Source organism: Colius striatus, chromosome 5 (genome assembly GCF_028858725.1).
Source record: "Colius striatus isolate bColStr4 chromosome 5, bColStr4.1.hap1, whole genome shotgun sequence".
NCBI lineage: Eukaryota > Metazoa > Chordata > Aves > Coliiformes > Coliidae > Colius > Colius striatus.
In genome coordinates, this window is record NC_084763.1 from 24,662,917 (window position 1) to 24,735,005 (window position 72,089).

General features: G+C 40.9%; 3 protein-coding genes across 5 annotated transcripts in view; all 3 read left to right on the forward strand.

Moving 5' to 3' along the window:
* Positions 1–4,221, forward strand: part of NPVF (neuropeptide VF precursor) — a 4,675-nt gene extending 454 nt beyond the window's left edge. Inside the window, exons 2-3 of the mRNA XM_010200322.2 lie at positions 1,845–2,012; positions 3,793–4,221. Coding sequence (XP_010198624.2) covers positions 1,845–2,012; positions 3,793–4,221 — 597 coding nt within the window. The remainder of the gene's footprint in view (positions 1–1,844; positions 2,013–3,792) is intronic.
* A 12,061-nt stretch (positions 4,222–16,282) lies between these two features.
* Positions 16,283–40,177, forward strand: SPMIP4 (sperm microtubule inner protein 4). Its single transcript, XM_061997397.1, is given in 14 exon segments — positions 16,283–16,371; positions 24,213–24,311; positions 24,313–24,387; positions 25,678–25,682; positions 27,352–27,373; positions 32,947–32,972; positions 34,092–34,280; positions 36,486–36,574; positions 37,538–37,570; positions 39,302–39,377; positions 39,380–39,763; positions 39,766–39,803; positions 39,838–40,023; positions 40,025–40,177. Coding segments are annotated over 14 exon segments (1,464 nt in total).
* A 10,277-nt stretch (positions 40,178–50,454) lies between these two features.
* LOC104560233 (cytochrome c) lies at positions 50,455–52,974 on the forward strand. Of its 3 annotated transcripts, none has more exons than XM_061997166.1 (3): positions 50,455–50,517; positions 51,454–51,630; positions 51,809–52,974. In XM_061997166.1, the coding sequence occupies exons 2-3, from the start codon at positions 51,462–51,464 to the stop codon at positions 51,955–51,957; spliced, it is 318 nt and encodes a 105-aa protein (XP_061853150.1). In that variant the 5' UTR covers positions 50,455–50,517; positions 51,454–51,461; the 3' UTR covers positions 51,958–52,974. The 3 variants fall into 3 exon arrangements, with proteins under 3 accessions (XP_061853150.1, XP_061853149.1, XP_061853148.1); XM_061997165.1 differs by lacking the exon at positions 50,455–50,517 and adding an exon at positions 50,524–50,630; XM_061997164.1 differs by lacking the exon at positions 50,455–50,517 and adding an exon at positions 51,117–51,224.
* The last annotated feature ends 19,115 nt before the right edge of the window (positions 52,975–72,089 follow it).

Here is a 72,089-nt window from a genome sequence, read left to right on the forward strand (position 1 = left end):
CTTTCCGGGGATGGAGATGAGGCTGACCAGTCTGTAGTTACAGACTCCTCCGTCTTGCCCTTTTTGAAGACTGGAGTGACATTTGCTTTCCTCTAGTCCTCAGGTACCTCTCATGTTCTCCACAACTTACTGAAGATGATGGAGAGTGGTTTAGAAATGACTTCTACCAGCTCCCTCAACACCTGCGGGTACATCCATCAGGGCCCATGGATTTATGTACATCCAGACTGTTCAACTGATCTTTAACTCAGTCCTCATCAACCAAACAAAACTCATCCTTTAACCTGACTTCCGCTGGAAGCACCTGGGGACAGTCTCCAGCAATATAGACAGAGGCAAAAAAGGCATTCAGTAACTCTGCCTTCTCTGTATCCTCTGTCACCAGGGCACCCATCTCATTCAACAGTGGCCCTACATTGCCTCTACTGTTAGTTTTGCCTTCAATGTATTTGAAGAAGCCCTTCTTGTTGTTCTTGACTTTCCTTGCAAGGTGAAATCTTGGTCAAGTCAGAGCAGCAGTCCAACACACAATCTTGTTTCTCTGAGCCCAAAAGGAAGCTTGATCATCTGGTTAGCTCTAATACAAAGCCACTTAAGGCTTTTGGGATCTCAGTTTTGGAGAATGTAAGGCAGAAGATTACTCCGTGCATGCCAAACAGCTTTAAACCTATCAAAATATCCAACTTAATTCTAAAATCAGGTTACCTGCAAATCTTTCAGCTTCATAGCGCAGTAAACACCATAATATACTAACAACAGATAAATGGTCCTTGCAGCCCACTGCACAGAACACGTTCTCTTGGGATAACTTTACCAGAACTGTGATGGAATAGACATATTTACAAACTCATCATTGAGCTATAACATCAGTTCAGTTAATAAGTATTTACCAGGAACAATTAGGTTTTCTCCTTATGTGGCTGATTTTAAGTATTAATGTATGAGATCTGGGCATTTCAAGAATTTAAGAATAACAAATGGAAGAACAAGATTATATGTTTTGGGGTTTTTTTTATGGCAATCTGGCTCACCAGCCTACCTAGTAATCAATTCAATGTGCATTTTAAGGGTATGTTTAGTTTGTAGGCCAAGATCCCTTCTAGGACAGAAAACACACAGGCAGTCCAGTGCTTTCACCCCATGCAGCAAAATGGCAGATGCCGTTTTTAAAAATGATGTTGGAAATTTGGCCTTAAGAATATAGACATTATATGACCTTTGAAATTTCTAAAATCTTAATTGATGGGCAGGGTTGTAAAAGTATGTTCCCAATTCAGTCTGAATGCAAAATAACATGTTCAATTTAGAGCATAGACACTATGTACGTCAATAGATCTCATTGTTACATAACATCTCTTCTGATCAACAGCTTCAATAGAGAACACTTGATTTTAATGGGTTAAATATCCCTAGTTGTACATAACTATAAACAACCATTACATAGTCCAAAAGAATCACTTAAGCAGAAGAATACACACATGGAGAAAGCTTCCTTTCATTGTCCTTCTGGGGACACTGATACAAAAGAAACAAACAGGGTGGTTTTGTCTACTGGTGATAGAACATTTTGGCTTTTGTTAGTCCCCACTGTTATGGCTTTCAAATGTAGCTAATTAAGACATATTTGACCTGAAGAAAATATTTGTAAAGTCAGTGTGTCCCTAACAAGAAGCTATGTTGGTTAAAAAGATTAACAAAAGAAATTCCCAACATTCTTTGAGTATATTCAAATTACTTCCCTAATTAATACAAAGAATTTAAGCTTTTGAGACTGATGTCATCAAGAACAAAATATTTTTGTTTTCTGATCATATAAAATGATGACAGTTTTCTTTTCTGTACAGATTCTGAGCTCTCTAAGTAAGCTTATTTTGAACAAAATGAAAACCAAAAAGTTCATCTTATTTACTTTAGCTATGGTGGTCTTCTTAACGTCGAATAGCTTGTGCCTAGATACACTGATGAAATCCAGTCTGCAGAGAAGAGAAGATGATGCTAATAATTATTATGAGGTAAGATCTGTATTACTATGACATTATTTGAGGGAGCTGTGGGTCAGATCCTGAGCAGTTTGAAATTTTTGGCAAAGGCTCTCCTAATCTCATTGCACAATATTCAGCATTATAGCACTATAGAATGAAAAAAGCTTGTTGAAATAATTTTCAGGAAATTCAATTGCTCAGACACACATACTATGTAAATCAATTCATGTTTCAATTTTCTTGCAATACAGCCCTGTGATTAGGTAGAGACTTTTTCTGAAATGTTGCTTACTTACACAGCGGGGGTTTCAATTACCATTCCTATCAGGCTTTTTATACACATAACAGAAATATTATTAATCCAAAATTAATAAAGTCATGCTTATCATCCTAAAAAATATAAACAGAAAACATTTAAAATCTAATATAGTTAATGGTTTTAAAATTCTACTCTGGAAATTGACTATAAAAATATCTTTAGAGAGTTGCACATTTATTATGCCTTTAAAGATGAAAAAATAAATTTTCATAGTTCATCTGTAGTATTTTTCTTCTCTGACCTGCAAATACTCCCTGGGAAATGAGACCCAACCTCTCTTTTTTGTCTCATCATCATTGGTGTAACAAAGATTCTTCAAACCAAAATACAACTTTAATTATGCTAGTGAAATCCTTTGATCTTCAGCTCACTGTCTTTTATATACTTCAGAAGGAGTGTGCAGGTACAATCAGAGGGATAGTTTATTTAATGTTTCAGTTATGGAGTATGAATTAGAATGGTTAATTTCCTTTCTCTCCCAGTAGCTCCTAGGGAAGTCATCAAATTGGAATAAGGATTAGTAGCATTTGTATCTTTAACTGAAATTATACCCCATATTTATACATATTTGCTGTTAAGACTTGAAAACTTATTTTTGTCATAAAAATAAGTGATTTTCAATATGCCCAAGGAAGAAATATTGCTATATAAGAACGGGTAATGTTGATACAGCTCTTTTTCAGGCAACTGCTGTGCTTTTACATCATGACATAGTTAACACACTAGGCTCAGTTCTTCACTATATGGCAGCGCAGACACAGGAAGTAGATTTTGTACTGATAGTGCAAAAATTAGGACCCCAGGAGCTTCTAACAAGCATTGTATACTAGCGGAGGACAAATCCAACTTAAGTCTCAGGGCAATCGCTTCACTACAAGGCCAGAACAGGCATGATGCGGACTGAACCTGAATGCTTTCTGTTTGTTCCCTGGTGTTTTCCCTGCCAGGGTACTGGGTCAAAATCATCCACCCAATGCTTAGGAAGATATGAGATATACCTTCAGGTAGCTTGACCCATTCTCTGGGTCTGTATCAAGTCACTAAATATAGACAGCATCTTCCCCTCCAGATAACTTCAGCTAGTGATATTAGCAAATGTCAGCCTGACAATGACTCCTGTTCACACTTAACTGATGGCACATATACTGACACTCTTGCACAGAAACATTTCCAACTGACAACATTTGAGCAGTTGTAGATACTAATATGGTGATTTGCTCTTGTGGTCAGTGTACCTACTAAAAAGATGAGAAAGACAATGTCTGCAGATGAAGGAGTCCATATGAAGTAGTTTCCATTACAGTGGAATTTAGTAAATACAGCTAAAAAGCATCAGCTATCAAGAAAAGTGTTATTCAGCAGCTTTCTAAGGATATATGAAAATTAATACTTTGTGTGATTGGTAGCTGGAGTAATGACCTATAAAATTATAGTAATAATTTTTCAATTATTACTTTTACAATTATTACCTTTTCAATTATTTTTCTTTAGATTAAAAATAATGCCTTGGAAGAAGAGCAAAGGAGTCTCAATTTTGAAGAAATGAAAGACTGGGGATCAAAAAATATCATTAAAATGAACCCTCCTACAGTAAACAAGATGCCAAATTCAGTTGCTAATTTACCTCTTAGATTTGGAAGAAATTATCCAGAAGAAAGAAGCATTAAACCAATCGCTAATTTGCCTCTGAGATTTGGGAGAGCTTTTGAAGAGAACATACCTGAGCATGCTCCAAAACTATCACCCAGACTTGGGAGATCTCCATTTTTTAGAAGTTCCAGTCAATCACTTCTAAATTCACCACAAAGATCTGGAAAGTCACTCTCTGTCAATCTGTCTCAAGATGTTCAGGAATCTGAACCAGGTAAAACTATGCAAGTGTTCAAGCTATGTATTAAAATGCATGAAGTGATAGGTTAAGTGATGTTCAAACACAACCAGACTTCCTCAAGAGATTTTCCATAAGCATTTCAATATGAGTCCAATTTGCCAAAAGAAAGATTTGCAGTTCATTAAATCAAAAAGTCTCATCACAAGAACTAGCAGAGAATTTCTTTATGAAATGTTTTCTAATGAGAAGATGCCAAATAGCCAAAGCCAAAAATGTTCATATGACAAGATTAGGTTCGACAACACTTTTAAGATCAGGTTTCATTTTGAAAAGTTTAAAGTTTGGCGAAAAAAGTTCAGAATCATTAAAATATCTCCATATAAATGATTGAAGAAAATTACTTTAAGATTACTCTTCCATTTTCTATATTTATGCAAATTAGATTGTTCTGTTTTTAAAAAAAGACAAAATTCCAACCTGAATTGTAGCATTTTGAAAATGTTGTGGTTTTTCTCATCTGAAGCTTTTTCTTTCTAGTTTGTCTTACTGAGACCATGTTTGAGATTTTGGTTTTTCATTCAAAGTAAAGATGAAAAATTTTATTTGACATGTCAGAATTTTTTTTTCACTATAAGAAAAATATTTCCTGTCAATTAATAAGAGTAATTTAAACCAGCTTTTCAATAACAGTATTTCTTATCATATCTGCTGCTTTACCTGAACTGTCTGTTTGTCTTGGAATCAAATTTCAGTTGGCTACCCCTGACTTGAATCTGATATATGCATAAAGTAGAAGTTCAGGCCAGGAAAGATAACTGATATGTGAGAAGCCAAGATTCATTCTTATTTAATGTGATTCTTTTCACTCCTTTCTTACTGTCTCACCTGATTATAAGAAACATTGTTTTATTTGTCTGCTATTTTTAGGGATATGAATTCCAACAGTTACCTTAATACTGGAATGAAATCGTGACGACAGAATCTGAAAGACTTGGAAATGTGTTTTCAAAAGTAAAGGTAATGAAAAGGAAACACGAGACCTGAAATGCAAATCTGTCTCCATGATACAAATGATGTATTTATTCTGTATAAATCCTTGATGTATAAGGCAATGATAATTGTAGTGACTCTTGTAGTAGTTTATTTCAGTGGCAGTGTAGTATTTTACTTCTGTGTGACTTATGTCCTGCTGTTTGTAAGACCTAATTTCAGAACAATGGCTGTATAACTGAAAAAAAAATTAAGCAAAATTAAAAGCAGCATAGTACAAATAAAGAAGCATGGTACAAATAAAAAGCCTACGATATGAATAACAAACAGAAAAAATATCAAAAATATTGGTACTCTTTGTGTCATATGCAGCTAAAGAAAATCAAGTAAAATGTACAGAAAGCACTTTTCCTGTTGTTTATGGGTCATGTTAGATATAAATCTGGCAGGGAACTTGTCAAGAATTGACCACAAATAAGACCTAGCCTCTTGGACTCCCACAGAGGAATAGTATCTAACCAAAATAATATTGTAATGCAATTGTCTGGGTTTTATTTCTGAGATAATGCCTTCCCTAATGCCCTACAAGATCTGCCCTGTGGGTGTCCTACTTCTTCTGTTCATATAAATGACATTACAGCTACCAGATACAAATACAGGAGGCTATATTGCAATATAAGCCTGTATTTCCATTTTGTATTTCTTAGAAAACCCATATTCTAAGCGGAATATTGTGTGCTTAGGCTTCCTCCAAAAATGAGTTTTCAGTAAGATTTGCAGAGAAGCTGACTTCCTATTAGAGGGAAGCCAAATCAGGTGGACTACAGGATTAAGACATACTCTCTTCTGGCCTTCAGATGCTGCATTACCTTGACACTAGATCTGGCCAACAGTGAGGGCAGGCATCCCCCCAAAATGTCATAACATATATATACACACAGTATGCAGCCACAGTTGACTACAAACAGACAAGAAAGAAGCACCTTTACAGTCTCCACACACACATCACGAAGACACTGAAACATATAAATGGCCTGATCCTCTTCTCACTCGCAGGGTCATCGAACCAAAGGCTTGCTAGCGGATCTCCCACCACAGCAAATAGGTCTCTCCAGCAACTGTTCAGACCTGTGGTGTCTGCAGCAGCTGACTTTCAGACCCTTGATCCCTGCACTGTCTCTCTGGTGGCTGTCTACCACACTTTCTCTCCAGTTAGTCCAGTTTTAAATTCATGTTAAAATCACACACACAAATGAGCAGCAGCCATTAGATACTCAGCCTCTTCAATAGCTGGTATCAAGACCATTCATCCTTCCAGTAGCCAGTTCTCAGACCACTTTGCTCACCAACTAGTCTGGCTTGAAATCATACACACACAGAGAGTAGAGAGCATACTCACAAGGGAAAAAATATTAAATTACTGAGTTTAACAACTGTGATGATGATCAGGCACAGGGCATAGCCTGACAAAAAAATATCAACAGCAACTTGACTGCATACAGCCAACCTCTTTTATCCTCCCTCTTCCCTGTTCTCCCCTACTTGTTCTTCTCTCATCTATCTTGATCCTTCCCTTTGACTGTCTTTGGCTCTCTCCTAAAATCTCAAAATATATTTAAGACTTTCCGACATGCCTTAAAATATCACATAACTTTTATGTGATCCTACAAGCACTCTCAAATATCCCATTGTAGATTTGTTCTTTCACATGAGGTCCGTGATAATCAGCTACAGAGCTCTGGCTGAACCTCCTCAAGGCACTGAGTGTTCCTTCAAGGTCCCATCAACAGCTTTTGTTACTGTCTTATCTCCTTTTCCTTGAGGTTTGGGTATCGGGAGAGTTTAATTTATTACTTCTCTTGTCTTAGTCTTTTATGCTGAATAACCAGTAATCAGATACTCTTTCATTCCAAATATCTCTGCAGGAACTTGAAAAAAAAACCAAACCCTAATTGAATTGATCCTTTTTATCAGACAAATTCATAGTTGAGACAAAGCCTGAGTTACCATTCCTTCCACAAAGTTAATGAGGCTACTTGAAACACAACAGTCTCTTTACTCACTCAGACTTGAAAAATAAAAGACGTGGGTACACCTAAACAGATTAAAAACAATGAGATTGTACCTTTTGAGTCCCAAATCAATTTTGCTCTTCTCTCTTGAGACTCAGAAAACACTTGACATGACAGGTGCTGCTGAAAGATCAGTTTTGCAGTATAACACTTGGGTACTGCAGCCAGCCCATGCTGGAGGACACTGCTCAACAAATTGTGTGAGAAATTCCAAGAATCAGATTACAAAGTAGAAGTTTTGTTAATGTCTTCCTCCAGAACAGGACATCATTTGGTTTGTTTTACTCAGGAAAACTGCAGGATCTTCAAGTGATTTACAGTCAAATGAACATTAGAAGGAAGTGCCCTGAACTTTGAGGTACATGCTGGTGCTGCAAACATCACTGCACATCACACGAACCACAAGCAAACAAGATTTGTGAGAATCCCTGAGCAGCAATAGAAGCTGTTTTTTTAAGGCACATGTCACCTAGCAACAGGGAAAGGGTACATATCAATTGGCATTAATGATGGCTGCTATGGGAGGAAACTAGAACCCCAAACACTGGCCCAGCAGTGAGTACAATCAGGTTGCCCTCTTATTGCAGGCTCCACAGCATGGATACAGGAGATGGCTGTTGATTTATTTTCCCTCAGCAGAGGAAGAGTTGGGTGAAAAGTACATAAAGGAGGAATTATGCTATGCTGTGCAAAATTTCTGTTTGGTTTGAAAGCATGGGAGCCAAGAAAACAATCACTGGATAGTGCAATGGGAGGAGAAGTGGCACAACAGGCAACAAACATTGCAATAGTTATTACTCACCAGATTATTTATTATCCATATACAGATATTATTCATGAATTGGGAAAATGCAAGGAAGGGAGTCAAATAAATCAAATGACAGACTGTCAAGGCTTAACAGTACGAATTCTAGCAGGATTCAGGGGCTCCCAGCCTTCCTTGCCATACACATAATATTTATGTCTGTTATTAAAGCTTCCATGCAAAAACACCAGCAGGCTTATTTTAGATTCTGATTTCAGTTTATAGAAAGGACAGCTGACAATCTACTGATTAATTTATAAGTCCAAGGGCTCTCCATGTTGATTTCAATATATCATTTGGACAGATTTAGTGAAATATAAAGAGTCACTGTTGTTTTACCCTCAGAAAGAGACAAAGACTTGGGCATCTGACATTTGAAATCTGTCAGTCTTAGATTCAATTCAACTGCTTTTGCAAGTGCCTTTGTATTTTCTTTAAAAGGTGATAACTAGACAAGCTTTGGTCATCACAGACCACAAGAAATTTCCAAACTCCAAGCAAAATTGATGCTTTTCAAAGATTATCCATCAGCAGGAATCAGTAAGAACAGGAAGAGTTTTCCTTAGTGACACCCACTAAAATACATCTGGCACAGATGTATGGACACCCATAGATACCCAGTTCACACTTGTGCTGCTCTCCTGATGATACAAGGTGTAGAAGGGCCTCAGCTAGTGCCACTCAGATCTTTTCTAGCACAGAATACAGATGAGAAAAATCTGCAATATTAGGAAGTTACAAAGAGGTGTAAAGTATCCTTATGTGTATTTAATCTCAAAGAAGGATGGATAGTGCAAAATATTTTTTTTCCTTCTTTTAATACCTACACATATGGATCCTATGAAATGATTGGCCAGAATTTGGTCCTGTGGCCTTACTGGAACCATGCTCCATTAAAATTTTGGTGAAAATCAGAAAAAAAATTGTTTCTTTTACAAATGTCATCCCAATTATCTACTTAGAGCCCTAGAGTTTAAAAAATATTCTAGATATGATTTCAGAAAAATGAAATGTATTTATAGGCAATTGTTATACTTTTAAGAAATGTACACGGTTATAATAGTTTTCTAAAACCAGAAGGTATTAAATGCTATTCAAGTTCATTCCATCCCTTAATGACCATTCTTCAACCTGCTGACTCTGCATAAAGCAAAAGGAAAGTGACAGTTCACTTCTATTGCTTGAAAGTCTTAAATTAGTCAGGTGATTAAAAGAGACATAGGACAGACAAAACTTGTAGAAAAAAGGATTTTCCCGTGCATCTCAGATTTTCAGAGACACTCAAGTACTCCTTTATCTCACTATCATGGTTTAGGCCCATCAGGGAACAAAAGACCACCATTAGCCTCAAGTACCAAAGACCTGAGGATTGACAAAGGGCAGGGAGAGCTTAATTGACACTTAAAGTCCAGGACAAAACAGACCAGGCTACTCGGCTTGGGGAAGAAAACAGAAAATAATTTAATACAACATCAACTAAAACATAACCATAAAACCTCAAAACATAACAAAGATAAAACAACACAGAGTGGTACAACAATGAAAAGTCTGACCAGCCCTTTAAGACCACCTTCTCCCCACTCCTCCCCTCTTCCCGGGCTCAGAGCCCTGATCCGGGTGTTTTTACCTCCTCCCCCAGTGAACGGCCCAGCAGGGCAGGGAGTGGGGGTTTCAGTCAGTCTATTCCTGGTAGCTTCTGACATTTGTCTCTCCTCAGGGCAGGTGGGCTCTGCACCAGTCCTCCCTGCAATCCCATGCCTTACGTCACACACAGCAGCCCTGCACAGGCTGCTCCGACGTGCATTTATCCCAAAGGCTGCAGCTCCTCTCTGCCTCTCATGTGGCGCTGCTCTGCGGCCCGCAGGCTCTCCAGCACGGCCTGTGCCATGGCCGCCTCCTCACACAGTCCCTCACCCATCTGGGTGCAGTCACATCGAGCTGCTGGTGCCTCTCAATCCTGCCATGGCCCTGCATGGGTTGCAGGGGTACAACCTGCATTCTCACCACGGGTTCCAGTGGGGTCTCTGGTCTAGTGCTCCTCCTTCCTTCTTCCTTCTCTGACTGTGGGGTCCATGTAGTCATCTCCATCTTGTATCACTCCTACACCTCTTGCCAAGCAGTTCAAATTCCCGTCCCTAAATAGTGATGGCAGCGGTGCCAGATTGGCCCAGCTGGGCCAGAGGTGGGTCTGAACCCAGGAGCCAGGGGAGAGTTCAAAAACTCTTTACTGGATCTTCACTGCAACCCACTCTCCCTGTTACCAAGCAAAACGTGCTCCTTGCTAAACCATGACATTCACTCAGCAGCACCTCAGCACTTCATTATTTTTTTAAGTCCCTACTTTCAACAGCAGGTTGGATCAGATGGTGTCCAGAAAACTCTACTAACCTAAAGTGCTCTATGATACATTCTACAATTCTTCAAGCTTCCCAAATGCAAAGCTAAGACAAAACTGTTACTTCACAAATGAACCTTTAATTCTATTTCCTTATATATATATCTTCATAAATTTGAACCCAAGTCTCTCACCAAGTATAGGTCACCTGCCACAGTAGGATTCCTAGTCAATAACAGTAACAGTGCAGGTAAGTTGGAGCCTCTAACTATTCCCATCTTCTGAAACTTGCTGACGACTTAGCTGTTTTCCCCTACTTTGTCACATTTACACCACCTATTCTGGTTTTGAAGCTTTTGCACTTAATAAACTTATCTCATCTCTGATGCTCATAACAATCGACATTTACCACCCTTACCAACTACTGTGCTCATTGACTTTAATATGACATCCAGCTACTTTGTGTCTTGCAGAGCATTGAAAATTATAGGCACACGCCAGAAAAAAATAGACATTATTTTCTTGTTTGACAGAGAGTTGTGAGAAAAGCATATCAGAACCTTCCCTCTTTCACTTTTCTCAGAATTTTTGTAATTGGACTTGATAACCTTAAAGGTCTTTCCCAACCATAATGATTCTACGACCCAGAGGACTGATCTTACCTATATAGCTACAGGCAGCTAATAACCAAATAAGGAATATTTTCGATCCTTTCAATTACAGCTTCACATTCTATCTATTGCAAAACATGTGTTCTCCTTTCTCCTCACATATACTTGGCACCTCAGTCATAATTCAAGGAATTCATAAATGTTAGAAACAGGAGGTGAACTTCACATGCTGCATACAATAGCACAGATGGACAGACATGCACAGGACAATACATATATTGTAGGGCATATTAAGTCATCATATGTCTCTTTGCAAATAACACATTTGTGCATATACTGGTAAGAAATGATAGATGAGCAGTGGTTCAAAAACAAAGGTCACTATTAGACATATCCTAACTGAAAACTCCGCTTGGGTTTTTAGTCTTAGTTCCAAAAGTAATCTTGCCTCCTCTCAAAGAAAACATATAAAAACACTTTGCATCACAGAGTCAAAGTATACAATAGATCATCTTATATCTCTTTATACTAAGATTTTCAATTGAAAACAGATTTACAATTTATGGATATGGTTGTGGTGGTTTAACCCTGTCTGGACACCAGGGTCACCTACCAAAGCTGCTCTATCACTCTCTTCCTCAACTGGACAGGGAAGAGAACAATATAATGACAGGCTCACGAGTCAAGGTAAGGACAGAGAGATCACTCAGCAATTACCATCAAGGGCAAAACAGACTACACTTGGGAAAAAAAAAAATCACATATTACCAATCAAAACAGCATAGGATAATGACACATAAAACCAAATCTTAAAACATCTTCCCTCTACCCCTCCCTTCCTCCCAGGATCAACATCACTTCTGAATCTTCTACCTCCTTCCCTGCCAACAGGGTTGGGGGATGAGGAATGGAAGTTTCAATCAGTCCATCACACCTCATCTCTGCTGCTCATTCCTCCTCAAGGGGAAGACTTTTTACACTCTTCCCCTAGTCCAGCATGGAATCCTTCCCATGGGAGACAGTTTTCACAAAGTTCTCCAACATGAGCCCTTCTGATGGGCTTCAGTCCTTCATGAACTGCTCCAGTGTGGGTCCTTTCCACAGGGCAATCCTTCAAGAACAGACTATTTCAGTGTGGCTTTCTCCCAAGTCCTGCCAGAAAACCTGTTTTGGCCTGGGCTTCTGTCTCTCCAGGGGTTCCCAGGTCCTGCCAGGAGCCTGCTCCAGCACAGGCTTCCCACATGGTCACAGCCTCCTTTGGCCATCAACCTGCTCCGGCATGGGGGCCTTCCCAGGCTGCAGGTGAATATCTCTTCCCCCCACAGTCTCCATGACTGCAGGGACAGCACCTGCCTCATCATGGGCTGTCCCACAGGCTGCAGGAGAATCTCTGCACCTGGAGCACCTCCTCCCCTCCTTCTTCTTCACTATCCTTGCTGTCTGCAGCATCCTTTCTCTCACACATCCTCACTCAACCTCAGAGGTTTCCCCTCACCTCCTCCTTAAATAGGTTATCCTAGAGGTGTTACCATCATTGCTGATGGGCTTGGCCTTGGATCCAGCTGGCACTGGCTTCATCAGACATAGGGAAGCTTCTGGCATCTTCTCCCAGAAGCCACTCTGGTAGCACTTCCACTGCCAAAACTTTGCCACACAAACCCAAAGCAATGGTGAACAGGACTAGTCAGGTCTTATGAGCTCCGCATACCGTTCATTCCCATCAAGGCTGAGCTGGCCTATTTGCATGAACTAGTGAAGGAAAACAGAGAGGAATTTCTTAAAATCTGCTGCTTTCTTAGCTGCTTAACTCTGCGGGTACAGAAACTACACCTTCATCTTGTGGTAATAAAAGTGTTTAGAATTAACTATATTATATGACAAATGGGGAGAATTTTATTTGTAAAAGAATGGAGACAAACTTTCTTTGAACCCTGCTTTTAAAGAGAAGGGCTTAATGAAAAAGGCATATGTTGGGTGCTGAGCTCATTTTTGAGTGTGGTTACTTTTTTGATGAAGCACCTGCTTGTCCTTAGAGACCACCATCAATTCTAAGAGCTGCAAGTTTGCCTCTCCCTCAAGAGGCATTTCAAAAGAAATCATACAGCCTAATTCAGCAGTTTATTTCTTCAACAGCTATGAAAAAAAAGTCAAAAGTTTCATTTAAGTTCCTGTGAAGAAATTAAATACCAGTGAAGGTACTCTGGGGGTATGCATAGTGTGGTTATACTGAGATCACATATGGCTTACGGAACCTTGAAAGATGTGTCAGTGCAGGTGATTCTGACTTGCTCTTGGACTAGAAGTGTCAGTCTTGTGTGGAAAGAGCAGGGGAGGGAAAAAAAGCAGAACATCTTCAGCACTTCCTGTGCTGGCTCAGCCACCACTATATGCTTCTTGGCACTCCGTATTTCAAGACATTTTGTAACAAATGTATTCTTTCACATATTTATGCTGCATTTGAATTTACAAATCTCTGGGGGGGGGGGGGGGGGCTGGAGGGTTGCAGAACCCACCCCCTTGTCAAATGGGATGATAGATTCTTACTGTGTCTTATTTCCCTTGTGCTAAATACAGATGGTGCACAGTTTGTCACTGGCACAACAGCGGTGCAGGCTGTGCCTGTGCAGTGGTGATTTCCCTAGCTATTCCAGGAATTGCAGACTGTTCTGACTGTTCAAAGTGGCACATTGGAGAAAGCTTGCAGGAAATGTATAAACTAATGACTTTTCTTTCCCCCTGTTCTCCAACACTCATCAGCAAAATATTCTCGTTCATTAGTACGACACTGAATAATCTGTTCTTATTTTGCATCATGTTCTTTTCTTCAACCACTACTGCATTTTAGGCTCTTATCTGTCTGCTAAAAAATTTCTTGTTGAGATCCACACCACTGACAAACACCAGAGACATCACTATGCATGCATGTGTACTTATTCTACCTCAATACACTTGACTGTCAGAAAATGTGACAAGCAGCAGCCTTAACTGAAACAATACAGCCCTCTGTAAGCCTGTATTTGATAGTGTTATTCATACAAGGAATACATGGTATAGGAGCTTTGCAAAATATAAATTGGCATTGTGGCCTGATTCTACCCTCAGTCTGGGATAAATTAAAAGTAATTCCACTGGAATCAATGTATTTATTGATTGATTGACATGACACAGAAATTGAATGCCATTTAACTCATGCTGAAGAATCATTGAATATGTGAAGAAGATGTCATGTGAAAATTATGCAACATTTTTCACATGAGCAGGCTAAAAGTGATGTCCTTGAACTAGAATTACCTTAGTGTCTAGAACACAAATAATCTCTACCTGTTTCTTCTAATATGCAAGTCACATCTTCATGTTCTGGGTTCTGAGGTAAAATTATGAAAACTGTTTGTAATTACTTTGATAATTAACTACTGTACTCAAATCATAGTGAATGAAATTACATACCTTAATACATGATACACAGAAAAACTGTCTCGAATATAAAAAAAAATGTGTATGTTTCCTAAAGGGAAAGCAAGATATTTGGCACTATCAAAATGCAATGCTAAGCTTTGAAATTCTCGTCGTCGCAAAATTGCAAAACTGGCAGGTGGCCACGAGAGGGCAGAAAGAACATTCCTTGTAAAGCTTGATTTTTTTTGGAGAATCGTGCATTCCTTTACATAACCTGGGATGTAAATTGTCCCATGAGGCTGCCGGAGGAGATAGGAAAATGCAAACTACACAATTAGCTTTCCGAAAGCTATCTCATGAACTTCCAACATTAATAAAATCTGGTCATGGTCAATTTTCCATCTTTAAATAACTATTCCTAGAACAAATAAACTTTAAAAAAAATCCAAAACAACAAAACAATGGTATTTGACCTAAAGCATGAAAAGAGCATTTATTGAAGTGTGTATTAAGCTGTCTATAAATACTTTCTAACTTTTGCCTTTTAGCACCAGCTTAAGGATAAGAACATGTATAATCTCTTCCTTCATTAAACAGCTTGCTTTGGCTCTTTTTGGATCCAAATCATAGAATCATAGAATGGTAGGGTTGGAAGGGACCTTTAGAGATGTATGTGTGTATCATTGTGGCTAATAACCTCAGTGGAAATTCAGAGAATGACATCTTAGTCCTCTTCATTGAAATGCTCAGATCCCTCTATTTTCTCCACCACAAATAGGAAAGTATGAATTAGGGCAATTACTTTTCTCTCTATTTAGCTGAGCTGGCCTCACCTTTTCTCATCCCACCACCATGTAGATAACAAAAATACAACTTTAATCAGTTAAAAATGATCATTCTGTTTCTGTTGGCTACGTCACACTACACCACCTGAAACATATTCAGTTTCATCACAGAGATTGTGATGGCTTCATATCTCCCTCCACAAATCTTCATCTCCTCTGCATTAATCAACAGGAAGGTTAAAAGGGCTCAGACCTGAGATCAAACATCTACCAGAGGCACATACAAATGACTGTCTTATTTGTCTGTCAGAGCCATCTAGTGACTTTATTCCATGGGAGCTCAATATTTTGCTTAAGAAGGTAAATTACGCTTCCAGTTCAAAAAGTGCTTCATTGCAAGTCTTCTTTCTCTCTTTGCCCCAGCTAAAGGGATAGTCTTCTTTATTTCACTTTCCACATAACTGCCACAGCATGAGGATCTTTGACAGCCCTTGATTGTAGAATTGTAGGAGCAAGCAGTCAATAGACCACTAGGGAAAGAGAGGAAAACCTAGGGGCAAGCTCTTAACCTTTATGTGCTTGAGTAGATAGTGAAGTTGTAGTTTAGTGAAGTTGTTAGGCTTGTAATTCAGGATTGGATTGAGGTCACCTTTTCTTAGATCTCTTGAATAGTCTGGGAAGAATTCTCAAATGACCATGCTTCTTAATGCCACATCATTTCTGGTTTTGCCTTCTGACTTGTATGACATTTTAGAACTAGAATTGTTTGTGACAGTCTTATTCTCTGTATTCTTCATGACACAAGATGGGACCAAAAACATGAGAGTGTTTTACTTAGCAGTCTTATAAAACACTTTAAAACACACATATATAAGTCTATGGTCCCTGATGAAGTACTGAAGGAGTTGGCTTTTAACACCCTAAGGTCACTCTAAACCCTGAACAATCACATTAACTGGGAGAGATGTCAGAGGACTGGAATTAAAAAAATGCCATTTGTATCTTCAAAAAGGGCAGAAAGGAAGAACAAAGGATCTACAGGTTGGTCAGCCTCACCTACATCCCTGGGAAGGTGATGGAACAACTCATCCTGGAAACTGCTTCCAGGCACATGAAGGACAATAAGGTGATTTGGAATAATCAGCATGGATTCACCATGGGGAAGTTAAGTTTGACCAACCTGCTCATGTTCCTCATTGAAATGACTGAAGAGGAGAGCAATGGATATTGTCTATCTGGACTTCAGTAATGCTTTTGACACTGTTGCCCATAAAACCCTCATAAAGAAGCTGATGAATTATGGGCTGGATGAGGAGACTGAAAACTGATTGAATGGCTGAGCCCATAGGGTAATGATCACTGGCATGAAGTCTAGTTGGAAGTTAGTAATGAGCAATGTACCCCAGAGGTCAATACTGGGGCCAATCCTGTGATGTGTCTTCATTAACATTATGGATAATGAGGCAGAGTGCATCCACAGCAAGTTTGCTGATGACAGAAAAGCAGCACAAGTGGTTCATACACCAGAGGGTCATGATGCCATCCCAAAAGGTTGGAACAATTGATTGACAGGAATCTCATGCAGTTCAACAAAGGGAAGTGAAAAGTCTTTTCTGTGGGGAGAAACAGCACCAGGCACCAGTACATGCTGGGAGCTGACTGGGTGGAAAAACTGGTTTTGCAGAAAGGGACAACGTGCTTTCACTGTAAAGACAGCCAATGGTAGTCTGGACTGCATGAAAAGGAGTGTGCCAGCAGGTTGCGCGAAGTAATCCTTCCCCTCTGCTCAGTACTGCTGAGTTCACACCTGGAGTGCTTCTAGAGAGAGTGCAGTGAAAGGCCACTAAGATAAAAGGGTATGGGACATCTCTCATACCATCAAAGGCTGTGAGAGCTATCTCTATTGAGCCTAGAGAAGAAAAGGCTCAGAAAGGATCTCATTAATGTGTACAAGTATTTGAAGGGAGGATGTAAAGAAGACGGAGCCAGGCTCTTTTCAGTGGTGGGCAGTAACAGGATCAAGGGCAATGGGCACCAACTCAAACACAGGAGAGTCCTTCTGAACATAAAGAAACACTTTTGACTGTGAGGGTGACTGAACACTGAATCAAGTTGCCCAGAGAGGCTGTGAAGTCTCCATCCTTGGAAACACGGTCCTCAGCAGCCTGCTCTAGTTGCCCCTGCCTGAGAAGAGGTTGGACCAAATGACCTCCAGAGGTCCCTTCCAACATCAACTATTCTGTGATTCCATGATTTTACAATGTCCACCTTTTGCTGACCCCTTTGTCACATCAACACAGAACAGTCACTGTAGCCTAGTAAGAACTATACAAAGAGGTATCAGGGACCTTACTCCTCATAATCAGTTGTTTCTCAAAGAAACTTACTAACCTGGAGATACAGGTAGCAAAGCTACATGTATCTTAGGTACTAATAGATTTACAAATGAGGTGACCTCTTCTGTGTGAAGATTTAGAGTGTATAAATGATGTCCTAAAGCCTTTTTTTTTTCCTCCAGCACACCCTCTATAACAACAACTAAGGCAAGTCATTCCCACAGTATCTCAAAACCACAACTCTAAATCTTCCATAGTATTTTTTGGGAAGAAATAACAGAATATTTCAACAACTGAGTAATTAATGAAATGAAGGAAAAGATTCCATTGACCCTTTCCATGCATTTGTCTCTAGACTAAGATGAAGCATGAAAAAGAAACACTGAAAGTTTTTTTTTAAGAATATGTTAAACTTGTGAACTCTGGGAATTACTGATACAGCTATATCAGTTGTACATGGCACAAACTTTAAAGTGTAGTTGACTTTAATGTGATGGCCAAGCCACCCATGTTAGAAACAAACCGCTGGTCCAAAATCATAATAAACCAATTACTGACTCTATGGGATAATAATAGCACAACATTGCATTTCATGGGTTTTCAGAAAAGCTATTTATGTATTATCACTTGCCAGAAGACTTGCTTCCAGCTTTTTTCACATTTCTTTTCCAAGAAAAGTAGGATCTCCAGCTAATTTTGCCCTATCTGGTGAAAAAAACAGTATTTTCAAACACATCCATTTATTTCAATGCCAGTTCAACTGAAACAGAAATCAGATTGAGAGAAAAGAAAAGGTTAGAGAAGAAAGCAAAACATATCAAAATGTGTAACCATGTCTGCCAAACACAGGAATGCAGAAACAAGCCAACTAAACAGAATTCAAACTCTACCAGTGGTCAGGTCCAACTGTTTCAAAGGATAGTGTTAAAATCCCACACAATACCTAAGCAAAGAATATTGATATCTCTGAGAATGGAAATAAGAAGAGGCAATCCACAGAATTCCTGCTGCTATGCTGCCTGCCTTATGTGAAGTATTCCAAGCTTAGCCAATTTGTCAAGAATTGAACTGATACCCACAGGTTTCACTCAGTTTTTTCTAATCGAAGTTTCTACAGCTAACTTACTTTTAGCTTGGCCTGTGGATATATTTACTGCTTTGTTCAGGAGAGGTGTGAGACAGCACATCACCTACTTGTGCCTTGGATCACAGCTCCCCAGTGTGCTTTAACATCTTCCCCCTCACACAAGAGGTAACCATTTCCTGCCACCATCAGCTGCCTCATTCTCTGTATCACCCCAAAGGATTCCCAACACCTTTTCACTCGAATGTCAAATACTACCAGAACACAGGCCAAAGTATACTGATGGTGCACTGCACTGAACAAGAAGGTAGGCTTAGTTCATAGTTCTGCCCTACACAGTTTCCTGTTAAACTTTTATTCTGAAGAAAGATAGACAATAAAGCCTGAGCTGAGAGGGGCTCTCTCCAGATACAGTCTTCTGTTTTGAAGTAATATATTTCAGTCTTTTGGTAGACACAATATTTGAAAGCTTATTATATTTAAAAATTAATTTTTACTTACATATAATTCATCAGAATATTAATGTATCACTTTCCTATACCTTCCTGCCCTCTCCCACTGGAAGCTTTTCGTCATGGAAAGACTCATGGTGAGATAATTCATTTTTTTAGCCATGGACTTCTGAAAGCTCTGGGGCTGAAATGTCAAGGATCATATTTCCAGGTTTGGAGAAACATCAACCTGGAAACTAGTGATTTCATTTGTGTGTGATTTCCCTTTTGGGTGATTTCCCCTGGATCAGTAAGAACTTGGGACTTTGGTCTTATCAGCTCCTGGTTACACCTGACTTCATCATCTTTCTCCTACTGTTATCTCCCTCTACCTATTGTTAGTCCACTAGTCTAAGTTGCCAGGGAATAGAACTGGATAGATAGTGCTGCAAGCACTGTGTCCTGCAAGCATTGGACTGTTTCCAGGCAGTATTGTTCATCAGGATGCCTTGAACTTTTGACTGGATCCTGCTGTTAAATGTAGGTGTCAAGGGCTGGGAACTTGAGGTTCCCAAGCCAGCCACCTGGAAATGTGCAATGAGCTATGCCTCTGGAGCTGAACGCAGGTTTTACAATTTGTGTGGTGACTTTGGAGTAATGAAGTTGTAGGGACATGGGACATATATATTCAGGACCTTTTTGATGGGGGGATATGGACTACTATCTATCAGTGGGGTTGGTGTTGGTGTGATCAACAAAGAAAGTCTGGTTTCTGTTTCTTGCCCACTTACAGATTGTGAATCAACAACTGTGAACATTTTTTTCTTTGCAAGCCAGTAGTACTTGAATCTGAGTCATCAGTATAAGATTCCCATAGTGCTCATGTAGATATCACGACAGATAACCTAACACTCTAGAAACTGCCAGTATGACACAACTCATTTGGTTTTTTTCACTTGAAAATGCTACATCAGCTTCCTTTCTTATAATACATATGGCCCAAACCCCCAGACATGCTAGAAGAATAACGTATTTCAAATATATTCAAATTTGTTCCTTTTTTTAAAAAGGCAAAGCAAAATCTTTTGCATTTCACTGACATATGTCTGAGAAGAAGAGGGCTTGAGCAAAATATCCTTTTTGCTAAAGTCAGGACAGCAAACATGTACCAGAGTGGTGAACATATATTGCTCCTTTCACCTTGAAACTCTCCTCAGACTCCTCATGCCATGGTAAGATCTATATCTAAAAGCCAGCACGCCATTAAGTGCAGAGCAATGCATGTGGTACAACTTAAAATGTAAGAACATAAAACAAACATCTCTCCCCATTCCCTGTGTGGTGAGCCATTAGATTTTAGTCAAAGGGAATTTTGTCACAGCTTATGGAGGTGTAGTGGTTTTGGTCTGGGCCAGGTTTTTTGGTAGCAGACATGCTACAGGGGTGGCTTCTTTAAACAAAAATTGCCAGAAGCTCCCACTGTAGCTCACTGGGTTAGGGCCAGCCAATTCTAAGCTGGACCCTGCACCTGACCCAGGCCTGGCCAATTAGTGCTGGAGTTAATGTCTCTGTGAATAATGTGTTTGAGAAAGAGAAGTTGTTGTGCAGTTGCTAAACTACAGCAGTAACAGGGAGGGAAAATGTAAAAACATCTCTGCAGACACCAAAGTCAATGGAGAAGGAGGGGGAGAAGGGTGCTTAGACAGAGCAGGTTTGCTGTCAGGACTTGCGATCCTGTGAGAGACTCAGGCTGGAGCAGTCGGTACCTGAAGGACTGTTCTCCCAGGGAGTGACCCACGTTGTGGGAGGGTGTGAATGGAAAAATGTCACATTTATAAAAATAAAGGAGCCACTGGCAAACTGATGTTCTGATCTCAGAATGTTAGCTTTTCTTTTTTTTTTTTTGTCAGAACAAAATTGCTAAGAACTTGGCAGTTGTCTGTCAGAACTCAGAGTAAATCTACAATTGTGGAAGTCAGAAATAGTAATAGTCTCTATTAAACCATTGACTATATTGCTGAGACTCTCATTCATGATATACTTTAATACTTTGTTCATCCTACCTTCCTTTTGATATTCTCTGAACAAAGACCTTTTTTTTTTCCTGTGTCCTTGAGATCTTCAGTATCACTAGATCAATATTAACTAGAAATGTTTCTTTGTGAGAAGACTCGGAAATACTTTAAGCTTAACAAAGCTCTGTTTGGGCTGCATGGATGATCTGCCTTTGTGTGCAGTGCTTCTGTTTTCTGTCTACAGTAAAGTGGTTGTTCTGCAACTTAGTAACCTACAGATAGCAGTCAGAGGAATGATTTATTAATGTTTCCAGTGAGATTAGACCTAATGAATGCAAACACTACAGCCATGCAGGTGACGTGACATCTGCCTGTCTCCTTTCAGAAAGGGGAAACAAAGCTTTAGACAGAACTTAAGAAACAGATGCTTGAGTTCCTTCAGAAACTTAAAACCAGAAAAGCTTTCTGATAATCTACAGCACATCAGATTCTTATTTTGATTCCTCATATAATATAAACATACTGCCCTTTGCACCCTGGCAAAATGGATAATGGAAGAGCATCAGGCAGCAGCAGAGTGGTGCTGAACCAACAGAAGGAACTACATGATAGGAGAGCACTGTGCTGCCAAGAAACCAGAGAGAACAAAACACAGCAGCACTGCCTGTGTCTTGATCTCTCCCATAGATTTCCCTAAGACTTAATTAGATATCTAGGACTCTGCCACAGTTTGAATCTAAATGTTTTCTGAGTAGTTTTTGTAGCTATTTCTTCCCTTCCTTAAGGGCCTATACCTGTAATAAAAGTCAGGATTGTAATGCTCATTGAAACATCATAGCCACATAGTAACACACTTATTTCTCCTCACATTTCAGGATGGGCTCAGGGATGTTATTCTACCTTTTAATCAATATAAGATTAAGTCAGAATTGGGAGAACCTTACACTTGAAAAACACCTGAATCCAGATAGTACTTGCAGAGTGCCACTTTCTCCCAGTGTAGCTTAGTCAAAATCACTTTCTCACTCCATCTCCAAAGTAATGATCAATACTAAGATTAATAACTGCTCTGTTGAAACAAGGATTTCTATAGCTCACCCCATCAAGAATCACACATCCAGAAACTTTGAGCAACACCATACTTCAGAGCACAGGGCAGAGAAACTCAAGGGAACTGGGAGAGAGTTAGAATATCTACATGATTCACTGCAGCCTGTGCTGTGATAGTAGTGTATTGGCTACACCACAGACAACAAAGGCACTCCTACTCATCTGCAGCCATGTCCAGCTGCTTCACTCATCAGTAATGAAACACTCAAGGCAAGAAAAAGATGGCAGTATAGATGAGGTGTAGCTCAATCAAGAATCGGGGCCACTCAGTGATGGAAAAGCTGACAATAAACACAGATGTGGCTGCTGGTTCCCAACTCGTTCACCTAAACATCACTCTCTCACTTCATATGAATGAAGACAGCATACCAATAAAACATCCTGAGGCAATCACCCCCACTACATACCACAACAGCTCATTACTTCCTTGATAATTTTTTTTTTAAATCCTGGAAGACTAAGTCAAATCATTCATGTTGTCTCTTAGAGAATCCTAGAAAATCTCAAGTTGGAAGAGACCCATAAGGATCACTGACTCCAACTCCCTGCTCCTCACAGGTCTTCTGTCCCTAAAGGAGATGGCTGTCTGTGCCTGTCTTCTCCTTGCCAGTCTCGGGCCAGCCGGGATAGGGGAGACATGCTGAAACACACCAAATCCACTCAGGATTGATGAAGGGGGAGCATTGCCATGAGTGGCCATGCTGTATGCAAGCCCCTAATATACTGCAAAAATTTACATATCTGTTTTTGCTTTTACATCCTGCTGACCTTCAGACTGCCTGTTTTCCACTCTCATGTTGCTGCTTCTCACACTCACAAGGCATTCTGTAACATTATCTCACTCGCCAGCAATCAGTCTCATACTCTGAAGATCCGTTTACATTTTTTGCCAATAGCCAGTTCTTTATTCCCACACTCCTGACTGGAAAACTGCTGCTACTGATGGGCAAAAGCAGACATACAGAAGGGAAAGGCCTGAGAAAGTTAGAAAGACACAATTCACTGTAAACTAACACCATGATAAGAAAACTCAGCTCACTGGAATCCAAACCACTTGTCAGTAAAGGCCTTGAAGACCCTGAATGCTGATAACTAAGAAACCTGTGTGTAGACAGCTGCAGAGAAGAAGGACTTGGAATGTGGAAAACAGAATTGTTTGCATCCTGCTCTGTGGCATGGAAATCTACCAGACACTGTACAAGTGTAAGCTTGAAGAGGACATATTACAATACAAAGTGGGGATAGGTCATGAATATGTAGTAGGCGCTTATGCATACCCCTACCTGTACCCTATAAGTAGCCCTTTGTTAGACAATAGGATGTGAGAGCTGGGCAGAACTATCTCCCTTGCACCCGCACCCTCTGGTGCAATACATACCTGCTTTATAACCCTTAACCATGTTATAGAGTTTGTTCCGCATGTCACTACCCAAAAGAAAAGGAAGCTTTAATCTTTATGTGAGTTTGGTGTCCATTTTTACAACACCACAAGCCAAAACTCTGTGAGATGAACATGCATCTAAGCACATAAAACTGCTTGATTTCAAAAGACACAGATATGTAGAAACGTGCTGGATATCCCTAGCCACTAGTTCATCCATGTGAAGTGCCTGACACAGCTTGCATTCAGTGGGAATTACAGTCTCCAAACAGTAACATTTCTCACCTCTCTCTAGAGATGTAAGATTTTCAAAGGCATAAATAACAAATTCTGGAATCAGTGGGAATTAGATGCTAAAGCTTCCATCTGTGCCATTGCATATATTTGTTGTCCATATGCCACTTACATAGTACTGAAAGGACAGTTGAGGTATCTACACAACAGCAATTGAGACTTAATTACACTGTATGATGTATATGCTGCAGGCATCTACTACCTTCTCTCTTCCTCTTACTGATTCAAACACAATAGACTTGATTCAACCTTCATTAAACAATTGCCAATCACCATGGTATTTACTTCTTCCAGAGATAGTTCACCATATTAGCGTTACCCAGAATGAGTATGAGTAACGCAGACTCAAGAAAATAAAGCCAGGTTCTCATTGTTTAAAAGATTTCAAGTCACCGTCACATTAAAGGCCATTTTATTAGGTTTTTTTTCTTCCAGATATAAAGAGTTCAGGGAATTCCTTCACTGCTGCAAGCTCCCCTGGGAAGCAGAATGGGAGCATGAAGGAACTGCACTACCTGTACTGCCAGAATATAACGGTGAAGGATAAGTCTCCCTATACATTTGTTAAAGCACATCAACCTTATTATAGTGGTGTAGACCCTTGGCCAAAGTAGGCTAGACATATACTTCCCACAGTCAAAATCACAGAATCATAGAATCACAGAATGGTAGGGGTTGGAAGGGACCTTTAGAGGTCATTTAGTCCAACCCTCCTGCAGAAGCAGGTCCCACCTAGATCAGGTCACACAGGAACATGTCCAGGTGGGTTTTGAAGACCTCCAAAGAAAGAGACTCCACACCTTCCCTGGGCAGCCTGTGCCAGGGCTCCCTCACCTCGACAGTGAAATACTTTTTCCTTATATTTAAATGGAACTTTTTCTGTTTCAGCTTTGTCCCATTACCCCTTGTTGTATCACTGGATATAACAGAAAAAAGGGATGTCCCAGCCTCCTGACATCCACCATTTAGATATTTGTAAATATTAATGAGATGTCCCCTCAGTCTCCTCTTCTCCAGATTAAACAGCCCCAGTTCCCACAGCCTTTCCTCATAAAGAAGATGTTCCAGTCCCCTGATCATCGTGGTGGCCCTGTGCTGGACTCTCTCCAGAAGTTATGTGTCCCTCTTGAGCTGGGGAGCCCAGAACTGTTAACGAAGTGTTTTTAACGATAGCAATAGTTAGTTAACAAGTTACATAGCGACATAGACTGAGATATGCAAGTATTTGCATTCCAAAAATGGGCAATTTAAGCCTCTACTCTTTTAGCAATGTCCTGAATATTAGTATGGGAATACGTTGGTACCCACAAATTTCCACACAGTGTTTCCCATGCCATTTAAAGTTCAAAATTTCCATATTTATTTTTTGGCTCATCATTTGATAACTATTTACTGTTGGCTGTTGTCCCAAACACCCTTCCTGACCTTAAATATGTCACTTCTGACCTTATGGCATACACAAACTTCATGTCATGGTTTTGTCCATCAGGGAACAAAAGACCACGATTAGCCTCAAGTACCAAAGATCTGAGGATTGACAAAGGGCAGGGAGAGCTTAATTGCTGCTTAAGGTCCAGGACAAAACAGACCAGGCTACTCGGCTTGGGGAAGAAAACAGAAAATAATTTAATGCAACATCAACTAAAACATAACCATAAAACCCCAAAACATAACCAAAATAAAACCACACAGAGTGGTACAACAATGAAGAGTCCATCCAGCTTTTTTAAGAACACCTTCTTGCCACATCTCCCCTCCTCCCAAGCTCAGAGCCCTGATCCCAGTGTTTTTACCTCCTCCCCCCATGAATGGCTTGGGCGGGGGGGGGGGGGGGGGGGGGGGGCGGGGAGTGGGGCTTTCAGTCTATTCCTGATAGCTTCTGCTGTTTGCCCCTCCTCAGGACACGTGGGCTCCTCACTCATCCTCCCTGCAAGTCCATGGGGTACCTCACAAACACGGCAGCCCTGCACAGGCTGCTCCGATGTGCATTTATCCCAAAGGATGCAGCTCCTCACATGTGGGGCTCTCATGTGCGGCTGCTCTGCGGCATGCAGGCTCTCCAGCACGGCCTGCGCCATGGACGCCTGCTCACACAGTCCCTCGCCCGTCCGGGCTCACTCACATGGAGCTGCTGATAACTCTCAGTCCTGCCATGGGTTTCCATAGGTTGCAGGGGTACAGCCTTCATTCTCCCTATGGCTTGCAGAGGGGTCTTTGGTCTATTGCTTCTCCTTCCTTCCTCCTTCTCTGGCTGAAGAGTCCATGTGGTCACCGCCATCTTGCATCACTCTTACACCTCCTGCCAGCACGTCAAATTCCCGTCCCCTAAATAGTGATGGCAGAGGCACCAGATTGACCCAGCCGGGCCGGAGGTGGGTGTGAACCCAGGAGCTGGGGAAAAGTCCACAAACTCTTTACCGGGTCTTCACTGCAACCAGCTCCCCCTGTTATCAAGCAAAAGGTGCTCCTTGCTAAACCAGGACACCTCATAAGCATAAAAATGAAGTCTATGCTCAGCTTTTTCGGAAAGCTGTTGTAAAAGGAAAAAGATTTTGTGATTCCGTAATTATATGACAACATTTCTAGGGTCACAACTTGGAACCCATACCCATTCAAGGCATTTCCACAGTTCCCACTGAGCATTACGTGCGTGTGGTGAGGGACTGTAAGGGCCAGGCTTCCACAGAGAGAAATTTGTGCCCAAGTGGCTAAGCAGGCCAATGGCATCTTGGCCTGTATTTAGGAACAGTGTTGTCAGCAGGAACAGGGAGGTGATCATTCCCCTGTACTCTGCTCTGGTGAGGCCACACCTCAAATACTGTATCCAGTGTTGGGCTCCTCTCTACAAGAAGGACACTGAGGTGCTGGAGAGGATCCAGAGGTGGGCTACCAAACTAGTAAAAGATTTGGAGCACGTCTCATATGAGGAATGGCTGAGAGATCTGGAGCTGTTTAGCCTGGAGAAAAGAAGGCTCAGAGGAGACCTCATCACTCTCTACAACTACCTGAATGGAATTTGTAGCAAGGTAAGGGTTGGTCTATTCTCCCTAGTAACAAGCAATAGAACACAAGGAAATGGCCTCAAGTTGCACCAGGGGAGGTTCAGGCTGGATATGAGGAGGAATTCCTTTACTGGAAGGGTTGTCAGGCATTGGAACAGGCTGCACAGGGAGGTGGTGGACTCACCATTCCTGTAAGTGTTTAAGAGACGGCTGGATGTTGCACTTCGGGAAATGGTCTAGTGGTTGATAGGGCTGGGACAAAGGCTGAACTTGATCTCAAAGGTCTCTTCTAGCTGAAATTATTCTATGATTCTGTGTTTCTATGAAATTCTCAGTGTTCTCAGGAACTTTGTATTCAGGCATGGCTGCTCAACACCTCTCAAAATACAGCCCTGCGTGACCTCGATTTTGAATCTCAGGATAGCTTTCCACATTGGCAGCATCTATGAGTTTTGCTATTAAGAGTTATCTGAGAAATCAAGACAAAAACATGCCAAGCTCTAAACATTTATGCTTTCTCTTTGCACAGTGGCCTTCCTCCTAGGCAACAATGTCACTCAGCTGAAAAAAAGATATGTGTGTGAATGATGAACTGTAACTTTAAATTATGTATTAACTGTATCCTGAATATATTGAATATAACAGCAAACTGAATATTCATTCCACTTTTGTGATATTACACCAAAGTGATATGAAGTATAGATATGATAAGAAATCTGAAAGGTCACGTTCAGTAAAAAAAGATTAGTAACACATGTGGGAAGGAAATTCAGAATATGATATCCTTCCTCCTCAGTTTAGTATCTCTTCAACAAAGGTGTCTAAGTTTGCTTTACAGGTTGATCAGATTTATCAATTTGTAATGTTGAAAAGTATTAACCTTTCTGCTAGTTAAAATCCAGATTGATCTGATATAACTGAAGTAACCATGACACCAATGTGCATTTCAGTCCATTTTCTTCTGATATATATATATGTATTTTTGGAGGAGGCTTGGTAAAGATTATTTTCTTCTCTGCTGCTGTTCAAGAGAGCAGATTGAGTGAATTTGTATGCTCCTGGAGTTCTGCAATCCAACATTTACGCCACTTGATGGCACCAGCAAAACGTTTAAACATCAAACATTTTGGGTTAAAGTAATTTAAAGTGTAAACACAAAGCAGAAAATGAACAAGTTACACCTCTTATCAGCTGAGCATAACTAGAGGATATTAAAAACTGGAGGAAAATTCTGTAACAATTTCTCAGTTGTCTTTACGGGCTGCAAGGTGCATTCTTTGACCCCACTACTCTCCCTTTAGTCTCCTTCCTTTGAGTTACCTGCTCTCTATTTTCTGTAAGCTCAGACACTAGAAAAGTAGAAGAGCTAATTGTAAGCAGTGCACAGATGCTACACAAGAAAAAAATCTGCAACTCTGCTCCTTATAATCCACTGGGGTTTTTTTCAAGCTTCTCTCTTTATTACCTCATTATAAGACGCAGCACAAGCAGAGTTGAATGTGGCGACTTACAAGAGCATATAAATCAAAACTCCTTTTTACTAGGACAGCTTATGGCCTTCGATCAGCAAAGTACATTAGAGGCATTGGCTGTGCTGCTTCTGCAGTATTTGATTACAGCTACAAGATTCCCTGTAAGTTTCTTTCTACAAGTTTCCTAAGCACTAAGTGACAAGAACTGGCCCTTTTGTAGGATAATGGAGCACTATTAAAGTTGTTTTAAAACCAAGATCCATGCAAAGTGGGCACTCATGTTGCATAGTCAAGATGGGTGGTTCTGTTTTATTACCTAATGCATCCTCAAGAAAATTCCCATTGACTGCAGTGGAAAGATGCTGTTGAACAATTTGCTCTACTGAGACTTGATAGTCCAATAAATGTCCTGTTATGTGACATTTAAACTGGTATCTCTGAAACAGCAAGAACACAGACAGATTGTAGAGTAAAATTTAAAACTGCCCTTTAGATGGGGTAAAAGGCCTGCTCTGTTTTCACAGGCTGTCAGCCTTAGGTCCTTCTTAGTTGAGGATTTCTGGGACTCATTCACTTCACAGCAAGAGTGATCCTTTTACCTGCTCCTGACCAGAGTGGATCATCCATGTATACAGGTTGAAGCAGAAATAGCTGCACCTTTCTAGGGATTTGCGTCCTTAAGAGGAAGCAATCAGGAATTGTTGGGACTCTGGGCTCTTGTGCTAGCTGTGTAAGGAGGAAGGGGGCTTTGTACAGGAGTAGATCAAACTCAGCCCTTGTATGTACTGAACAGTACGTGACCTTGGACTCTGAATATTGGATCAACAGCACACTGATGTACTATCTCCATTATCTTGCACTCACATCTTAACCTGAAATATGCTGGATCCCTATGCTTTGTCCTAGTTTGAGCATTTTCTTTTCCTATCAGGTTGTATTTTCTCAGTCTTTGAAGGACTTTTAAATTGAAGAAAAGAACATTTCTTTTACAACAAAAAGTGAAAAATGCCAAAAAAAAATCTTCCACACTCTGCACACTTTCATAGAATCATAGAATGGTAGGGGGTGGAAGGGACCTTTAGAGACCATTTAGTCCAAACTCCCTGTAGAAGCAGGTCCACCTAGATCAGGTCGCATAGGAACATGTCCAGGCAGGCCTTGAAGACCTCCAGAGAAGGAAACTCCACACCCTCCCTGGGCAGCCTGTGCCAGGGCTCCATCACCCTCACAGTAAAATAGTTTTTTCTTATATTTAAATGGAACTTTTAGTGTTCCAGCTTCATCATACTACCCCTTGTCCTGTTGCTAGATATAACAGAAAAAACTGATGCCTCAACCTCCTGACACCCACCATTTAGGTATTTGTAAATATTGATGAGATCCCCCCTCAGTCTTTCATGGGACAACCATGCTTTTGCCTTAAATATGCACACTATGTATCCTTGTGCAGTTTTGCACTGAAATGAATCACTGGGTTCCTGCAGATGAGCTTTTATAAGTGCATTAGCAATGCACCACACACATATGCCTTCCTTATTAAGTATACTGGAGAAAAGTAGTTGACTCCTCCCGTCTAAAGGTGTCAGGAGTTTACATGAAACAACACTGCAAAATCCTGAAAGGTCTTGCCAAGAATCCTATTTAGACACACACACACATATCACTCCACACCACACTTTCATTCCTCTAGCTGTCTCCCAGCTTCTCGACCTCTGGTAGTTCCCTGACCTGTAGCTCCCTGACCAAGCAGGTTTTAAGGTCAGGCAAGATAAGTGATTGCCACCTTTTGCAAGAATAAAGGGCTTCAGAGAAAGCTAATTTACACATGTGAAATGTTTTATTCTCCAGCCATAATTTCCTTCCTGTTAAAACTGGCAAGAATGATACATCTTATTCTCATAGTAATTTGCTGAATACATGGAAAATTAACAGGAAAGAGCACAAAAAATTCTCTGGCTTGATCTAGAAAAAGAATTGAAGGTCATGAGGCTCCACCCATGCTGCATTACTCTCAAGTCAACATCACCCCAGAGAGAAGAAACAGCTCTTTAGAGGCTCCTATGATGTGTCAGAGAGCAGAAAAATAGTGAGAAATGGGAGCCCTTCATGAAGGTTCCAATGTGCCTTTTATTACCATTACTGAACAAATGTGTCTCTGTACCCAGTGCTACATCAGGAGGTGAGCTGCAGAACTCCTGCAGGTGAAGCCAGGGTTTCCACAAGAATACTCACATGAAATTTGGTTTATGCATGTTTTATCAAAAAGTGTTTGATGAGTGCCCACAGTGCACTCATTGCTAGGGAAATGCGTTGGTGTCCATCTGGACCACTTCCTGGATTTAATCTGGGGCTTCCCAAACTGGGAGCAAAAGTGCCTTCAGTTTGAGTCTTACTTCTTTTCAAGACTCTCTGATGGACTTCATATCTTCTGTAGACAGAATAAAAAGGAGTAGATAGCGTATTACTGAGCAACTGCTTTTTGTGTCATACTGGCAGACTCCAACAAAAGTTGACCAGGACTCCAGTGAAAGTATCTCAGAGCAAAATTTTGCAAAGCTGCTATCAGTTTCTTCTTTTCCAGACAGAGCTCTACCTTTCTGTACTGCCATCCATTCTGGGATGCTTTAGGCTTGATAACCCATTTTGAGTTTTAAAACTATAAGGAACACTCCAAATAACTGCTTACCTTTGAAAATACAAAGCTTTCAAGGCTGTTAAAATCTGTGCTCACAAAGCTTCTCTAAATAGGCATGAAAATGCATATTCATCCTCAGTTTATTGCTGCCTTAAGTTTTGATGCTATAATGAAACACGGTCTTCGAAGGTACTTAAGTAGTTCTGCCATGCCAGAGCACAGTTCAGATTGATTCTCCTTATTTTTCCATATTTGTATTAGGAACTCAATAAAGAACACAACAACTCATTTTGTAACCAAATGTGAATGGAAAGGGAAACTGAAAGTACTTTGTGTTTATTTTCAATGTGCATTGATATAATGTTAGAATTGTAACACAATGTGAATTGAAAATAAACAATGAGTAAAATAAACACTGCATATTTTCCTTCATTGTTGCAGCAGCAGTAGACATAGAGCACCAGTTCTAACTGTAGAAATGGAAAAATCAACTAGAAGTATCTGTGAAATAATCTTTTCAAGACTGCTCTTCTATTAGCATGGCTATTTCTGTAAAAGGTTTCTTTTTCAAGACGGATAGAAAGCTTGAATCAGAGTCCCAAGTCATTATAAATGTTACAACATAGAAATGGTTTTCAGAATCCAATACTTCGCTTAAATCGTCTTTGTAGCATCCTGCATTAAAAGTAGATCTTTTGTTTACCTCAGTCGAAGCCTAAGTTATGCTGGCACAGTGATTTGTGAAATATCATGCATTATGTTGATTGTGCTGAGTCCCATGGCATCTCAGCAAAGATTTCACAATGAAGCATGTGACTGGTGCACATTGAATCAGGATGTGTGAACAAAACTGATCTGGCACTTGAAATCTATTTTTCCACACTCATGTATGGAAAGAAATCAGTACAAGACTACATTTTAATTCTTTGAGCAAGGAGGCATATTTCCTCTTTGTATTCATGCAACAACTATTATTTTAGAGTAAATCGGTGATGGAGAGGCTAAGTTGCAGCTCTTGAATCACAGGTGACTTGAGCAGAGCTTAGGTGCAGCTCCCATGCCACGGCTATGTCATCAACCAGATGACTGGGTAGTTCCCAGCTGTAGCAGGAAAAGAGTTCCCAGAGGAACTTTGTGTGATCACCGTACAAATAATAAAGCTTAAAAAAAAATGACTACCCACAGACAATCTCTCCTATCCATGTATGGAAAAGACTCTTTGAAGCAAGACCTGGTTAACAAGCCTTCTGCATGAAGTACATGAGGTTTTGGAGTTCAGGAGAAACACTAAGATTAGTCCAGTAATATTGTCTTTCAGGCTTTTTTTTTTTTTTTCATTACAACACAAAGATCCTGATCTAGGTGATCTGATCTAGGTGAACCTGCTTCTGCAGGGGGATTGGTCTAGATGATCCCTAAAGGCCCCTTCCAACTCCTACCATTGTATGATTCTATGTTTCTACGAAGAGCCACTAAGCAAATTGAGGGGTTTTTTTTACTCTTAAACATTTTTCTGACTTGCTACAATTGCCAAGAGACACCTAGATAGCCTAAGTGCTCTAATTCTTGCCCTTTAAAGTTAGCATTTTTTTGATTGCTTTTTAAAAATTTATTAGAAGCATAAAATACATATCCATGGTAAAGTAGCAATAATCTATCAGCATGGAATGAATAAGTACTTTCTCTGGAAAGTATAAACGGGACATGTGTTCTGTTTTGCATTACTGATAAAGTAATTTTTACTAATACAACATACAATTCTTAATTAATATAGAGCTTATTAAACAAAAGTTTAAGAGGCTACATTTTTTTCCTCACTCTTTTTAAAAAGACATTTTGCATATCAGTTCTTCACAGTATCTTTTCAGTCTTTAGCACGTGGCATCACAAAACGTTCCTCATGTAATAAGTGGTATCAGTAACAATATTGTCTGTACTGCTTACACGTTGATTTGTTCCAAATTCATATTGATTACACAGATTCAGAGAAAATGTGGGAGGTGCAAATGAATGTGAGTAAATTCAGGTAAATTATTTACTATTTTTCTTCCCTAATATAGGCTTCATAAACCACCAGACAGTTCAGCTAAGTAAATATATTTCACCAATATCATATCTTATCTTTCTTTAATAAAAAGGCAAATAAAAAGGTAAGTTGTTCCTCTTACAGCCATAATTGCACAATGCAGGTTCCTTGTCAATAAGCAGCAGCATAGCTACTAGGAGAAAAGATATGTCTCAGATGAAGCTTGTACAATGCATTTATCAAGTTAGCAGTGTTTGCCTAGCATACCCATTCTCCTAACAAATATTGATCTTTCTGTCTTGCCTATGGGCTAATTGAGTTTTCTTAGCTATGTTGTTCATGGCCCTTCTTACCTAATGTGAATTAAAGTGTTTGGAGCATCTACCAGGTACAGCTAGGGGATCTACAGTAGGCATAAAGCAGATTTATGAGAGAGAAGTTTCAGAAAAGCCCAGCTTGGTAGGACATCTCATTATGTCTTAATGCACAGCTTCAGTAATGGAATCAATGTGGCTCCTGTATCAGGTTGTGACTTTGTTTTACACAGCAGTTGAGGAAAGGGGTTTGCTCTCAGTAAGTTGCTCTATGCAGTTGCAGTAAAGTTGCAGTAGAAGAATTCAAACAGGGTGCTAGCCTCTCTTATTGGAATAAAGCGCTGCTTCAGTTTTCTTAAGAATACTTCAAAATTCCTTCAATTTTAGTTTTTTAATTATGCTAGCACAAAAAAAAAATAAAGCTGAAAAGAACAATATCACACAAATGCAGGCACTCTGTGAAATCCTGGTTCTCAGTAGCCCTGAAATATCCAGTTCAGTTTTATCCTACTTCTTCCTGGAAATAAATGTCTTCTTAGAGGTACATTTTGATTTCACAAGTACAAACTCGGTTACTATTAATAGGACCTGTACAAGAATCAGAAGTCCACATTTTCATTTCCTTAAACCGCATAAAAGTAAAGATGAATTGGTATGACTGGTTATGTGCAAAACCTGCAATGCAATGATCATTGTGAATTCTTTGCAGTGCAAGCAAGAGAGGATTAAAGAACTAAGATATCACCTTTCTGATTCTCATCTTCCAAGTTCTTGCAAAGTATTATATTTAATATTAAAACTGTGAAATGTGAAATAAGGAGATTTTCTTACTTTCTATCTTTCTTCCTCTCAGCTCAAACCAACCCAAAACCACTGTGCCTGCCATTTCCCATCACTTACCCCTACCAGATACACATATCTAAGTACATCATGTCCCCAAACTTCAGATCACCTGAGGATCTAGACACCAGGGCTGATGCAAGCAGTCATCAGCTTTTCCATCCCAATATCGCTACCAACAGTTTTGATGTGGTTGTTCTAAGGAAAATGAAAGGTAAGACAGTATGCTGTTGGTTTACCATTTATTCTTGAAACTCACTTAGAAACACTGGTGAAGTCATGATTCCTCTCTAATGAATCTTAGCAGAGCCAGAATCTGAACATATTCATGCTCAAGCTAAGCATCTTGCCTTAAATTGGAGCTTAAATTGCAGTCTCTGTGGGGAACATCTCAGCACTGTGATGAATTAACCCCTGCCTCATGTGAACACCTTGTAGCTTCAGAAGCCAACAGAGCGCTAACAGAGCTGCTAATCCCCACAAAAGCATTTGGTGTATTTGATATCTTCTGCCATACAAATAATTCTTCATGGTCCAATGAAGTTGAAAGGAAAAGAAAAAAAGAAGGCATTAGCAAGATCAAAACCTATCAGTTCCTGGGCCAAAGTCAAGCCTGACATACCTTTGCTAAGGACAACAGAGTTACTCCTGAAATGAATGTTGCTTGATTTAAAATATTTTATCACTCCACTGATGGTAGAACAAAGTACATAGAGAAAAAGAAACTCCTCCTACTCCTTACAAACACAGAGATGAAGCCCCAGTCATTCATTATTTACAGAACACCACATGAGCTATCATGAAGTGTTTGGTTTTAACCCAAACAGCATTTTACACTGTTTTACGTAATATATTGGAGGAAAAGGGCATAAATTTTTTGTTCTTATTCTGTTTTTCTCTGGAGACATTCTATTATATTGGGATTTTGACAGGTACTTAATTTTAGAAGACTTTAAAGATCATCTATTTGAGGAGTTTTTGGTAGCTGCTGACCACATAGGGTTAGAGAAAGGAGAAAGCCAGCACCTCCGTGTGGCATGGCAGTGCTTGCCAGGAAGGGTTGGCCATCACTGAAACAGAAGTGTGTAGGCTAGCATAGATAAGAAGCTTTCAGCAGACTAAAAGCTGATAATGTTAAGTAGCAGGTCAAGTTGCATTAACTAGCTGCCATTCTCACTGTGTCACTGGCACAGTGCTGTACAATTATGAATATAACTCGGCACACAAACAATTTTTACTGGGTCATTTGTCTATCAAAACCCAAAGTCTTTCCACAGTATATAATGCTAGGAGTACTTTTTTATAGTCAGTTTTCATTGATCATTGGTCATAGAATCATAGAATGGTAAGAAATACTAATCATGTGTGGAAATGGGCTTACAAAGCCTATTTTTGCAGAACAGGAGGATCAACAGAGGCCAAGACCTATTTCCAGCAAGGCTTAGCAGGTTCAGAATCACTAGCTAAGAGCCACTAGTGATACTTAAAAAATACTTTAAGTCCATTTGCTATTCTCTCCAGAAGTTTGCCTTCCTCTGAGATCAGGATGCTTCATTTCTCAGGTAACTGAAGGAGAAATATCTGGTGAAGTACAGATAACACAGATCACACTCAGGTGACTTTTATAGGTCACAGGAAGGTTATATTTAAAGTCTTTGAGCCTTTTCTACATCTCACATTTACAAAACTCACAGTAGCTCTCATGTAGTTAATGCCGACAGCATAGTTAATGCTGACAGCATCATTGTGAGATAAATAGGGAAACTGAGGCAAGAAGAATGGAGAGACAAAAAGCAGTGATAGGAACAGGGTTGCAATTAAGCTCTTCCAAGCATGCACTGCAGCTTCATTTTTATAAGGCATCTTAGTATCACACAGTTATTCCTCTGATGGTGACATGAGGACAGAGCCAGATTCGCAGTTCTTTTTTGTTGTTATTTGTAAAAATCATTCACAGAAAATGCAATGAGAATCTTTCCTGCCAGCATGTGAATCAATCCAGAGCTCCTGCAATTGGCCATGAGCAGTTGGCCTTCTGCAGAGGCAGCTTTATCTGGTTTAAGATCCAGTCCTCAGTTGCTTCTCACCACCTTTCTGCCTGAGACAGTAGCCTTGCAGATCTATTGGTGCAGATAGTCACTGAGCACTTCCAGAAAGTTGGGTTAACTTACACTGATTAAATGGGTGATCTGATTTAACCCTGCTGATTTTGTACCAAAAGAGTGAAGATGAGGTGTGTCTACAGATCCATGAAGCCAATCTCCCAGGGCAAAAGAAACTTTAGCAGCATATCACAGAATCTCTTCCACCAGCACAGCTGTCTGTGTATTAAGCACATGTCTGCAGCTTAAAATGCAGATCCATTTGTCATTATGATCCATGGTGTTCCACTATAACATGTTAAATACTTCCCCTGTAGGTAATCCATGTAGGCATGAAGTTGCACATATTCCCTCTGATTCCAAGAAAGCGGCTGTGTACTGGCCGGGACAGCATATATACTTCCAAGTATGTACTTGATACAGAAAACAGCAAAATGTCTATTTATGTATTTATTTATTTAAAACAAACTTCTCTGTATCTCTTTTGTGGAGACATTTCTACATTTTCTTGTCCGGTTCCAAGGTTCCAAACATTTGCAGGCCATGAATTAGGCACCATTCATACAGTGAAAAGCTTTAGAGATTTTTCAACCACCTTAACAATATGTAAACAAGATCAGAAGCCAGATGGCTGTCCTGTGACTAAAGTCCTTCAAGTACTAACTAGTTGTCATAGAACCTAGCTAAGCAGCTCTGGGGATAAAAAGAATCCGAAGAAGAAATAATAGCTGCTAACTACACGCTAAAGGCGGTTGGAGTAGCACTCGATTCAGACACCCAGATTATATCCTGTAGCCTGTCAAAGAAACGTAGATCTTTGCTCCCTTTTACCTCTCCACAAGTCCTGACAACATACTGACAGGCTGGTGTCTCTATTTCCATGTCTCCAAGAGACATCCTCTTTGTGGATGGTCTTTGACTTCAATGTTGCCTTCCCCAGTGTAATGATGGCAGTTGGGCTGGTCCATAAAACAGAAGGGTGAATTTGTTCACAAATGATCATGTTTCTACTATTCTTTGGCTTGCCTAAACACTAGTTTTCTTCCCAAAGAGATGTAGCCTGAAATTTGATGACAGATGAAAGCCATGAGCAATGTAGGAAAAAACAGCAATGAACAAAAGCCTTTGTGGACACACAGTTATGGCTACAAAAGAAAGCTTATATAGTGTGTAATGTCCTGCCTAGGCATGGCTACCAGGAAGAACTTGATTCGAAGTTATTTGAACCGAGTTCAGCTGAAGTATGTACTCATTGAATCTTCCACTTGAGTAGTAATACTGTACTGATGACTTTTCTCCATCACATTTTTTCTTTGTTACCGTTTACTAAACAGATAATTGAAGGATTCTTGGATAACTTATATTAAAGCAGTTGGCAGAACTAGGTGAAGAGATGGAACTAGTACAATGAGTAACAATCTCCATAAAATGAGTTGGTAGGTTTCACGTGAATGGTGCAGCACCACAGAGACTGAAAAATATTGGCTAGATGTTCAGTTAGTGTTAGATCAGGACAGCCCCATTGAACTGTGTTTATTGCTCATTGTACCACTGCAGACTATTGCCTCCTTACTAACTATACCTGTTTAAGTTTGGCAATGTTCTTATGATTCACCCTCCTCCATTTATGTGTGTGATTTGCCTTTTTTTCCTTAAGGGTGCATCACTAAGATTATCAGACTCTATCAAAGATTTGCTCTAAAGAATGCATAAAACTGTCTTGGAAAACTCCATGCTCATCTTCTTCAACAATTTTTACATTGTGTGTGGCCTGCATAAAAGTGAAAAGACACTATTTGAATTAAATGCTACTCACACAAACAAAGCACAACATGGTATATAAGCATCACAAATCAAGTCGAGCTGTGTTTTGCTAATAAATCATTACTTGTAAGGGCTTAAGCCATTCCATGACACCCGCACATTGTCATACGGAGTGCACAAAGGGGTTTAATTGATTGGAACTGACTAAACTAATCTGCAGGTAAAACAGAAGGAATGGATTCTACTCTGCTAGCTTTACAACCACTCCTGGATTCAAACCCCACAGACATACCAGAAGAAGGGCAACTAAGTAAGATGCTGCCATTTTCTTAGTTATAGCCCAAAAATGGTCCTGGATAAAAATTGTTCTGCTTTTCTTTTTATAGGATGAAACAAAAACAAAATAAACAAAAAAACCCCACAAATAATCCAAGAATCCAAGTAAGGAAATCCCTTTTGAAATGACCTATATAAGTTTCTGCTAATTGAATCCCTGTACCTGAAATGGAAAAGCTGCCTAGATTTTTCTTCCCTGTGACAAAGAAACAAATGTTTCACTTTATGATGACAAAAACCTTTTAAAGAACACTTTCAACAGCTTGTCTGTGGAAATTAAAATCCAAACTATCAGCCTATGTTAATTGAAAACTGAGCAGTTTTATTGCCCTCTCACTTTCAAAATGGGAGGGGCAGAGGCCTGCCCTGGGCCATGCCAATTGATCTGAAGAGCATTATTCCACTTAAGCATGCATATGTCAAATACGAAATGCTCAGATTGTTCAGCACAGTAACCAATTAAGTCCATTCTTTGGCTATAGGACTCAAATGTACTTTATGTTTGAACAGTTTTTATGCAATGCAGCTTTGACTCTGCATCCAGACCTGAAGCATCAACAACACAGATGATTATGATAGATTAACAGCATTGAAACAGTGGATCAAACTGTGGTTGAGAAAACTCAAAAGCCACAGGACAGCGAGCATCCTCAGTCCAGCTGCAATAGTTCCTAGAAGAAATTAAAAGCATAATAACATAAGTTACTTGTTATACTATTATATTGCTTATGAGAGTACCAATTGGAACACTGATGCTTACTGAAGAAAGGAGAAGAGATCAAGAGAAATCTATACACATTTATATCTTATGTGTTCGGGTGGAGTAGAATATTTTCTTTTCCAGTGCATAAACTGACTCTAAGCTCCCTACATGGCAGGGCAGCAACAAATGTCTGAGCTGCCTCCCTTTGACAGGAAGACCCCTAACTGAGCCATTTCACTAGTCTCAGGTAACAGCCTGCTAAAATAAAGAGTCCTTGGTAAAATAAGAGACTTAGATGGCAGTGTAAATCCTGTTACTTCCTCCATATAGAAAGAGATATTTCTACCTCATCTCTCACAAGTAAGATCTCCTGAAGGGCAGACTGCATTTTTACTTCCAGGCCAACATCCCATGAATCAATTCTGCAAGAACAGTACTCCTCCAAAGTCCAGATGCCTCCACTTTTATTCAGGCTTCCTACTGTCATAGCCAGCTACACAGGCACAATGCCAAGTAAAATACAAAGAGTGGTTAGTCTAGGTCAGGACCATAAAGTGATAGAAAGCACAGACCAGAAACGGGATGTGAGCCAAGGGCAGGCCACTCTGTCTCAGACACACTACCAGAAATTTCACTGTCTGCACACAAGGACATCAATAAACAAACTTCAAAAATTCACTGACATATTGCAAACAGAAGCACTGTACAGGAGGCAGCTTTCAGGAAGGCTTGAACTTTAATCCCTTCCAAAATCTGCATGTTCCTGCTCCTACAAAGATTTTAAGCCCAGACATTAGATCAACATACAATATGGGAAACCCAGACAGTCCAAGCAAGTCAGGCTCACCGTTGTAAAAAGTAAGAAGAAGAAAGATGTAAAGAGTGAGGAAAGTAGAATTTTGTTGCACAAGCTTTGGCATCAAGAAGCATATCAGCCTGCATGGAAACCAGAAGACAAATCAAGAGAAACAGCACTAGTTGAACGGATCCCTAGCTGTGAGGTTCCTCAGCACCAGACAGCACTGCTGGAGCTTGAGCATTCCTTCTCTAAGAACAGCAACACAAACACATTTTCATGATTCTGTAAGAGAAGAGAAAAAAGACCTCAGAGATAACATTACTGTGAGAAAGATACACAAATTCTATGGTTTCAGCGTTCTTATTTCTTTAATTGATACATCCCTTGGCCCTTTAAAAACAGAGTAATGAATAGAAAGCACCTCCATACAAACTGTCTTTTCCTTTCCTTAAGAACCACAATAAATAAAAAAAATAAAGAGAAGTGCAGCTAAGGCAGCCTAGCACATGTGCTGCATGTTGGAGAAGATTAGAAAAGTTTGTCTTGGTCTAGAGGCTGTGAAAATATGCTGTTTCTTGAGAAACACTGGTTATGGAAAGAGCTGTTTTTTTAAAGCCAAATGTATTCACAAATGAGAGTCCCAGTCTGACTGAGAATAAACTTAGGCTGAGAACCATAACAATTTTTAATGGTCACAGCAGAGAGCTTCAGGAATAGCTTTTCAATACATGAAGAGGAGATCAGAAAACAGGCTGCCTCAGAACAGATCTGACCAGTTTATGAAAGGAACTACGACACAGTTGCCAGCAACAGCTGGGGAATCACAGTTATTGACTCAATAGGGCGCTTCACAGGTCCTCACAAGCACCAAGCTACCAGGACAAATGGACTCTCTGCTGCTCTGCAGTCAGTTAGCAGTAGATGGCTGCAAGTGGTCAATATCGTAGCTAAGGATTAACAGTGAGCATTAACTTGGTTGTTTTAAAAATAGTCAAGAGTAAGAGATAGAACAGCTCTGCTTCTGTGTTCTGCTTACCGAGCTCTTTAGGATTCCTGAGAAGTGTGAAAAAAGCTAACCAACCAAAAACATCCCCAAGTGGAATATATTTATAATGTTAAATAATTTTTGTAAAGCCTTTTGAAAATAAGAAAGTGGCAAAGAAAACTTCAGTGGAAAGCTATCTCATGGATTAGCAACTAGTTCTGCAAAAAGAATGCAAAAATAACCTTGAATTGCTGTTTTCTGTGTGCTGACAGATTAATATTGTTGCTATCCAGAATTCAGGAACATAGCTAATATTGCTTCAGTGAATATCTGAAGGAGCTACAGCCAAGTGGAGATTAGAGAAGCAGAAAAAGTACATGGTCTGGGTTTTTACAACTACTTAAATGAGAGATTACTCAGTTCTTTCCCAGAGAGAACCTGAAGAGGGAGCAAAATGCCATTGTATTTTTCAGTGCGAGATTTCTCATTGAAGTCTTCTTAACTGTCCCATTAAGAGATCAGAAATATTCCTCTGTCTCTTCAAGTAAATAACCAGAGTTCAAGAGACTGCCAGGATCATACACTGAATATGCAGTTCAAACAGAACCATGCTTCAAACTAGTCATTATCCACTGGGCTTTCCTGTACAGGAAGAGATACAGGAATCTCAGCAGAAATGTAAATCTCTGATTACTCCTGTTCGAGATCTTCAAGAGGCCTGTCAAGATACAGTGCACGACTTTCTGTGCAAGTATTCAGAGTACAAAGGGCTCAGTGCCTACCAAGACAATACAATGTTGTAGTGGTGCAAGCTATATTCATTCAAAGATGTAGAGAATCTAGGTAATGCACATGCAGAGACATACACATACAACATAGTACAACCAACAAAGTTGACTCAAAGCCACCCTTCCTTTGCTAGCTACCTCCTTATATGCTGCTTCTGCCCATGTAATCACCCAGGGCCCGATTGATTAACTTGCAGCACCTGTTTCTGATAATTGGAAGTAGCTTGCCAGCTGCATTAACTTGTCCCCATCATCTTTATTCAAGCTGGCTGGTCCAAGCCCCATTTGTGCCTACAATACAAGGAAACTATATGACAGGAGTCGGAGAGCTTACTTTCTAATAGAAAAGGATACTCACTTTCTATCACACCTTCACACATCTCAGAAATGATCAGACCTCCAGTTCTTAAAACATCTCAATACATTTATTAGACTGGATTTAGAAAGGCCTTTGACAGTCTCCCATGGCATCCTCCAGGAGAAACTGCCTGCTCGTGGTTTGGATGGACCTACTCTGCGAGGGTGAAAAACTGGCTGGATGGTCAGGCCCAGAGAGTGGTGGTGAATGGAGTTAAATCCATTTGACAGCCATCACCAGTGGTGCTCGCCAATGTTCGAATCTGCTTTGTTTAACATCTTTATCAATGATCTGGATGAGAGGATCGAATACACCCTCAGTAAGTCTGCAGATGACACCAAGCTAGATGGGTGTGTAGATCTGCTTGAGGGCAGGAAGGCTCTTCAGAGGGACCTGGGCAGGCTGGATCAATGGGCTGAGGCCAACTGCATGAGGTTTAACAAGGCCAAGTGCCAGGACCTGCACCTGGGCCACAACAACCCCATACAATGCTACAGGCTTGGGACAGCGTGGCTGCAAAGCTGTCCCGCAGAAAAGGACCTGGGGGTGTGAACATGAGCCAGCAGTGTGCCCAGGTGGCCAAGAAGGCCAATGGCATCCTGGCCTGTATCAGGAACAGTGTTGTCAGCAGGAGCAGGGAGGTGATCATTCCCCTGTACTTGGCTTTGGTGAGGCCACACCTCGAATACTGTGTCCAGCATTGGGCCCCTCTCTACAAGGACACTGAGGTGCTGGAGAGGATCCAGAGATGGGCTACCAAGCTAGTAAAGGATTTGGAGCACGTCTCATTTGAGAAAGAGCTGAGGGATCTGGGGCTGTTTAGCCTGGAGAAAAGAAGGCTCAGAGAAGACCTTATCACTCTCTACAACTACCTGAATGGAATTTGTAGCAAGGTGAGGGTCAGTTTGTTCTCCCTAGTAACAAGCAATAGAACACGAGGAAATGGCCTCAAGTTGCACCAGGGGAGGTTCAGGCCGGATATGAGGAGGAATTTCTTTACTGGAAGGGTTATTAGGCATTGGAACGGGCTGCTCAGGGAGGTGGTGGAGTCACTACCCCTGGAAGTGTTTAAGAGATGGGTGGATATTGCACTTAGGGAAATGGTCTAGTGGCTGATAGGGCTGGGACAAAGTCTGGACTCGATCACCTTAAAGGACTCTTCCAGATGAAACGACTTTATGATTCTATGATAAGAGGAAATGGGTTCAAACTGCATCAGGGGAGGTTTAGATTGGACATTAGAAAAAACTTTTTCACTGAGATGGTTATTAAACATTGGAACAGGTTGCCCAGGGAGGTGGTGGAGTCACTATCCCTAGAGATATTCAAAAGATGCATAGCTGAGGTGCTGAGGGACTTAGTTTAGTGATGGGCCTGGCACTGTGAGGTGAGTGGTTGAACTCTGTGATCTTAAAGGTATTTTCCAACTGTGAGTCCGTGATTCTATTAGGACACAAGAAGAGTACAGGAGAGTATCTAGAGGTTTTAGTACAAAACTAACTGAGCAGCATATCAACAGATGAAATTTAAAAGTGAAGTATGAAGAAACATGTGAAGAACTGTTGAAGACAACTCAGCAACAAATAGGTTTTAAAACAGTTGTTATCTTCTGGAGAAACAATTTCAAAATCATTGCAGACTCCTGCCTTTTACTCTGCCTTTAGCACCCTTCAGGAGAGATTATTACTAAGCTGCAGAGAAAACAGAATATTGTGTTATTTCATAATCCTTTTGTTTCTTGCAATAATTATTAAAAACTTGATTAGATATGCCCCAAGAAAGATATGTGAAAACTTAACTTGTTCTTTCTGGGGAAAAAAAGAACAACCAAACCAAACCAAAGCAAAAAAATACCAAAAAAACAACAAACCCCACCACAAAACAAACAAAAAAACCCCTACTATAAGCTACAACTTAGCAATGACTACATAACACATTTACTACAGAAAAGTTTCTTTTGTATCATGTAGCTGTAAATCCCTGAATTAAAAAGTTGTGAGACTTCTGTTTGGTCAAATTCATCAGGCAAAAGAAGAAATTTAAAGAGTACACTCTAATTTACTTGTTTGGTTTTCTGCTTGGGATATGCTGAAGGCAAAGAGCTTAATATAATTTTTTTAAAAAGGCTTAAAGACGTACCTAGGAGCATAAGGAAAACATCTGCAATACTCATAGTTTGGAATAAGTGTTCTCAGTGCTCTGTGACTTCATGCTTTAGTATAATAAACTCATTCTGGGCAGTTTTTAGTGTCTGCAAAGCATCCAGCATTGATCATTGTGAGAAGCAGTGTTAAACCATTAATTTGCTCTGATATAACACTTCACAAATTCCTAACATCGTGTGCAAAAACAAGCAAGGAAGCTGGGATATTAAAACCTGATTCTAAAACTACCAGCCAGGTAATTACTGGGTTACAAAAATCTTCAAGCCTTGATACGACAGGTAGGAAAACTAGTGCAAGACCTTTGCACAGAGGAATCTCACCTCTCCACTGGCAGAAACATCCCATGGGTGCTAACACCTGCTGCAGTGACTTCCTCTCAATGAAGAAGATGGCCTGTAGATCCATGAATCACAAACATGTTGTCTCATGACATGGTCAGGCTTCACAGTCAACAGCTGCTCCCGCTCCTATACACTGAGGCTCTGTAGAGAACTGAGTACACACTTAAAAGCGTTAAGCCTGCCCTAGCACACTAGTTCTATTTCCATGGGAAAACAGAGCTAAATTTGTCGGTTTATGGCCATATTTCTGTTACAAATGGTTTTGCCTTTGAAAATCCTAAGGTAATCTAGGCTTTTATTCTTTAAGTCTCTCATCTGAACCGTAGGGCCATGCTAGTGCTCTTATTTCATTAAAGGTCTGCCTGTTTGGCCTGTAGCTTAAATACAAGAACTGTAGAAGCTTTACTAGATTACATCACCTGAGCATATCAACATTACATAAGAAGACCCAACCACACAATCCCCTTACAAAAAGAGTCTTAATTTGGAGCTTTTCTCAGTGCTAATGAGGCTTTGGAGACTAATTTGACAATATCTTAATTTAAGCTGCTGCAAAACTACTTCTTACTCTATAGCTTGGATTATTCAGAAGATAATGTCCCAACTGATCATGCAAATGAGAGGAAAGCAATCTTTGGCTACCACAGATACACAAAGAAAATGTATTATCCATGTAGACAATTGCCATCCCGTCCAAACAGGATATGGCTGAAACTCTTCCATTTGATTCACTAGAAAGAAAAATCATTTTTTTAAACATCCAAAATGCAGTAGCCTTACCAATTACTTGCCACATAAAAATACAAACTGAGGACAATATAAATTACTGGTTTTGTAGCATGTTTTTGTCAGATAGAATCAGACTCTTACTCAGTGCTCAAGAACATTCGTTATACCGCCATTGCTTTAAGCGTTCCAGTAAACTGTGGCAGACTCTACAGTAGCATGAGACTATCTTTAAGGCTAAAAACGTAATGGGCTTAGTGAAAGGATACCATTTGATTTGCCTTTCAATTCTGGAATCCTTAAAGTTCTTTTCCAAAAGCAACAAAATGGCATTGTTAAGAAAAGACAAACTTCTGACTAATTGCTAGGTCCTGAATCTTTCAAATATGAATGTCCTTGTGAGTTAATTAACTTTGGCCTTAAATCCAAAAACATTCTTTTTTAAAATTACTGGTTTTGAATCACCTACCTTTTTAGCCTACTTTCACTATGGGAACTGGTTTATAAGGATTCAGAATTAGTTTTTTGACCAAAAAAAAAAAAGTTGATGCAGTCCTGTCCTAGGATAACACTTGCATTTGGAAGTCCTTTCTTGCTATCCACTGCTCCATTGCAAATTACCTGACTTTATGCATTTGTTTTATACTCACTACTCCTCTACACTCATCCAAACAGGATCCTCCTGTTGTGTTATTTGCCTCACACCATGAACTGATTACAGGGAAGCTGTATCCCATGTTTCTGTCTATCTTATCCTGAAGTCCAAGGCCTCATTAGACTTTTTGGTGAGTCTACAGATAACTAGACATTTATTAGTCTACAAGCAGCTACTAGAACAAATGCTTAAGCAGGACACTCTAGTATCTGAAGGTATGGAGTCAGTGTTCTCAGCTGGAGGTCTGTTTCTGTTTTAAGATGACAAAGAGTGCCCCCGAACCCTAGACCTTCTTAATCTGCCCAGCTCCCCATGGGCCAGATGATGGGAATGACAGAGATCTCTACCTACGCCAGTCTTGGGGACATTTCTTCATAAAATAAATGGCTACCAAACAAACCTCCATGCCTGTGACATAAATCCACAGCACCAAACAACAGATAAAGTACTTCATTATTTTCCCACCTGTTACCTCACCAGTAAATTTATCATTCAGTAAGTCACAGCATTATAATAGCTGTGCAATTGATTCAGCCATGAAATATTCTGGCAATCTTCTAGCTGCCTGCTCTGCTTCACACTTTGGTGGGCTTGTGTATCTCTAGCTGTGTTACCTGTCATTGGTTTTGATAGCTTACTGCAATGATGAGCAGTATTGCCTTACTCTGTGCCCAGTTACAGTCTGCAACATCCTGACCAGAAAATTTTCAGCCTCTTGAAACCTCTCATAGCAGAATATCCCTTCTCTCTCCTAGAGTCAAGTAGTTACATTCACAGCCCTACAAAACTCGCTCTCTAAACCCATAGGAACAACAGATACTGACAGCACAACAGATGAAGTTCTGCCTTCATCTGCTATAATAAAATTCTTCAACTGCCACTCTGCACCCCAGGGCACAGAAAATATTTCTATGTCCTGCTTCCAAATATTTTATCTTTATAATGTATGTACGTGACAATGCAGTAACATTTCTTTTTAAATCGATAATAGCTTTTATCTTTCCAATAATAGAAAATACACATTGAATGCAATCCAGATATTCAATTCCATATAACACTTGTCATTTTAAAAAAAGTTAAATTGCAACATTGTCTGAGACAACTGCACAAAGTATAAATGTGTTGCCACAAGAACTGTTACAAAAAAGCAGGTCTTATGCACAAATCTAGCATTGTCTTAAGAAGCCTAATATGCAGTGACTCGCAGCAGCAGCAAGCATCTCAGAGACTCTGCCTTTCCATCTGTTCCAAGCAGTAGCTTAAATTGTGTAAAACACAGCCAGCAGCAAAGATTAAAAGCACATCATTCATCAAGCATTTTCATTCACTCCTCTATAATATTTTCTATAATAGTTTCCACCTTTCTTTTATCAGCAATGTATCTCTGTCATGGGTTTGTGTGGAGCCACTTCTGGTAATGGAGAAGGGGCTGTAAAGATGGCTCCTGTAAGAAGTTGCTTGAAACTCTCTCTGTCTCTGAGTCCCACTTCTGCAGCTGAGCCAACTGGGCACCTCCACGTTAACTTTTTAAGAAGAAGCCGAAGGAGGTAGGTTCTTCTTTTCTAGGGGGTGGTGGAAAGAGTTTGATGAGGGAGGAGACCACATAGACCCCAAGGTCAGTGAGGGAAGAGAGGAGGAGGTGTGCTGGAGCAGAGACTCTCCTGCATCCCATAGTGAGATGGCAGCTGTCACCCTGCACCCTGTGGAGAGGAGTGGTGAAGCAGAGATTTGTTGGCAGTTCATTTAGGACCCTACACCAGGGGCAGTGACTGTGCCCAGAGGAGGCCGTGAATTTGTGGTAGGGCAGCATTGCAGCAGGTGTCCTGAATGCTGCTCCTGCAGAGGAGTCCAATAGTGGAGGAGTTTGTGGGCAGAAGCTGTAGCCCTTGGGAAGAACTTATGCCGGAGAGGTTCATTAAGGAACATATCCCATCGGAGTGACCTCATGTTGGAGCGAGGGAAGAATGCCAGGAGTCATCCTTCTCTGAGAAGAAACAAGTGGCAGAGACCATCTGTGAGAGACCAACCACATCCCCCATTCCCTACGCCCTGTGCTGCTGGTGGGAGATGAGGCAAATATATTGGGAGCAGGGAGCTGAGCCCAGGAAGAAGGGAGGGGTAGGGGAAAGAGATCTTAAAGTGCTGGTTGTGCTTTTCTCATAGAATCATAGAATGATAGAATGGTAGGGGTTGGAAGGGACCTTTAAAAATCATCCAAACTCCCTGCAGAAGCAGGGTCACCTCATCATGCCGCTCTGGTTTCGCTTCCTGACCTGTTTCTTGTAGGCAGTAGAATAAACTTTCCTTACTTTCCTCTCTAAGTCAAGTATTGTTTTGCCTGGAATCGTAATTGGCAGTAAGCCCTCCCTGCCCTTATCTCAATTCACAATATCCTTGGTTATCTTTTTCCTCCCATCTTGCTGGGGCCTCTGCCATCCTAGGAAAGGTAAGGGTGGATGATGTGAGTGAGCAAGAGGCTGCATAGTGCTTCATTGCCAGCTGGGCCTGAACCACGACAACCACTAGAGAACTAGTTGGCTCTTTTGACACGTTTCCTTTAGTACTGCGCTTCACATATTTGGATTTTTTTTCCTTCCTTCAGGCCAGAATTATATAGCAATAATTATGATTGCAAAATAACTATTGTTTGAGTGTGTAATGGTGTGAGGTAGTAAAAAGACAAAAGTATTTCAGGTGTAACCACAGTGAATAGCTGAAGGACTAAAACACAAACCTCCTAGTTAACCAACCTAATGAATGTTAATACATGTAGCAAATTCATACTGTATTGAAAATGAGCCCTGAGTCATTTTGCTTTGCTCCAGCAATTCAAACTAACAAAGCCGGAAACCCATGAGTTTGTCTTCAGCATTGCTTCCAGAAATCTCATACGGTCACAACACAGAAGACATCTGTGCGATCAGATGTAAGGCAGGGAAGGCAACAGTTTAATTGACAGACTGATTTTTAGTATACTCATCTTTAGCACTGAAAACCTCACAGATGCAGTATTTTCTCAGAGAGTGTTATTTCCTTATTTCTAAAGTTTAACAAAAAAATAAATTCAATAGCCTAGAATTAAGAATTTGCTTACTGTAATTTCTGAAAGCAGCTTAAAAGGTGCTTCCAGCTTCTTCCTCTTTTAAAGATAAGAGGCCAGTGGTCTTATCACAAATCTTGTGATACTAAGTTATATACACCTGGCTCCTAGAATCATGTAAGGCACAGAAGCCTGACTAAATACAATTACAGTCCTTACAATCACGGTAAAAACTCTAAAACCTAAGTACACCAAGAAGGTTCAAAACTAAACAGCAAACAAAAGAAACTGAGAATGTCTTAAGTTTTTAAACTAGTATCTTTCCTTTCAGCCTCTGATATGACTTTGAGATTGGAATTGGGTAACAAAAGGAGAAGTCAAGGTACCGATTTAAAGTGGTTCAATTGCTTGTATATTACCTCACTCCCCAGAAAGTATATGAAGTTAGCTGTATATCATAACAAATTAGTTTTATTTGTTAAGTGTACTGTCAGGATTACAGTGTGAATTGTTAAACTTTAGGAGCATATTAATATTTTGTGTGTAACGTGACAGATGTTAGAAACCACACAAATGTCTCATGATTGTGATACCATAAGCATGGGAAAGCAAAGCATTTCCTCCAAACTAGGACATGATGGTTTGCTGAATATTCTTATGAATTGACTGCAAAGTTCTGCCATTACAAGAACCTTTTACGTATTTTCATGCTGTTCTTGTTCCCTCTTGCTTCACGTTGACATTTCAGGTGAACACTGCTCCACAAGGCAGTCACATGAGCACACTTACACCAGTTCTAGCATGGCATAAAGGCATATATGCACACATAAACATGATTCAAATGTCAGATAGTGGGAAATTCTCACAGTTTTAATGTCCCGAGCTAAGGCAATCATCTCTTGTGATCATTTTCATCACTAGACATTATTACTTTTGAGGTTTTTTAAGAGCCGGTCTTGCCCCTTGCCAAGGAGAGTGAGAGGGCAGTCACGTTTGAAGCTCACAGCTTACGCTGTTTAACAGTCCGCTGTGTAGGGACATCGGCACAGCCTCTCCGAGCCCCACAACGCCGCCCAGTCTGCTGGGGAGACGTCTGGCTCATCTTCTTGCGCCGGTCCCTACCCCGATACTGTCGTCTACTTCACAACCCTGTGACTTCAGCACTCCACACGAGACGGGGGGTCCACCCGCGCCCCTGCTTCCCCTCCAGCTTCCCGGGGCGACACACCGGCTGCACTGTGGCCCTTCCCGAGCGGTTCAGCCGCGCTTCCACCTCCCTCTTCCCCAGCGTCTTCCGAAGAAGTTTAGAAAACCCAACGACAGGAGTGGCGAAGACACGCTGCCCCGTCCCGGGCTCGCACGGCTGCCCCTGCCGCACCTCCCCGCGCCCAATCCCGCCTTCCGCCCTGCGCATGCGCGCGCGGCACGCCCCGCCCCCCGCCCGCTCCCGCGCGCCCCGGGCTGCGTTACGTCCCAGGGTTACGTCTGGCGTTATTACGCAGGGACCGGGACTCCGCCGGTCGCAACCTACCCCGCTAGCCCTCCAGGGCCGTGACGTCAGTCTTGGTGGATAGGCTCAGGAACCAATCGGAAGCCTAAGGGCCGGCGCTTGATTGGTTGTTGCGCGGGAGGGGCGGGCCGAGTGCCGGCGTAGTTTGGGTGCGGCAAGAGCGGCTTACATAGCTCGGGGTACGGCGTGTCCTTGGGCTCAGACGCCGGGCGGTGCGGAAGGTCTAGCGCTTGCGGTCACCGCTGTGGGCGCAGCGGCAGCGGCAGCGGTAGCGGGGCGGCCGAACGGGCAGGTGGGGGCGGCAGCCGGCGGGCCGGTCCTGGGCCCGGCAGGACCATTATTGCGGGTCAAGGGCGGTGAAGCCTCGGGCGGGCGCGAGCGGGCGGGAGATGCTGCGGTCTGTCCTGAGGGCGCCAATGCTGCCCGCGCGGGCTGCGGCGGGGCACCCTGTGGCCGCGGCCCGAGCAGGTGGCCGGGGCGCGCCGGAAGGTCACCGCCGGGCCTACTGGCCCTGGCTGGGGCGGCTGCGGTGCGGCCTGGGCCGCGGTACCCGGCCTGCCGGCTCCTGCCTGCAGTCTGTTCCGGAGGGTCCCCCGGGTCTCCGCGCCCCGAGGTCAGCCTCCGCGGGCGGCGGGCCGGCGCCAGGCGGTGCGCTTGCCCTTGGGCGCGTTCGCCACGCCGCCTGCAGCAGCGTTGCCAGTGTCCTGAGGCCTTTGTCCAGCCGGCGGGGAAACGCATGCGGAAGGCCGTGTCCCGCTAACGCAAGGTTATCTGTGACCGGAAAGCTTTCCTGTTACGGATATACAAGCTATGTACGGAGGTCGCGCTCAGTTCGCTCTTCAAAGACTGTGTTCTGCTTAAATGCAATTACTTTGGCCGAGAGAAGGTTACTTTTGCTGTTCAAACTTATCACCTTGATATGTTGTACAGAGATTCCATGCTAATCTGCAGACCTAGGAGCTGTAGCTTGTGGATAGAGCATGTGCTGGAGAATTACTAGATTGATGGGCCGTATTTATGGTTTTGTAAACCAATGGGACACTTGTAAAAAACTGGTGTTGAGTAGGTGACCTTGAAATCATGGTGGTGACCTCTGTGTGTGTTCCTTGGTCTAGTACTGAAAATGGGAGATATTGAGAAGGGTAAGAAGATCTTTGTCCAGAAATGTTCCCAGTGCCATACAGTTGAAAAGGGAGGCAAGCACAAGACTGGACCCAACTTGAATGGTCTGTTTGGACGCAAGACTGGCCAAGCTGAGGGCTTCTCTTACACGGATGCTAATAAGAACAAAGGTAAACTTAAAGCTGTTCTTCAGAATTACTAGGGACAAAATGTTAAGTTGTCTGTCGTGGATCTTGAAGTTCTGAAATCTGCCAAAAACTAAAATAATATGGGGGATAAGTATATAAATGTGCTTGTTAGTTTAAAGTCATTGCCTCTATCTTTTTTTTTTTTTTTGGTCCTGTTTAGGTATCACCTGGGGTGAGGATACTCTGATGGAGTATTTGGAAAATCCAAAGAAGTATATCCCAGGAACAAAGATGATCTTTGCGGGTATTAAGAAGAAGTCTGAGAGAGTAGACTTGATAGCATACCTCAAAGATGCCACTTCAAAGTAAAAGTTACCTGCTGCCTTATTTATTTCACAAAGGAGAAGGCAATGGAAATGTGTGTGATAAGATTGGTTTTTAAACTTTCTATTTTTACATGTACTGTGTCTAACCTTAATCTGTCTTGCCTGTCAGGTAACACTGCTCATGATGGGTCACTTGAGTACACACTTGTTTGGCAGCCATTAACTGAATGGAAACTGTGTAACTGGGTTGATTAAAATGGCTATAATGTTCAGTCATTCTTCATCATAGAATTAAAAAACAATAAATAAACATTTCCTGCCTCTTCATTGTTTAAAATAGATTTCTAAATAATCAAATGAATAGTTGTCAATAGCGTAATAGCTTTGACAGCCCAAGCCTTTCAAATTAATAAACAGGGTGGCTTTTGGCCTCTTCCACTGTACATTTTCTGTTAAAATTCTGCTAAAGATTTTGAAAAAAAAAAACAAAACAACCCCAAGATAATATTTTTCTAAATTGAATCAGTTCTAGATGTTGTGATGTATATTAATCCATCTAAAGCTTCCGACAAGAATGCATTTCATCTGACTTAAGTACTATTTGTGAAATGGCAGTTGTGCCCAGGCACTTCTCTTTTATCTAGGGGAAGCATGTTACTTTGTCCAGACCCTGACAGCTGCATGCACCAGTGGAGTATAACTAACTCTTAACTCCCCTTAAACATCTTAAGTTTTGGAACATTATTGAAACCCTTACTGAATCTTCTTAATTCAGCAGAAGCTTTCCCTTAAAATCTGCTGTTACAGGCAATATCAGGTAAAGTGGACATAGGAATGAATTGGTAGGCCAAAAGGAAAGAGTCTTCCTCTGTGCCTGGCTGTAGCCTGTGTCATTAGTGCTGAAGGTTCTGTTTCGCACAATGTAAAGCAGATTTTTTTGTGTTTTAACTGCATTTTTTCATACTAAGTAAACTATTTGGATGAATGTATTTACTATGTACCAACAGTGAGGCATCACTTGGAGCAATCAATACTATAAATTAAAAAAAATTGAAGTCGTTTGCTGTATGTGTCTGAACTTAAGTGGAAAACGGTGGGAATGTACAGAAAAGTCAGGCTTCCAGCTTCATATCATCAGGAAACAAGTGAGAAGTCAGCATGAAAAAAGTAAATGCTAGTGGATTTGATCTGACAAGTGCTTCAAAGTGTTAGTATTTTGAACTAGAAGTAGCAAAGTGAAGCTCTCCCACCCATGTCCTCTTTAACAGTGATTTTGCTGTAGTTCCCAATTGGGACGGGGGAGAAAACTCCCAAGTAGGTTGAAAGCTGAAGCTGTGCTGTAGGGTTGTCTGCAGTTGAGTCCTGTCAAGAAGAAGAATGTGCCTAAGGACTAAGTGAAAAGGATTATGTACTAACAAGTTGTCTCAGTGGTTGCTACCAAATGTGTTGTGATTAATTTGGTTTTTTTCAGATTAAATGTGCAAGCAGAATTTCTTACAAATAAAAAGGCAGACGTAAAGCAACAGCAACTTCTTTACTAAAAGTTTGTGAAGAGATACATTCAAGTCATAGTAGTTAAGGATAGTTCAATTCTCAGAAGTTATGTTCATCATAGTACTTTTACAGCTATGCAGAACTTGGCTTTCACTGTGTCAAAATCCTGCTAGAGTTGTTGTAGATACTGAATGTAACCTTACCCAGCTCTGCAGTCTTCTGGAATGACTGATGAATTGCCCGGGGAGAGCTGTGACACTGTTCTGTCAGCACTTTTATGAAACAACAAAGAACTTTGTGCTCTCCAGGCTTTGTGCTCTTCCCTAGTTGAGATGGGGAAGAAATAGACTGTAGAGAAAAGGATTTTGCAATAAGGTGGGATATAGTTCTTCACAGGCAACAATTTACACAAAGTCAATGATCCGTCATCAGAAAAACTACTTCAGGATGGGGAGTGATCCTTTGCCCAAAGTAAGTAGGGGATACAATTTAGTGTGGCATCTTCAGTTTGTATACCTTGGAGACCTTGGTGCAAAGACAAGTGCAGCTTATTGTACCACTCAAGATGGAGGTAATGGAGATTTTAATTCTAGACTGGAGATGTATCCTTGTTTACATTTTAGGGAAAAGATCCTTCTCTTCTTCAACATTTTGTATCTGCATGTATACAGCCCTAGGCAACAACAGCTAAAAAGATTTGTTGTAGATAACAAGCAGCCATTTGCCATGCTTTTCTATAGCATTTCTCTTAGTGGATTAGCAAAGTGAAAGGGAAGGTTAGATTATTGCTTGTTGAGGTGTTAATGCAAGGGCCTGGGTGGGTTTTTTGGAGGGTAGGAGGGAGGTGTCCAGCTTAGTTGTGGAATCAAGTTAGTTCTTTGATTTCTAGAGCAGGAGGAGTGGGGTTTGCTTTTGTTTTATGAAGTACCAAGTTTAGCGTTTTTTCTGCCAGTGATACCAGTCAAGACATTTGGTGTCTCAGTCCTTGGTTTACAGTTCCAACTTAGGGAATCGAGGCACTGTTGCCAAACATTGCCCTGTCCTATCAAAATGCATCTTCACTATGCGTTTCAAGTTGACTGAAGTGTGCCTTTAATGTTTTCACATGTACCTATGCAAATTGTTGAAGACTGTCACCAGCAATAGTGACTGGAAAAAAGGTAGAATTTAAAAGTACACTTTTATACACTTTTATAAACCAGGATGCTTTTAGAATTATAGAAATTATTTTTTATGCATCCCAGTGAAATTTAGTGACGAAGAAGCTCTTTTTTTTATTTAATCTTACAATTTGAAGGTAATCACTATACAAACAGCTAAATTTGGAGAAATTCCATTCATAGTTGTCTATGCAATTGTAGATAATTGCTTCAGTTAAAAGTGTGTTCATTTTAATAGATTTGTGGGGGATTATGTAACCCTTTTTGGTACAAAATACAGAATTGGTGATTCAAACCAAATGGGATACATTATGTTTCTTTTATAGGAGAGAACAGGAATTAAAAAGCTAATAGGTATTACAGTCTCTCATGTATATAAAAGGTCATTAAAGTGTCCACATATTACAGAATCTTAACAGTTGGAAGGGACCTCGGAAGATCATCTAGTCCAACCCCCCTGCCAGAGCAGGAACACCTAGAGTAGGTCACACAGGAACCTGTCCAGATGGGTTTTAAATGTCTCCAGAGAAGGAGACTCCACAGCCCATCTGGGCAGCCTGTTCCAGTGCTCCCTCACCCTCACAGTGAAGAAAGTTTTCCGTATGTTTCTTTGGAATCTTATGTTCCAGCTTGTACCCATTGCCCCTTGTCCTATCAGTGGACATCACTGAGAACAGCCTGGCTCCATCCTCCTGACACCCATCCGTTATGTATTCGTAGACATTAATGAGATCACCCTTCAGTCTCCTCCAAGCTGAAAAGCCCTAGCTCCCTCAGCCTTTAATCAGAAGGGAGATGCTCCACTCCATTATCTTGGTGGCTATGCGCTGAATGCTCTTCAGCAGCTCCCTGTCCTGGAACTGAGGGGCCCAGGACTAGACACAATATTTCAGATGCCATCTCAAAAGGGCAGAGTAGAGGGGAAGGAGAACCTACTACCTCACAGTAGTAGGGTAGTAGTCTCGACCTACTGCCCTTCTAATACAGCCCAGGATGTCATTGGCCTTCTTGGCCACGAGGGCACATTGCTGGCTCATGCTCATCCTGCTGTCCACCAAGACCCCCAGGTCCCGTTCGTCTGCACTAAGAGTTCATTCCCCAACCTGTACTGGTACCTGGGGTGATTCTTTCCCAGAGACAAGACTCTACACTTGCCCTTGTTGAATTTCATTACATTTCTCCCAGCCTGTCCAGGTCTCGTTGAATGGCAGCACAGGCTTCTGGTGTGTCAGCCACTCTCCCCAGTTTAGTATCATCAGCAAACTTGCTGACAGTGCCCTCTGTTCCCTTATCAAGGTCATTAATGAAGATGTTGGAACAGTACCAGTCCCAGCACTGAGCCCTGGGGGACTCCATTGAATACAGGCCTCCAACTAGACCCTTCAACCAGTTAACAATCCACCTCACTACCTGATCATCCAGCCCACACTTTCTCAGTTTTGCTGCCAGGATGCTGTGGGAGATGGTGTCAAATACTTTACTGAAATCAAGATAAACCACATCCACTGCACTACCACCATCTCTCCACCTGGTTACTTCTTTGTAAAAGGTTATCAGGTTGATCAAACATGACCTCCCTTTGGTAAAGCCACGTTGACTACTCCTAATGACCCTCCTGTCCTTTAAATGCCTGGAGACAGCACCCAGGATAAATCGTTCCATCACCTTTCCGGGGATGGAGATGAGGCTGACCAGTCTGTAGTTACAGACTCCTCCGTCTTGCCCTTTTTGAAGACTGGAGTGACATTTGCTTTCCTCCAGTCCTCAGGCACCTCTCCTGTTCTCCACAACTTACTGAAGATGATGGAGAGTGGTTTAGCAATGACTTCCACCAGCTCCATCAGCACCTGTGGGTGCATCCATCAGGGCCCATGGATTTATGTACATCCAGATTGCTAAACTGATCCTTAACCCAGTCCTTGTCAACCCAACACAACTCCTCCTTTAACCTGACGGTTCCTCTCGAGTCTGGGGCACCTGAGGACAGTCTCCAGCAATATAGACAGAGGCAAAGGAGGCATTCAGTAACTCTGCCTTCTCTGTATCCTCTGTCACCAGGGCACCCACCTCATTGAACAGTGGACCTACATTGCCTCTAGCGTTAGTTTTATCTGCAATGTATTTGAAGAAGCCCTTCTTCTTGTCCTTGACCTCATTTGCAAGGTACAACTCCAATGAGGCTTTAGCTTTCCTAGTTGCCTCCCTACATTCTCTGACAACAGTCTTATATTCATCCCAAGTGGCCATCCCTTCCTTCCATGGCCTATAGACACCACTTGAGTTTAACCATGCAGATCTTCTGGCTCCCTTTCTTGATTTCCTACCCACTGGGATGCTCTGATCATGAGCTTGGAAAAACATATCCTAAAAACTTCCAGGGCTAAAGCCAACAGAAGTCTCTGTGTTACTGCATATAGGACGAGTCAAACCTTTTCAAACTGAAGCCTTCAAACACAAGTTATTCTGGGAGGGGAGCAGCTCAAAGCTAGCAGTAGGAACTGTTAACCCTGGGGAAGGGTGTGAAATCCTGTCCCTTTCCAGTGTTGTAGAGGCCGAGTCAGGAATCTAGGTAGTTACCGCCATCTGCTTATGATTCAGAGCCTGCAGGTAAGTATTGGCCTGGTTTTTCAGGGCTGTTCTTTTGATCTGAAATACAGACAATGTGCTGGTTCCCTTTTGATTAGTTTCTGGTTAGAGGTCTCACAGGAGGTAAGATGTGAGTGATATGTGCTTCTGTGACAGGATACAGGTTCTCATACCCAAATTTCCACAAGGCTGCATTAACCTCTCAACTGAACCTGTGTGCTGGAAAAAAAAAGAGTAGAGCCAGAGAGAAGATGAGCAAAGGAGGAGCTAACTAGAGCATAGTGTTCAAAACATATACCTTGGAGCAGCGAAGAAGGTGTGTGTTTTCCAGGTTGTTTATGCATTTAAACAGCCTTGGGTAAAAATAAACCTGGCAACAGAGATCAGAAGTCATTACTCTGCTGGTTTTACATTTCATTAGCGCTGTTCAGCGCAGCTTGCTCAGGCAATGTGAGCCCGTCTTGTTCCTTTCCCAGTCAGCCACTCTACACCTTCCCCTTCCTCATTCTCCATGTATTAAAATATTTTTTTGTAGGTAAGGCTGAGCTGTCCCTGTCTTACTGCACTGGCGATCTTTTGGTTATAAGCACCCAAAATGGAACCATCAAGTAATGTTCTCATCACTACAGTAACCTGCAGAATTCACTGCTGATGGCCTCATTCAGCCCTGACTGACTGATGACAATTGGTTTAAGATACTTGATGGCTCTTAATCTATGTAATATTGCATTGTATTGATCTCTTTTAATTCTATTTTTTTAATAGAGCTAACTAAAGCAGGTAGAGTTTTTTGTGACTTTTACCTTCACCATCTATCAGGTAGTTTGGGTGGGGTTTTCTTTACTGTGGGATGCAGCATGATGCTGTGAGCGTTCCCTGGTGTGTAATGCACTCAGACAGGTAGGAAAAATGTACCACATACACCAAATTTTTTAAATCTTGTTGGTAGTTTCGAGAACCTATTGCTCTCACCCAGGTTTCATTGCAGGAATGTACCTATGCTGATGGTAACCAGCCTTTCCTTGAAAACATTTCTTGCATTTTACTTTCACTGCTAATTCATTGTCTGGAGAACAGAGAGGAATGGAAATCAGACTTGTCTATACCTCACTATGTTTCCTATAGGACTCTGTCATTTTATTTCCAATTATTGTGTCAGTTTACCTGCAATTGATACTAGATCTGGAGATCTTCCAGTGCTACTTTTAAAGGAAAGGTACCACATCTTTGATTCAACAAATATTTGCCATGGCAAACGATTTTAATTCTAGTTTTCATGTACAAATTATCGCTGGTTATCTTACCTATCTGGTCTTTTGCTTCTTCATTGTATGTGTTACTGTTGCAATATATACTTCTTTTGTGCTGGCTGAACTGCTGGCAGCTTGTACTTTATTCTTCAAATGTACTCCTTAATTGATACTCATCTCTTAGCTCTGCAGTGGACTGGTTTTTAAAGTTTCCAGGTAGTGGCTTTACTTGAAAAATCCTTCTTTCATTGCCTTTTTCACGGTTTAAAATCTCTCTCTAAAAAAAATCCAAACACTGGAAATGGTTTGGTTTTTTAATTAATTATCCCACGTACAATGACATTATATTTAATTACTTTGTATACACCACTGTTTTGGACCTGGCTTTTATGTATGGAACAAGGATTGTGTCTTTCACGTGGATACCTGAGAAATAGTCTTGTCTGGAGGGCCTCAGAAACACACTTCCAAAAAGCAATCACGGTAAGTTGTGAGAAACTTTTATAACTGCTTCATCGGTTTATTGTTTACACCAAATGAACAGGAGGTGGAGCCAACGTACTAAAAAGCTGCAGAAGAAATCAACGTGCTCTTCCAGATAATTTTGAACTAAGCTCGGATGGAAGAAAATTTGTATAAAAAGTAGTTTTACTGCAAGTGTTTAGCAAACAGTGCTGGAAGTGATTAGTACAGCTGAATGCATTGATATATCTGCAATAACTTTAGAGTCTTGTGAATTCTTAAATGGATTCATGTTTCATATTTCATCCAGCTAGCCTGTATAAAATTTCAACCTATTCAAATGGTAAAAGATTCCATTAGAAAGCAAAATGTTTCTCTCTGACTAGGCAAAGAATGTCAGTCAAAAGTGACAATCTCTAATACATAGTCTGGCTTCATTCCCACTGTGGAGCTCCCTTTGGTATCATCAATTAGAGTCATAGAATGGTAGGTGTTGGAAGAGACCCGAAAAGATCATCTAGTCCAACACTCATGCTCAAGCATGTGCACCTAGATCAGGTCACATAGGAACTTGTTCAGGTGGGTTTTGAAAACCTTCGGAGAGGGAGACTCCACACCCTCCCTGGGCAGCCTGTGCCAGGGCTCCCTCACCCTCACAGTAAAATAGTTTTTCCTTATGTTTAAGTGGAACTTTTTCTGTTTCAGCTTATGTCCATTACCCCTAGTCCTATCACTGGATAGTACAGAAAAAAGTGTTGCCCCATCCTCTTGACATATACCTTTTAAATACTTGTAAGTATTAATGAGGTCCTTCCTCAATTTCCTCTTCTCCAGTCTGAACAGCCCCAGATTTCACAGCCTTCCCACGTAAGGAAGATGCCCCAGTCCCCTGATCATCTTGGTGACCCTGTGCTGCACTCTCTCCAGAAGTTCTCTGTCCCTCTTGAGGTGAGCAGTCCAGAACTGGACACAGGACTCCAGATGAGACCTCACCAGAGCAGAGGGGGAGGAGAACCTCCCTTGACCTGCTCGCCACACTCTTCTTGATGCATCCCATAACGTCATTGGCCTTCTTGGCCATGAGGGCACATTGCTAGCTCATGGTTAGTTTATTATCAATCAGAACTCCCAGGTCTCTCTCTGCAGAGCTGCTCTCCAGCAAGTCAGTCCCCAGCCTGTACTGGTGCATTGGGTTGCTCCTTCCCAGATGCAGGACTCTGCATTTGTCCTTGTTGAACCTCATGAGGTTCCTCTCTGCCCAACTCTCAAGCCAGTCGAGATCCCGCTGAATGGCAGCACAGCCTTCTGGGGAATCAGCCAGTCCTCCCAGTTTGGTGTCATCAGCGAACTTGCTGAGGGCACCCTCAGTGCCCTCATCGAGGTTGTTGATGAAGATGATGAATAAGACTGGCTCCAGAACCAACTCCTGTGGAACTACTTGAAATATTAGGCTTGAAATGCATATGCAGATTGTAAGATAGTTTCTCCACTACCAATTAGGTAGGAACATTATGACCTTTGCTAGGAAAAATGCACTTTAGATCTGATTTTAATACTGATTTATGGCTCTGAAAACCATGCTAAGTTTTATTATATAAGTGTAACTAAATGCTAGTATTTTTACTATGTCAGGTTCCAAGAAAGCTTACATTTGAAATGTTGAGTCAGAATTTTACTTAGCTTGGATATTTCTCATGGATATACCAATCTTAATTTGACTATCAGTATGGATTTTCTGGCACATGCCCAAACATGAAGACTGCAACTCTTCAAAAGACTGTGTTGCCTTTCTTCCTGTCAATCCACGGTCTATGTCTATGTTGCAAGTGAAGCTTGTTTTTCAGTGCCTAACTCCATCAGGTGTAGTGTGATCAGACATTAAAAATCTAGCTCATACATGTGTTTGCTGTCACTCTGAATTCTCAGAAAGATGACATCCCTCTCTGTACCAGCATGCAATGACACATCAGAAAGAATTTCCCCCAGGAAGAAGCAATCCAAAGGGAGAGCTTTGCAGTTGAAAGACACTTCCATATCAGAAAGCCTATCAAGAACGCGGGGTAGTCACCTGCAAATGAACAGGGTCACAGGATAGAAATCAAGACGATAGGAAGCAAAGAAAGGGAAAAGTGTGAATGAAACAAGGTCAGTACAGGGTGAAATATTACATATCCTCATTATGTGTTCAGTAGTTACAAAGGCTGTGCATGTGCTTTAGCCTGTTGAGTCAGATATTGCGGTACAAAAGGAAAAGCAGTGGAAACCCAGAAGCAATGAAAACCAAACTTGCCTACCTTCAGCTGAAGGTTTGGCAGCTCTGTGTGTGTTCAGTGAATATTCCTCTGGTTGGATGCCCTTAATTTTGCTTCAGCTCTGTGAGGTATTCCAACTGAGGTTACCTGGCTCCAGCAGTCTGTACTTCACTTCCACTGATTTTAGTGATATACATTTCACATTAGCAAATCAGCCAACTGAGAAATGGTGTAATGTTTACTCAGAGAATGTATCAAATGATGTTTTGCAGGGCTGTAAGCTCTGACCCTTCTGTAATACTAGAGCCTAATGTTCCAACTTACGCAACATGCTTGAGTTACTCCGTAGTTGATGGTGTAACATTAAATTTTGCTTCAGCTTCAGATCTTACCTGAAAAGTACAGGGTAATAATCTTCAGTAGCTGTAGTGACCATAATATAGATAAAAGGTCAACAAGAAAGGCTCTAGCACAGGAGAGAGTAGTCATGCAGTGGAGTCAGCATGAAAAACAGCCTTGTTCCTTAGCCATAATATATAAAAAGCATTGATGGGGAGCATGGCCTAAATTAAACTCACATTGCAGATAATTTTTATTTTTCTTTAATTTCAGGATGCTAGTTCTCTGAGCAGCTCTGTGCCAGTCCAGAATTCAGTTGAGAGTCACCAACAACTGAAGATAAAAAGACCCAAAGCCCAGTAAATCCACACCTACTACAGTGCCATCTGTCAGGCTCTTTTGTCTGGCACCAGTTTTCAGTTCCCAGATGCTCTGACTGATCAGGTTAGCCACATTTACATTTTTCTCTCAGAAAATGGTTCCAAATAACCTTTTCTCATTATGTCAAGATTTTAAGAAAACTATTCCTTTTGTAAAGCAGTTGGTTTTATATTTTTTTCATATTCATCACATCACTGCCATGTTTAGATTTAGGAAAAGCAAAGAGAGAAAAGTCACTACAAAGGCTTCTTCCATTGCTGCAGTGAGTTAGGATAGTCCCATCCAAGGGTTTTACACCATGGCCCAGAGAGGAGCACTGTCACGAGGTGTGCACTCACAGCAGTTTGGTGCCTGCCAGCTGGAGTGTTTTTGCTGTGGCTCTGGGAAGCTTTTTCTGGTCCCTTTTTTGTGATCTAATAACATCAAGTCTCTGCCGTCTCCAGCTGTGGTTAAAAAGGGGTATGGAGGAAGAAACAGTTACCAGTTTGTACACTGTGATGTAAGGGTTCAGTGTGGGAGAATTTTTGGCTTGGGCTGGTGCACTGAGAGGTGTTTTGCCATCCAGAATTATCTTTAATCTTGGTCCTCCCACTGCCCATTACTGTTAAGGTCTCTGCTGCTCCTCACCGCCTCTCGCTGCCAGTCCTTTTCCTGCATGGCTGCAGCAGTAACCCAGGTCTTGGGCACATTTGATTTCTTCAAAAGGGGGACAATTTCCAGGGGGTTTTGATGTTCTTTCTACCTTGCTACAATTTCCAAACATCCCTTTTCTGTAATCTCAAGGTTACAGATTTGAGTTCTTACTTTAAAGAACTGCATAGGATGCTCTCCAGAACAGTGACTTCTTAACTAGTCTTTTGACTTTCCAAGTCTTTCTTGAGTAATTCAATCACTCTTTTTTGTATTACTAAAAGAGTTGGGCTCCTCATTTTCTGTAAGAGCTGCTAAGTTCAGAGGGGTGGGTTTTTCTGGGTTCATTGTTATTTGTTCGTTTGCTTATTTTGCAAGAACTAATAGGTTTTAATTTAGAGAGTCTCTGAATGGCCCAGCCAGTCCCTTCTTCATGCGAGAAGAATATAATAATACCATCATAAGGGCTTTGATTTTTTTTCCTAATTCTCTTATTGCTTGAAGGTGACTCTGAAGGACTTCAAATACTGGGTAATTGTTGAGTATTTCTTATTATTCACCTTAATGGTGCACAGCATATGCTCACATTCTCCTCCCTTATGGACCTAATGTAATCTCAGAGATTGTAACTTCACTGAAAATATCAAGTATACATTTTACAGCAACGCTGAAAATCACGAGGTTTCAGAGGTAGTTTCCTAATTTTCAATAGCACAGGTGCATAAGTCTAAACAAAACCTTTAAACTGGCATGATAAGAATGTTTAACTTTGGAGTTTCACATTAGAACAAGAAAACACTAATGATGTTCTGAAACACTTGGTCCTCTGGTGACCAGGCCTGCTTGCTTTTGCTGTCTTTAGCTATTACTGCAATGTCTCCAGGGAATCAAATAGGTGACTGTAGTGATTGTTAAAACATTCAGCTAGATTATTGTTTTAAGCTATTTTTAAAGGAATTCCTGCATGAACACAATAGCTTGTTCATTTTTCTTTTGTTTTTTTTTTTGTTTCACTGAGGCCCTTGTCTGTATCTCACACACACTGAGAGTGGAAGAGGAAAGAGAGGAGCTAGTGAACTATAACTGCTGTGTGGACCTCTTTTCCATAGCTATGAATGCATTCTGTATGTATATATAGCTATGAATGTATGGATGGGACTTTCTCTTTTTCTCATGACTTTTTCATGCCTACAGTTTCTTTCCAGCCACAGGAGACCTCCCTTTTTGTGCAGCCACATTTTCAATCACAGGGAAAGCCTGTGATTTTGTTGCTTAAACCCATCATTCTATGATTCTATGATTCTACAAACAATTTGTAAGTATTGCATAGTTCAGAAATGCTAGAGGTTTTCTCTCATATTTTAATGGATATATGAGACCGCGAACCTCCCAAAACAATCACAGGAAATGCAAGTGCCAGTAAGTCTATGCAAATGTGTAGAAAGTATGCCAGGATGTGGATGTAACTGTTTATTTCTTGTCAGTCTCACGAAATCCAAGGAATTAAAAATTCTAGATGTCAACTAGAAATTAATGTGGACATACATCCCACATATGTCTGCTTAAAGTTTGCTTTCTCCACCCAATCTTCATGGGAGAGGGTCTACTCTACATATTGCCCTTGGTTTTAGTTTCCTGTCACCCTGACCAAAATGAGAAACGTCTTCTAGGCACTGTGTTGACTGGAGAACTTGGCTGTAGACTACTGTATTAAAGCATCTCAATAGGGGCTTGCAAGGTAAGTGTACGTATATACCAGACCTGAGGATTTGTATTTCTTGTTTGAATTCCGTGTGATGGAAGACATAGGAGAAGCAATCCAGCAATTAAAAATAATGGAATGCTTTTCTGCTGTTAACTTGAATCTCTTACAGCAGTAAAAGCTATTTTAATGACTGAAGCAACAACTTTGACTAAAAAGACATGTTATACATAGAGTGCCAGATTTATGTCCTAGAGAGATCAAGCTTTCATCCTTCATTTATCCAGCATTTTATAGTCTATTCAGGAAGAGCTTGAATGGATGATGAACCTTTTTCTCCTACTCATGTCCTTCTCAAAAAGTTGGGTTTTCTCTGTTCTCTCTGAATAAACTCTTGCTCTGCTGTTTGCTCATTGATTGCTGTCTCAAGTAGATGTATGTTTTATATTCTTCTGCTGCTTCCTAACCGATATACAGGTAATGAGAGATGGAAGGTCTTCGCCATATAAGTCAGTCCAATAATGACAATCATAATTACCCACTCAGTCTACTGAGCAACTTTTTAATTTTTTTTTTTTACATAATGGTCCCTAGCAATTCAGAACTGATAAACAGATGTTCAATAAAGATTTCTGGCCTGGGATAATGTTTCCAGCAATCCTGTTTTTGCAGCTCTTTTCCTACTATTGATATGCATTTTCTCAATCTGTGTCTGAAGCTCAGAAGGAAAATAATCAGCTTTTGTGGGATTTAGATATTACAGTGCTTTCCTATTTCTAAGCACTCAAGTAATAAAGGCTTTGATAATCATCTCCAGCATACAATATTACTATCTTTCCAAAGCTGTCATTGCTGTTAACTTTAATTGCTACTCTACAACTTAGAAGCAGCTATGAAAATCAAAAAGCGTGGCACTGCAACTATAGACTGAAATCCAGAAAGCTGTGGTTCTTGTTCCAAGAGAAATATTGAATGCATTAGCAAAACATGACTTCATTAGCAGCATTAAAAGTTAGCATTATGGGAAGGCAAGCTCTACTTTGGCACGTATTTCAGTGAATGACAACAACTTTTTGAATATTTCAACTAACGTGCATTCGCAGCTCTTTTAGGGCAGCAGGCCTAAAAGCATTTAAAATTACAGCAGTGTTCTTTAGAATAATATGAAGAATTGTTATTGCACTCGTTGTTTTTCATTTCAAAAAGACATTTAGCAGGATGTGTAGTGTATACTAATGTTCATGTATATTTAAAACCACAGGCATACCTCCTAGCTAATTATGTTGCTAAGTGTCTTTCTAAAAATAATGTCTTTTACACTTTTCTTTTTTCTTCATAGTAAAAAAAGAAACGTATTCTAAATTTTGCTCTTTTGTGGCTTTTATAGTTTTGCTTAGGGCCTACTCAGTTTTAGGACCAGAGGGCTGGATTGCTTCCCTCTGCTTCTCCTCCATCCTTTCCTCTATACGTGAAACCTACATAATTCTCATCAATTCTTTCTGCAGCCTTGGCTGGATTTGTTGATGATCTCTTATTTCTGTGTGACCAGCAGAGAGTCCTCTCCCAGACTTCTGTTGCTGCTATTGCATGCTGAGATTTAGCGACATTATCCATTCTGGGAACAACTGGACAGATTTCTTGGATTTCTGCAAGCCACCTATCTGAATAAGAATACACCACTCTGCAGCTCCAAGACTGTTATTGTTTCCTGAGCCAGCTAAACAATATTCGTAATATTTCTTTAGCTCTTTTGACACAATTTTTTTCCTTAGTCTCACAATTGTTAAATTGATAGCTGCTATAATTTTTATATAGGACAGCATCATTCAATGTTTCAGAAATTCAGGATCAATTTCAATTAGGCTTTTCCAATTATCTTTTACTTACAGGAAAAATCAAAGTAGGGAGGAATGTGTCTCTGGGGATTTCTTGTTTATAGTTGTAAGGCTGGATTCTCTTCTGTTTTACAGTGATACAAATGAGGCATAAATGTAAAGCATAATGTAAATGTAGGCTGGTGTAAAAGCAAGGGGAAGAGGGGAAATATTTTGAGTCTAAGATGAGCAAAATAGAGAGTGTTTAAATGGAGGCAGAGTGCATGATGTTCAAAGCAGAGGTGACAAAGACAGGTCCATGAATCCAAAGTGGACTGGGAATTGAACTCCAATGCTATGCAAAAGCACAAGAGGCAGCTGGTTTGATGTTCCTGCCCAGTCTTGCTGCAACTAAATGTTTTCAGATATGCCTCTTCAGACACGAAGGCATACAGGTAGGACACTTCCTAGACAGAAGGGGATAAAATCATATACTACAAACCTTCCCTCTACCTCCAGAGACTAGGAAAAGAGAGGAATGGCAGACAGGTTGTTCCCACGTCCTAGCCGTTTCCAGGCAGCAGAGACCAAGCACACCTCGTCATAGCTAAGAGTACACAGAGGATTTTTGGAAACCAGGAGAGCTTCTCAGTAGCTGCAATGCCTCAGATGCTGGAAATCCACCACGACCTGCCTTTGTTGTGCCCAGGCATGGGAGCAGCTGGCATAAAGTAGACATCTCCCAGGCAGTTAAAGAAGCCTCATTTGCTGTCACCACATCATAATAGAGCAAATAGCCCCTTCTGTAATGGTGCTGGGCCCTGCTGCTGTCGTGCTAAAAGGAATGAAAAATGAAGTTTAAAGAAATTTTAGAAGAAAGCAGGAAAGAAAATAAAGTCCAGCTAAAATCAATCCTGGCCTTCAGCTCATTACAGTGAAAAGAGTAGGGACCAGAAATCAGCAAGTCCTTGAGTGAAGCAAAAAGGCACTACATCACTTGTGTTCCAGTGGGAACAAGAAATGCCTAATGTTTGTGCCTCAGATATTCACCTTGTTGCTCACATCTAATCTTCTGTCAATGTTTTCAACAATAGTGGCCGTTAAACAACAACTCATAGATAAACAAAAACTTCTGCTGTGGAATGGTATTCTCATACTCGGTCACTACAGACCACCCTGTAGCACTACAGGAGCTGCCTGTGTGATGCCACTGGACCTGTTCCCTCTTGCCAGCTACAAGCACTGGATGAGTGTATCTGTCCTTGCTGCCAGTTACTGAACGTGGGCTTTGGCATCTCTGACTGAGCTGCAACATCACAAAAAATCCCAAAATTTCCTTCAGTCGCTGAAAAATCAACTACATCATTCACATTTGGTAAGTGTGTGGAGATGAGAGAATGTCCAAATCATGGAAGCAGCTGGTGTGCTCCATGGCCAGCACCTAGATGGAGAAATGCACAGGCACCAAAATAAAAGGATGAAAATTCAGTTCTGGAAAAGGGTAAGGGAAACATGGAAGGGAATGAGGGAAAGGTGAAAAGACCTCATGGGAGAAAGATGACCCCCAAGACTCCTTTTCCGCAGGAATAAGAGAACAAAAGTGTGAGAGACATTCAAGGGTAAGGAAGGCTGATGAAGTGATCACATGGAAATTAGGGAGGCAGAACTGATGATGTTTACTAGAGAGACAGCACTGAAGGGAGACAAAGGAAATGCAGTTTAAAAAGACCAAAGAATTCCCATTGAAAGTGTGAGAAATGAAGAAGACTTAAGAAAATTCACCCAGACCTAAAAGGATGATACTGGAGAAACAGAAAGCAAGAATTAGAGCAGGACTAGGATGTTACTAATTCTGTTTTATTGAGTGTTTGGCCTGTTCAACATTTTGCCCTGTGAGTGAATAAACGATAGCCTGTTTCCCTCTCTAGATTCTGCTCCTTTGATCACAGTCTACAGTCTCTTTTGTTTCATTCTGAAAAGCCGACCGATCTTGCACTCATACAGCTGACAGACCATAAAAATTTTTAGAAAGTAATCTTAGAGTAAAAAGCAGTGTTACAATATGGAAGCACCGTGCCTCTGCAGGCAGCGGCTGCAGGAGTGGGTTTAATTTTCACTCTGTTCGGCTCTTCTGTCTGTGGTCTTATTCTGTGCAGTAACCAAGAGGTAACAACTCAAAACTATGGAGAAGCTTCATATTAATTATGTAGTTACTGCATTAGCAATTAACATATATAATAGGGGGATATATGTACACACTGAAACAATTACAAACTACACAGTCAAAGCCACATTTACCAAAATGCCCAAGCAAATTAGTCTTTCTTTCAAGTGATTTTGAGCTTTTTATCTTATTTGTTCATAAAGACATGAATCCCTTAATTTCTTTATTTTGTTCTCATGTAGAAGGGGAACACCTATGATCTCATTTTCTTTGTAGGAATTTCAAAGCAAAGACTCTCTCTGGTAGCACTAAGTAACTCATTGAGCTAAGCCTTATTTGCAAACTCATAAAATAATAGCAATTCTTGGAAGCATCTTTCATTGCTGAAATTGATAGTCATATAGTGTCATCTTCTGATTAAAGTTGCTTTGGACATTTGGAATGGGGACAATCTCTGCTTGCTCAAGCTCTGCTTGGACTCTTTTTAGTAATATTGAGCCACAATTTAGTAATAACCAAATTGTTGCTTATATACAGATATATTGAAAGTTTCTGTCCTCTGATAATAAGTAAATTTCTAGGAACATCTGAAGCACAGCTTTAATTTCAACTGGAAAAGAAGTCATCAACAAGTCCCATGCCTTGCAGCACAGGCACGTTACTGAGTTTTTGTTGATAGTATTTTCAATTCTGATCAGCTTCCTCTATTTCTTGAATTTATGTTTAGAAGGTCAGGTTAAAAGGATGTTTCAGCAACCATGTGAAAGCTCCTTTAGGAAGCAATGTTTCCAGATGCCAAAGTGACAGTAGAAGTGGGAGCTTCTACTAGTCTCTTCTGTGCTAGGCTTGCTCTGGCTTTTCACTCTAAGGGTTAGGTATACCTGTGCTGCACAATGCAGCACGATGTGAAGATTGACAGATACATTTTTACTGAGTTAGAATTGCTATCCAAGAGATAAGGGCTACATTAGCAGAATGGTCCATGAAAGCCAAGTTCTTCTGTCAAGATACTAGCTTGAATGCCTCTGCTCATTTAGCACTAGGCCAGGCATCACAGACAGGGATCACATTCTGGCTTGGAGATGTGGGTGATGTTTCTGAGGGGAGAAACACTGACCACTTCCCCAGGTGATTCACCAGGCTGCCCTGCCTGCTAGCACTCTGTGCACAGTGTCTTGTGGCCTTCCAAACAGTGTGATCAGTCATGAGTGATACAGCGAGGCCAAGAGACCTTTGCATCTTTGGCTCCTGACCAAACTCCTCCAGGAGAGGAGAGACAGGTGAGTGGCAATAGCTGACTTGGAACATCAATCTGGGTATTGATTTGTTTCCTTCTCCAGCCTGAGCAGAAAAGCATCCTGCCCCTGCTTTTGAAGGGAACAGGCTATGCGGGGCCCAAAGCAGAGCAGTGTGTGTCAAGTATTGGTGGAAATGCCTGGGGAGGCTCTACAGTCGTTACAACCAACGCTTCCCTCAGCACCAGGTGCAGTGCTATTGATTTATGCTCTCTTCTCTTGTCATCAGAGCCAAGAGTCAGTTCTCCTAAAAGCTACATTAGAAAAATGTCAGCAGAAGATCTGCTGCACATTCACATATTGTTCAGAAAGCTCGTGGGATTAGCTAGGCCTAATGCAGTAGGACAGTGTATAATATTTCTCTTTGATTGCTGGAAATCTGTTGTTATGCCAGGCTCTGCCTGTCCTAAGAGAGAGGGAGTACTGGGCCAAATTGCGTACTGAGTGAGTGGAGTTCTATAAATCAGCATTAATGCTTAGCTTATTAGAACTCCAGGCAAACAAGAGAAGGCTAAGTGAGCAATACTGTGTATTTAACTATGTATGAGGTACGATTCAAGGGCTGCATGTTGGACACACTGCCAGTGGACTCAGTAACGAAGCTGTTTACTGGGGAGCGCTCACTTTCCTTCAGCAAAATGACAAGAAATCCTTTTTGGCATTGTATGACTGTAATGCTGCAAGTTTTGCAGTGCAGAAATAAACTTGAAAATCTAAATTAACAATGAGCAATAGCTTGCTGATCACAGACATTTATCTTAAGGTAAATCACTTCCTCTAGATAACAGCAATTAATATTTAGACATAGAGGTATAACAGGCAGTTAAAAAAGAGAGTAATGTCTTCATCCCCCTGTCTCATAAACTCCTTGTCTGAAATGTACACAGCTCTGCTTAACCTTCACCAATGTCCTCTGCAGAACTTACTACAAATGTTTCAGACATTTGCTCCTTAAAGGATGATAAAAAATCTAATTAGATGCAAATGGCTGTGATTTATTCCTGAAGCTGTTTGTTGCAAGGTTCTGACCCAGATTCAGCCCTCCTTAGGGCGGTTTTGCACTGCACTCTGGGCAGAATGCCCTTGAAAAGGGCAGAGCTGATGCTGTGTTTGTGGACTACACTCCAAGGTGTCTTGAGCAGCAAAAGTCAAACCCTGCTTGTCCTGTGACTTTATTTCTTTTCAAATAAGAAAGAGCTAAAGGCAAAAAAAGAAAAGTATTTAGTCTATAAAGAATATGTTGTCTAAAACCTGTGCTGAGGTCATGTTTGGTACACAGTGCACTAACAAGAGATCAAAGTGATTCCTCCTATAGATATGAAATCAGATCTTACCGTTGAGGGAAAAAAAAGAGATAAGCCATTCAAACTAGTACCATTTGGGTTTGCACTTTTGAACTGATGCTGAAAGTGCCAAATTGTCACTCAGAGTCCAGCTTTATAAACATGACCCTACTCCTGCCTTTTTCTGAAATGCTCTGTAACATAACAGAGCTCTCATTTCCTTTTTCCTGAGAGGTAGGCTTTTGTCATCCCAATTCAGCTAAGAAAAAGAAAGACTAGTAGGAAACAGCATCATCTCCATTGATTTTACCTTATAACTGGAATTTACTGTTCTTCCTCCAGAATGTCCTTCTGCATTCTCCCTCATTTCATTTCCATTTATCCTCTTCACCCTTCTCCCTCTCCCTGAGCAGGTAAAACCACGCACTTCCATGACACCTGCGTTAGAAAGCTATGCCTTAAAGAGGCTGAATGCTTATACCAGATTTAGCAGGCTGTGGGTTTAGCCTAGCTGCAAGGGTGCAAGGAGTGCTGCAGCAACACAAGCCTTGTCTGATCTCCTGCACTTCACTCTGCTGTGTCCACTTTGTTTTGTCTTTGCAGAAACACAGCTAATTTCTTAACAGCTCCCCAGGGAAAAACTATGCTGTCTGTTCTTTTCTAGAGACTCTTTTCAGATGTGCTTCAGCCTCTGGGATGATCAGATAAGTACATCATAAGGATTCCTGTCTCACTGTTGCCAGCCCAGACAAATTAATCTTAATACAGAGAAAATCAAGTTTGTTTACTTTCCCTCTGTGTTTGTTACACACAGACACATACACATGTATAGCTTTCTACCTGTTGTTTCTCATCCCTCAGGGCCTGATTGTCAACTAGCAGGCTACAGCACGATGGAAGGAAGTTTCTATTGTGGTATGATTAGATTGGTCCAGTGGTATCCCTCATCATGAAAGACAGCCAAGATCCAGAGCATCCCCCCACAATCTGCCATTTGTGGCTCATAAGCCACACTGTCCATAGCAAATAGCAGCAGCTGTTGTATTCCTGTCTCTGTAATGATCTGTTCTTCAATGTTTGGCCCGAATTGTCTATCTGTCCTAGGACTGAGCACACTTCACTGAATGGACTCAGCACCACAAACTACACTTCACTATTTACTGTCATTCAGAGACATGATTGTGCTACCCTTGTTTATTCAGCCAGCCTCTTTCACCACCAAAATTAGCCCAGTGCTTGCCACACAAATATCTTATACTTAGAGTCTGTTGTATAGGAACATAAGAGCACTATTAGAACTCTTCTACATGTATTTGTTAGAGGAAGCTAGCACAGCTGATTTTCAGAGCCTGGGGCTCAATTC

Coding starts and splice junctions, on each gene's coding strand:
- LOC104560233 (XM_061997164.1), top strand. CDS start 51,200: ATGCAATTACTTTGGCCGAGAGAAG. Junction 51,225..51,453: donor ATTACTTTGGCCGAGAGAAG/GTTACTTTTGCT, acceptor TCCTTGGTCTAG/TACTGAAAATGGGAGATATT. Junction 51,631..51,808: donor GGATGCTAATAAGAACAAAG/GTAAACTTAAAG, acceptor GGTCCTGTTTAG/GTATCACCTGGGGTGAGGAT.